At 46.7% G+C, this 60,948-nt stretch overlaps 1 protein-coding gene across 1 annotated transcript; it reads left to right on the top strand.

Moving 5' to 3' along the window:
* Positions 1 to 13,390: 13,390 nt before the first annotated feature.
* SLC14A2 (solute carrier family 14 member 2) lies at positions 13,391 to 58,805 on the top strand (the record flags this gene model as incomplete). The annotated part of the gene is made up of 19 exons (XM_081263183.1): positions 13,391 to 13,540; positions 15,028 to 15,208; positions 16,200 to 16,389; positions 20,714 to 20,842; positions 23,736 to 23,928; positions 26,525 to 26,672; positions 27,627 to 27,761; positions 28,148 to 28,197; positions 28,696 to 28,870; positions 42,802 to 42,924; positions 44,953 to 45,035; positions 45,647 to 45,806; positions 46,557 to 46,746; positions 47,309 to 47,437; positions 47,848 to 48,040; positions 50,808 to 50,955; positions 51,714 to 51,848; positions 55,420 to 55,469; positions 58,605 to 58,805. The coding sequence occupies 19 exons, from the start codon at positions 13,391 to 13,393 to the stop codon at positions 58,803 to 58,805; spliced, it is 2,763 nt and encodes a 920-aa protein (XP_081119309.1).
* Between the last annotated feature and the right edge of the window lie 2,143 nt (positions 58,806 to 60,948).

Here is a 60,948-nt window from a genome sequence, read left to right on the forward strand (position 1 = left end):
TTTTTTCATTTTCACTTTAATTCATTTCCTTTTGAAAATGAATTAAAGTGAAATTGGTTTGAAAAACCCAAGTAAAATTAAATATAATACATTCAAAGTTTTAAAATATTTCATGTGGCATAATCCTGTTTTGAGAAAACTCCTTTTTCTGTCCATTTATCTTACTGCTTGTAAACATGGACAGAGAGCTGGCTAAAAGGACCACCCTCTCACCTCACTTTCATATCCCCTTTTCACATTTGAAAAATGGCCGTTGTTTCTGATCTCTTTTTTGTATCTTTGGTAGTTGACCTCTTCGTGGTGAACATGCAGATGTTTATAAACTTGATAATGAGGAGCTTAAAATTAAAGAACATGATTATTTGATGGACTCCACCGTCATCTCATTTTTAGTGCACACCTCAAAGAACGTCTCCATCCTACAGCCTCAAACGTCCAGGGAGATGTTACACATGGGTCATTGGTGCTTAGAGGTGTGTTTGACCCGAAGGCTCAAGTGTGAGCTTTCTGAAGCCACAGATGCTGGGGGTCACATCCAGCTGGGCTCCTCATCTTCTCCCACATCTGTAATCCCCATCCGCAGCCCTTACTGGAGCTGAACCCTCTAAAGCAGCGTATCACTGATCACCGGGGTCTGTACCTTCTGGAATCTGACCAAATCCCACTTCTCCTTAGTGCACAATCAGTGGCAGCAGCCTTGATAATGAAGGATTTAGGGACATTATGTTAAAAGCAACATAGTTGTCCTGTGGAAGTAAATGCCCTAGGGAAAAAAAAGATATGCCCATAAAATTTAAAAAAAGAAAAAGAAAGAAACAGAGCATAGAACCCCTTAACATCTAGTTCAAAGCTCTCTTAAAAGCTGATCTTAGGGAAATGATAGAATTAAACATGTCTCCCCCAAAAGGCAAGTTCTTGGTTTTCACGGCTTTTTTCCATTCATGCTCTGCCAAGGCTTCTCACTGAGCTTCTTGAGTGGGACAATCTTTTCTTGTACAGACTTGTCATGCATATTACAGGATATTTAGCCTCCCCGGATTTTACCCAATAAATACTAGTGGTCTCTCTCAGTCATTGCAACAGCTGAAAGATGCCCTTCCACCTCCAATCCCCACCAAGCAACTAGTTGGAAGCCCTGCAACCCCAAGTTTAGGCATTTATAATTACTTTGTTTCCATTAGAGCAAGAAGAGCTCTTTTTTATCCACTGTTGAATCCCTTGTGTAGACTGGGACACAATAGGTGCTCAACAAACACTGTTGAATAAACAGTTTCCAACATGGGATCTACTTGGTGCTTTAGAAATTAATGCTGTAGAAAGATCAATCGTTCCAAATATTTACTTCCGCAAATCCACTCATTAAAACCCTGGTAGTTGGAGTCTTTAGAGCTTGTGACCAACCCCAAAAAAGATAGGAGGAGGGGTGGTAGAAACTGATACTTGTTGACACTTACTACAGGCCAGGCAGGGTGCTGGGCTTCTGCACACTGCCATATGAGGTAGTTCTCACTGCCCCCATTTCCCAGATGAGGAGGAGGCTATCCCCAACATGGAACCACAGGAAGTGGCAGAGCCAGAGTCTGGCTGCCCTGAGTCTATGCTCTCTTTGTTCCACCCGCTGTGACCACCCGGTGGGTTTTCTCATCAACACTCGCCCTCCTTTTAGGAGACACTTCTTCAGAGATTTCACAACAAGCTCAATTTCTTTTCTAGTTATTTCCAGACAAATTCCACCTTTTCAGAGCCTTGACTGTTTAAATACAGCCAACGTATCTGTCCTGTTAGCTCAGCCAAGCCCCAGAGGGGAGAGATGGCGAGGACCTTGGCACCACCAGCCGCTTCCAGAATGCATCTGTGCCTTAATGCTCAAGGACGGTGACCTCGGGGGCTTCTTTGGGGCTTCTTTGGGATTCTGAAGAAAGCCCATTTTGTAAATCTGATTGGGCGTGAGGGAGGAGAAAAGGCAAAAACAAAGCGGGAATTGTTCAGCTCCTGTCTCCATGCCAGGTCGCCTCTGGTTCTCTTTCTCCAGTGGCTGGTCCAGAGGCTGTTTGAAAGCCCAGAGGGTTTGCCAGGAGCCACAGAGTGATGGAAAAGAAGAGCCCAGGGAGACAGAGCGCTGCTGGAGAAAGGGAAGGAGGCGGGAAGGAGCCTCCCCAGGGAGTCTTTGCAGCTTGAAGGCCGTTGTCCCCTCTGAGAAGGGACACCTGGCGCAGGAGCAGCCACCTGTCTCCCCACCCGTCCCCTCTTCTGCTCTCCTCCTCCTCAGCGTGCCCAGTACCACGGGCCTGCAGCCTCCTCCTGTGCTGCTGTGGCTCCTCATTTTCATCTCCACCTCCTCTTATTATTCTTTTCTCTTTATTATCCTTTATTCTTCTTCCTTTTTCCTTGGGTCTATGAGTCCCTGATCCTTTCACTGTTTCCTTCCTTTCTGCCAACTTCAACTGCACCTATTCTCACGACTTCCACAAATGTCCCTTCCCACGCCAGGTGGGCCCTCCTCTGATCTCCTCTCCTGGGTCTTGCAGACTCACCGTTTGGGCACTTATGGTCTTTGCTAGTGCTCTCTGGTCCAGCACCCACGGACCCCAGGATCCCCCTACTGAAGTTTGTAGCAGAGCTCCACAAGGTGCCTCCCTAAATTCTGCTGAGTTTGATTCACCCCAACATACCCAGGTCTGGAGGGCCATCCTCTTCAGGGCTGAACAAACCAGTAACCCATCTGGACCCTCCCTCTGCCATCTCCTTCGGGCTTACAAAGCAAAGCCCAGCAGCCATGTATGCAGTATGTCCAAAACCCAGGAGCCTCCATGCCACGGGCTGCACATTTTTATTTCTGAAACCCTACACCACCCACAGCTGGCTTCCTCAGGAGCATGTCATTGCTATGACCTGAGCAGCTTGTGTGGAAAGCAGGGATTCAGCTCCCACAGGCCCAGACACTGGCTGAAAATCACTGGGGTGCTTGCCACCTCCTTTCATCGGGAGATAGAGGAGGTAAATAGTGCTTAATTAAAGTCATAAATCGGGCTTTTGTTTTGTTTTGGTTTTGCTGTTGCTAAATCTAATCGAGCTTTGCTTGTTTACTGAATATTTGAACCATAAGCAAAAATACTGCAATCAGTGAAAATGGTTTTCAGGACCCCATGCTCCATTCCCCCACCCCAATTCATGGTACTCACTACAGCCATACCCAATTATCAGCCAGCAGTGCTTCCCAGTTCCAGGCCCAGGACTCTACTTTTCAGACCTAAAGAAGCAGAGAAATCCACTGGGTCTCCTTCAAATGCAGATCCTGTTTCTGGAAGTGGAGCCAAGAACCTCCCAGGTGAAGCTGATCCTCAGCCCTCACCTAGAATGGCAAGGAAGTAAAATGTGTGCAGTAGGATCACAGACCCAGGGACCTAGGCCAAGGCTTCTCCCTCTTGGGTGGACATTAGCATCACCTGGGGAGCTCTGAAGACATCCAGTGCCCCATCCCAGGGCACCCCAGACCAACTCAGTCAGAACCTCTGGGAGAGGGGCATGGGCCTCAGTATTTTCAAATCTTCCCAGATGGAGATGACCATGTGAGCAAGGTTGAGCGCCTCTGCTCTCAGGAAAGAGCTTTCACATCCAGCTGAGGGGAAAGGGAAAGGGCCTCTAAAACCAAAGCCTCAACTGGACAGAAAAGAAACCTCTATCACAGCAGGTTCAACTCACAATGAGAGGACAGCAGGAGATATACCTTGGGACTGGTGGACTTTCCCTTGAATTCCAGGCTGGTCTTTTTCCTGGAGGTGTGTTTTGCTCCACCCTGGTCTCCCCCAGCACCCACAGATCCTCCCCAAAGCAGCAACCACACCCACTACTCACCCACTATGTTTTACACCAAGTCAGGCTAAAAGGGTTCCTCATGGGCAGGGAGTGCGTGAGCATGGCCAGGTTGGAAGGATGGTAGGCTCGCTGGGGAAAGCCACTGCAGGGAGGACTCCAGAGCACATTATGTCATGTTTGGAAGCTCCATGAGCAGGCCCAAAGGAGGGGCAACCCACCATGCTGCACCACGAGGACCTGGCGCCAGGCCCCTTCTTTATGCCTAAGAGAGTCTTAAGATTCCACCCCAGCCCATTAACTACCCCCATCTCACCTGGCACCATCTCCTGCCACTCTAAACTCCTCCCTGCCTGCAAGTGGCCCTTTCTCCCCCCCCCCCAGGGGATCTTCAGTAGTCCCCTGATTGGGTTTTCCTGACTAAGAGGCTCTAGACAGCTCCTGATGTGATCAGTCCCAATTTCCACACCCTCCCAGGGACGGGCCTTCTGTCCCACTCGACATGGGTGTTGCTTTTAAAATACAAGCATAGGCACAGAATCAAAGTCTTGTTGTAAAAGAAGCAGTGGGTCAAGGTCCTAAAGGACATACCAAACCAAGTCCTGGAGCCTACATCCCTGAACAAAGGAAGGAAGGAGGTCATGTGTCACCCCTGCCTGCACGTGGGAAGACCCAGCTTCACACCGGGCCCAATGCCTGAAAGGACACGTGTGCTCATACGCACTCACTCCAAAGGCCACAGGCTGCATGAGGCTGGACTCTGAGAGCATCAAGGACCCATCAGCTCATGGTCATTGCAAGAGACAGACATCCTTAAGGATGATGCCAGGGTAGAAAGAGCCCAAGTCTAAACACAAGGAGACTGAGTCAATCCCAGGTTCTAGTTCAACTTACTGTGTGACTTCAGGCAGGCACATTTCCTTCTCTGGCCCTGTCAAATGAAAAGAGTAGCAGCATCTACCTCTCCCGCTGAATCATGGGATCATTTAAGAAAATAAATGCAAAGTGTTCTGTAACATATAAAATATCATGTGTGCTATGGTTCAAAAACAGGGCAGAATTTGTAGACTTCATAGTCTCCAAATCCAATGAATGCTTCACTCATTCGAGTATTTATTGAGAACCTACTGTGTGTAAGATTTCATACCACAAGGAAAACAAAGAACCTGCCCTTAGGGTTTCTCACCTGGGGGTAGCTACTTTCAGATCTTCTCAGCTTCTCCTCCTATATAGCCCCAACTTGTGGGAAGATGTACCCAAGCAGCCCAAGGGCACAGCCAGAAACAGTCACCTACAGATTCAATTTTTCTGCTCAGACATTTTTATCTTTAAAATAAAAACTTTTTCATTCAACTATGTTATAAACCGTGTTTGCTTACCTATGTAACTATTGTTCTAATTATTTCCCTTCAAATCCAAGTAGCATTCAAGAAACTGCTTCTTTGTACCATGAGCTTCCCCCAACCCCTGCCTGCTCCAACCCCCAGCTCACCCTTTTGTGCCCAGAGATGAATGTGCCAAGTTCAGCAGACTCAGACATGTAGCACCTTAAGAGACTCTGGAGCAATAGCACAATCAACTCCTTTTGTAAGATTATTCATCCATCCAGGCATGGTGGCCTGTGATACCAGTGATTCAGGAGGCTGAGGCAGGAGGATCACAAGTTCCAGGCCAGCCTCAGCAACTTAGCAAGGCCCTAAGCAACTTTGCGAGACCCTGTCTCAAAATAAAAAATAGAAAGGGCTGGGGATGTGGCTCTGTGGTTAAGCACCCCTGGACTCAATCCCTGGTACCAAAAAGTAGATAAATAAGATAACTAATTCATCCCCAGGGCAAGGTGGAGAAGACCTAGGGGTGGCAGTCAGAGAGTGAGCTAGACACTGACCTGGGCTAGTCTAAACAGAGCACATGGAGGAGAACTCGAAGGTGTAGTAACTGCTGTTGATGAGATGCCATGGGGCAGGGGCACAATACAGAATTCTACAGGGTCACCTATTCTAGAAGTGTCCACTGAGAAGGGTGCCCCCACCCCCTCCAACGTCCTTCCAATCACATGCTTGTATATTCAGAAGGGGAAAAGAGGTCTGGTCTTGTCCCCCAGGGCCATGGCAGACTCCTTGCATCCTTGTGCCCAAGGGTCACAGTTCCTGGGCCAGGCCTGGTTGGATTCTCAGCTGTAGCACTCCAGCCGCAGGAGAACCCAGACACATGGAGCCATAGGCCTGCTGGCCACCAGCCATCTCTCACCCAGACAGTCTGCAGATGGCCCTGAGGAGACTGGGCTGCCTCTGACCCCTGCCCCACCCAGCCTGACCCCCTGGCCCTGTGAGTCAGCCTCCTTTCAGCTCAGATCGGTCTTGGGCCAGAGCTGCCAAGAAAAGCTCAGAGACACCCCTAGTGAAAGACAGCCTTGAGCCAACCTCTTATACAACCCAGCCCTGAGAAAGGCCTCCGTCCCTTTAGCCCAGCTACCAGCCGGGTTCACCCACTCTGCCTAGTAACTGGGCTTCTCCTGACCTCCCTGGGGTGTGGCCCACCAGCCCCTCACCCTTTTTTTAATTTTATTTAATTTATTTGTTTGTTTGTTTGTTTATTTGGTACTGGGGACTGAACCCAGTAGTTCTTTACCACTGACCTACATCCCCAGCCTTTGTTTTATTTTGATGTTTGTGTTTTGTATTTGGAGACAATCTCTGAGTTGCAGAGGGTCTCACTGCCAGCTCCGCACACCTGATTTCTCTCTTCCAGCCGCGTTCCTTGGCTCAAGGATCAGTATACCCTGCCCCAGCATTCCAACCTGACTGAACAGGGTCCCCTCAGACTGATGTTGTCCCTGTGATCCTCATGGCAGAGTGGCAGAGTCTGGGATCCTTGTTTCGTGTGCCAGATCAAAGAAAATTAGAAGGTTTCCCAGAGAAAAGAAAGGTTAGGGCCAACCTCTGAGGGGCTCTTGAGTGAGAAAGGGGGGTCTATATGTCCTGTGCAGACATCATGGGAAGAACAGAAACCAGCCCTGGAGTGTAGAGGTCAGTTCCATGGATACAAGGATATGCAGCCATCAGGGCTGTTCACAACAAAAAACAGCCAGACTTGTGGGCTGTGGGACCCCAGGTCCCCAGGCAGCAGGAGACATCCATCTGTCAGAGGTACTAGAGAATGTGAGAGGACAAAGGACATCCCCCTGGTTCCTAAGATTGTCAAAATGTATAGAAGCCTTCCATGCATCCATTGTAAAGTCTTGGACAAAAACAACCAATTCAACAAATATTTTTCAGAACCTGCTAATCACTGTTCCTTCCCTAGAGCTGCTGGAACCTCCATAATTCAGTTGGTTAGAGGAGGACACAAAAGAGGCCACTCTGGACTCACCCCCAGATGATCAGTTCACTGTTGTGCTTAAACCCAAAAGACCAGGAGACTACAGCTCTATACTAATTCACACCAACAACTTGAGAAACCCCTCACAGCTCCTCCACCCACAGCGGAGGAGCATGCTGGAAGGGATCTGGCCTCTTCCCTTTGGCCATGGGCATGTTTTTTCATTTCCACTAAGAATGAATGGTCTTATAGAGAAAAGAGCCAAAGAAGAATTTTAAAATTAGCACAATGGAGTAGGAGACACATTTTCTAAACATTGGGAAAAGAATCCAAGTGCTTGGCTTCATCTTTGATTGCTGACGCCCCTCTCCATTTGATACCAGGGTCCACACTGAGATTTCCTGGCCCAAATCAGGAATTTTCTCAGGCATTTCTTTGGCTACTGTGTGATTCTCTTATTTGCCTGCTTAGCCAGATCTTGACAGGAAGGCTAGACCCTAGAGTCCCCAAGGTGGAGAGGACAAGGGCAGCCACTCTGTGCTCTCCTGGAGTGGACTGGCCCTGGCTCCCTATCACCCAAATTCAGCTTTTGTAGGCAAGTCCTGCACCTCTCAGCTCTGCTCTTTCCTGGGGAGCTCCTGGGTGCATAGTAGGTACAGACCCAACAAAGAGGACTCTTCCCAAAGAGAATGAAGGAGCCAGTCTGTTGGGTGAGACTGGCTTTCTGGAGAGATGTGGGACTGATCCAAATAGCCTTTCAGTCAGGATTTCTGAGGGAGAAGAGGTGTGAGCAGCCAAGGAGAGCGTGGGAGTGGGCCAAGGAGATCATTATGTGTTCTTGGAAGTAGGTTTAATGGACTGGCTCTAAGCTGAGCTGGGAACAGGCTCTGAGGCCCTCAGACAGGACGTGGCTGGGCCAGGGATTCCATGTCCAGTTCTAACAAGTGGAGACGCCTTATGGAAACTCTTGAGAGACGTTCAGTTTCAGAGGAGCCAGCTTGTACTTCATCTGATAGCTCTGGCCATCTTTCCCCTCAATTTGGGAGCACAAGAAGGGAAATGAAAATCACCAACTGCCTACTATGTGCCAGGAACTAAGTCAGCAGTTTTATCGTCCTGAGAATCCCAGATTGCCCTCTGAAGAGGGCGATGAGGAGGCTTACGCAGCTAAAGCAGCCAGGCTCCTTCCAAACACAGCGACCTTCTCTTTATGAGGCCATTTTTGCTGCACATCTCACCCTTGCCCTCAAGCCAAAATTCCCCCATTTTAACAGGATAAACATTCCCATGGCAAAGGAACACTGTGTTCCCTAGAGGAGATGTAAGCACGTCACTCCTGCTGAGGCATGTGGACTTATGAAACAGCGGGCCGGGCTGAGGCCTGGCCCCGGCCTCCAGGGCCAGACACCAGGCTCTGTGTGCCCCAGCTAGGTCCACAAGCAGGGGGACTAATGGGAGATCCCCAGGCAGGGAATGGGGTCTCATCTTGACCCCACAGCAGCTATCAGTTCTCCGGGTCTCTACCTCCTATAGACCTTACGGTGAGGTGAGCTTGCTTTGGAAAAGTCAGAGAGTTTCAGTCACACAAGAAACAATTCCTGCTTTGCAATTTCAAGGCCTTGATTTCTCTGTAAATGGGAATAGTGTCTGCTTAGAGGAAGGACACAAAAGTAAAGAAGAAAGTGCCTTTTTGGACAGTGTTTCAGAGAGGACTTGCTTTGTGCAATCATTCATTTCTTTCCTTAATCCATTCAAAATTTATCCAGGAATTAGGATAGGTCAGGCTTTCTGCCACTGGCACAAATACCGAACTTAACAAGCAAGCAGTCCCTGTTCTTAAAGGACTCATAATGTATATACCTTTCATGAAAAAAATTATTTCCAGTCTTGTGTTTAGAGAGTAATTCCTAAATACATTCATTCTCAACTCCTAGCTGTAGACTTGAGCACATCCCTTAAACACCACCCCATGTCCTTGATTGTGTGATATATGTTGTTTTCAGAAATTCACATTTCTGAGATCAAGATGCATCTTACAATTGTCATCAGCAGCGTTTTCTTCTTTCTTGTCGATACATATGATTTATCTTACCATTGATAACACCTTAAATTCAATGAAATATGCTTTTTAAATATTGTCATCATTATTTTTAACTAGATAATAGGTTTTACAGCCACTGAATTTAACACGAGATCTTTCCAGAACATTTCCAGTTCATCCAGATGACACACATCCAATGTCCACATTGGATGTAGTGACCATTCCTCACTTTTCCTGAGGAAATTTTTACCAAGGGGCTAGGAGTGTTGTGTCACCTCTTGGCCACCAGAGGGAGCAAGCACATTGGAGAGGGACAGATTCCAGGCTCCTTGCAATCTACTGTCAATGAAACCTTTCCAGCATGATCCCTCCAGTCCAGAGTGCAGCACCTCTCCCTGAAACCCCACCTGCAGGACCCAAGTAGAGGAAAGCACTCCAATTCCAGAGCGATGGCAGAATTGAGTGGGTTGGATTTGAATGTTGTTAGAACCATACAAAAAATTAGTTGTTGCTTAATGAGCTCTTCCTGGATGTGAGAACAATGTTGGTCACAAGTAAGGGGCTTCACTTTATAGAAATGCAGAGACAAAGCCCACACTCTTCTTATACTATTGGAAACTCTTGAGACCCCCAGGGATCTGTAAAGTTCTCCAAGGAATTGTTCCCACTCTAACCGTCACCACCTGTAGCCTCACTTACAATTCCTTCCTTCTTTCTTTCTGCCTTTACCCTCCCTTCCTTTCATTAAATATTTATTTATTGAGCATCTACTACAGGCCCCAGGCACCATGGAAGGAACTAGGGATACAACAGAGAAAAGAGGAGGTCACTGTACTCGTGAATCTTGAGTTCTGGGGGATTTATATAAATTAGTACACAAATCTGCTGTAAGGAAAAACATCAGGTTCCAAAAGATGGGACAGGAGAGGGCTGAGGGAGGCTGTATCTGGGAAGGTTTCCCTAACAAGTTATAATTGAGACAAATTCCTCTAGGAAAGATGGATGGGGAGGCCTTCCAAAATGATGGACCCTGCCCACCGAGATTCTGAGCTGGAAAGAGCTCAACACCTTCCAGGGACTAATAGGAGACCCGCATGAGCCCAGGGTAATGCAGAGCCTTGCACACCAGCATAAGGGCATATTTTTCCACATGAAATTATTAAAGGGTTAAAACAAAGAACCAATTTGAGTGTATCTGGGTATTCATGTGACAGCTCTGTCCCATGGAGTATGGCTTGGAAATTAAATCTGAGGGAAGGTGGAGGTATCCAAGTGGGAATTACTGGGGAAGTAGCAGGAAGTTATGGTAACTCCTTGGTGACAGTATGTTCTAGAAACAGAATTGATGGGTGTGGAGAATAATATAGAAGGGACCATTAAAACTAACTCCTAAGTTTTCTGAAGGAGTAGCTTGGGAGAGGGGGAACTTGCTCTGGGTGGACACCCCGTGACAGAGGACAGGATTTGACAAAGCAAAATTATGAGCCTCTTAACTTCTAGCCATTTCTGGAACCTCCACGTACAAGTACAGAGTAGACAATCGCATCTTTTAATCCAGTGCTCAAAACTGGGCTAGAAATGTCAGATTTGAGATTCATTAGCACATACATGGAATACAAAGCCACAGTGACAGCTGGCATCAACTGGGTAGGAACAGCAGTGAAGAGAAAACGGTCCAGAACAGAACTCTGCAGGATGCTCACATATGCAGGAGGCAGAGCTAACTAAGGAGAGGGGAAGAAGCAACCAGAGAGCATATCAGCTGTAAAGCCTCACCATGTGTCCAATAGGGATGATCGAGTCTTGGACTCCACTAAGAGGTCTAGCAAGATGAGAACTGAAGCGTATTTGGATTTGCCAACATGGCGGTCTTAGGGACCTCAGCAAAGGCAATAGTAACACACTGGGATGAGGTGGGCTGAAGAGAGAGAGAAGGAGGCACTGGGTGTTTGTTCAGAAATGGAAATCACAAATACCAAGAGAAAGCAGCACCCAGGGCATCAAATTGATGTTTAGCCAGGTTCAATGGCTCAATGAAAACGTGGAAGAGTTGGAGCCCTGGGTCCATCCTGGTTGGGATCTCACCACATAGGCATGAGGGAGGGAGACAGGAGGAAGCTGGCTGAAAGAAGTAAAACGAAATCTAAATTGGTCAAGGAGGGAAGGGAAGATAGGCGATGGGTGGAGCCAAGGGGTTGGAGATCTCCAGGAGGTCAGGGGGCTGGGTCAGAGGGGACACTTGAGCAGGGGAATCAGAAGGACAGGAGGTAATGACCAAAGGAGAGATTTGACTTTTGAGACTTCAGAGCATGTGTGACATCAGGCCCATGTTGTGACTGTGGAAACCGGTGACTAGAAAGAGAAGGTGGAGTCAGTGGAGTTGAGGAAAGCAAGGACCTGAGAAGCCAGAGAGGGGGACAGTGGGTTATCTTCCAGGACACTGCAGTTGCTTAGAATGATTGGCATGGGGATGAAGATGCCTGGTAGGAGCACCTAGAGCCTTCTGGAAAGTGACCAGAAATTCAGTAGCCGCAGCAAGAAGTGGGAAAGCAGGTGACCAGCTGGTGTTCGCCTCCGAGATGAAAGCTTTTGCACAGTCAAGGTCAGTGGCAATCTGGAAACAAGAGTGGAGAGCAAGAGTTCCCCCCTCCATTGGAGGAGGAGAATAAATGGCCCAGGGAAATGGTACCATTATAAGGAATGGTAGCAGCAGTGTTTGGAATCTGAGATCAATGTCCTAAGGGAGACTTTGGGCACCTCAGGACAGGCAGCTGGAGCAATGGGGAGAACCTTGGGACTTATGGACAGGAGCTGTGAGCAGCAGATTCAAAACCACTTCTCAAAAACACAACAAAGCAAATAAAGATGTGACTGAACTGGAGGAGACCAAACAAGAATGGCTAAAATAATAGAATGGGAAGGAGGGACGTATAGCACTACCATGGTGGCTGGTAGGAAACTGGGTGAAGCAGGAAACTGGGGGCCTTAAACAAAGGAACTTCCATGAGCCCTGGTCCTCAGAGTGAAGGGAAAAGGAGCCAGACACAGAGGAGGAAGGACTTCCAGCCTGGATGCGCACAGCTTCCAGTAGAACATGCCAGAGCTTTGTGCTCCTTCTGGGGAGGGACAGGGGGAAGGAGCTAGAAAGGGCCCAAAGGAGAATGGAGAAAGGGGCCATTGCAGGTTGACTGTAGGCAATGCCATCTCCATAGCAATTTGGAAGATGAGTTTCTTTTAGCTCCTCAATTGGTAAAAGATCTACATGCCTATATCAAGGGGAAAATATATGTACAACTAACTACCACAATAAGATAGTATAAAGGGCAACATGAAAGGTAAAGAAAAAATATTTCAGTGATCAGGAGAGAGAGAGAGAGAGAGAGAGAGAGAGAGAGAGAGACTTCTGCTGGGTATTGTGGCACAGAATTGTAATCCCAGCAACTCAGGAAGCTGAAGCAGGAGGATCAGAAGTTTGAGGCCAACCTTGGCAACATAGTGAGAACCCCTAAAAATAAAAAGGGCTAAAAAAAAAACAAGAGAGAGAAATGAATTACAGTAGATGGGGTAGAGAGAGAAGATGGGAGAGGAGGGGAGGGGAGGGGGGATAGGAAGGGGATAGGAAAGGCAGCAGAATACAACAGACACTAGTATGGCAGTATGTATAAACGTGGATGCGTAACCAATGTGATTCTGCAATCTGTACGTGGTAAAAATGGGATCATAACCCACTTGAATCAAATGTATGAAATATGATATGTCAAGAGCTTTGTAATGTTTTGAGCAACCAATAAAAAAATAATAAAATAAAAAGGACTGAGATGGAACACCCAGTACTGCAAAAAAGAAAAATGGGGGTGGAGCGAGAGAGAGAGAGAGAGAGAGAGAGAGAGAGAGAGAGAGAGAGAGGGACTTCTAGCAAGGTGGTTAGGGAAGTCTTTACAGCAAATATGGAGTTTCTTCAGGACTAGAAGTATGGGGAGATTTTTGAAAGGAAAAGCTCACATGGCTAGAGAAACGGCCTCAGCCCCCCTGAAAGCACAAGCTACTGAAACAGCAGACCCCACATGTGTCACTGTTCACCCTCTGTCCCCCCATGACCTCATGCCTCTTGAGCTGTCAGTCCGTCCTCAGGCCAGTCCTCTGGACCCATCCTCAGTCACTGTCTTCCCTTTCCCTCTCACCAGCTGCATGACCGATGAGCAGCTGCCCCTCAAGGAGATGTCTGACAACCACAACAGCCCTCTCCTGCCAGAGCCTCTTTCCAGCAGACACAAACTCTACGAGTCAGAGCCGAGCAGCCCTACCTGGCCGTCTAGCCCCCAGGATACACACCCAGCCCTGCCCCTGCTGGAAATGCCTGAAGAAAAGGTGAGCCATGTCCAATCCAGGATGCTCTCCAGGTGAGGAGGTGCAGGGAGGGGAGTGAAAGGTGCTGTTTTCCGGGCCTCCCAATGGACTCCATGATCAGTCCTACCTGGCCTTAGATATAAAAGCGTGGCTGTCTGTGGAACATGACCGTAAAGTACAAGCAAACAATGCTCACACTCACATGCCAGGCTTCCATCTGTCTCCAAAATCTTTCCCCTTAGATTTTCTCCATGAGAAAGTCTCCAGAATAAAGGCTTTTTCCAGAATATGGGCCCTGGCACTCTTTGGACACAGCTGCAGGAGGTGGACTGGATAGCTTGTGACAGTGGAGAGGGACACAACACTGAGTCTTTCTAATGAGATAAAATTCACATGCCATAAAATTTATCCTTTAAAAACATATATTAAAGTGCTTTTAAGGATATTTATAAAGTTGTGCAAACATCACTACAATCTACTTCCAGTATATTTACCTTGTCTCAAAAAGAAAGCCCGTGACCATTAGCAGTCACCCCCCTTTCCACCCTCCCCATCCCCACCTCTAGCAACCACCAATCTGATTTTGGTCCCTACGATTTTGCCTATTCTGAATATTTCACATAAATCATACAATATGTAACCCTTTGTGACTGGCTTCTTTCACTTAGCATGTTTTCAGGTTCATCCATGTCACAGTGAAAAGTAAGACTTCATTCCCTTTTATGACCAAACTATATTTCCCTGTGTGGACACACCACAGTTTGTCTATCCACTCATCAGTTGATGGAGATTTAGGTTGTTGCCACTTTTTGATTTTTATAAATAAAGTTGCTATGAACATCCATGCACAAGTTTTGGTGTGGGCATATGGTCTCATTTACCTTGGGTATAAAGCTAAGAGTGAAATTTCTGGATCAGGTAACTCTATGTTTAACATTTTAAGGAACTGCCAATCCCGTCAAAGCAGTTGGACATCCTCACCAAGAGTGTCCCATGTTTCAGTTTCTCCACGTCTTCATCAACTTGTACTGTCCATCTTTTTTTTTTCCTGATTGTATACAAAGATTGGGATGAAAAGGTCCCATATAGCCACTCACCACGAATTTTAGATTGTAATAGGCAATAGATCTGATGCATACATACAGACCACAATTTTTTTAAAATACTGTGGTAATTACATTTCAATGTAATTGGTTTTCTTGGTAATCTTATTTTATTTTATACATTTCCAAACATTTTTCTGCAAAGAAGTTCATAGGCTTCACTAAACTGCCAAAATGGATCCCTGGTACAAAATGTTAAGACAACCCTCTCATGAAGGATGTGTGGCAGTCCCGGAAAGGGTGGGCTTGCATGGAGTACTCGGGACAGCTTTAGACAATGAACATGTGTCCCACCCTTTGTGTCATGATCTTTTACCTTTATCAAAAAAAAAAAAAAAAAAAACTGAAATGTCCCTACTCTCAGAAGAGTATATTCTGATGTCTTCTTGTGGCTTTTCTTGGAAGGATCTCCGGTTATCTGACGAAGACAGCCACATTGTGAAAATTGAAAAACCCAGTGAAAGGAACAAACGGAAAGGGAGCAAGGTGTCCCACAGGGGCTCTGCAGACCGGGGAGGCTTCAGCCTCTTCCAAGCAGTGAGCTACCTCACGGGGGAGATGGAGGAGTACAGGAACTGGCTGAAAGGTAAGCAGACGCCAGCGAAGGAGCTGTGGGCCAGGCCAGAGACAGCCGTTGCTCCCGTTTAGAGGAGGAAGCTACTCCCTCACACCCCATCCCAGGGCTCTCTCAATTGAGGGGCGCTCCAGCCCCAAGTCACTCCGGATACGCATCGCATACCATACTGAGCTGCATTCCCAGGGTCAGAATGAAATGCCCTCCACTGACTTTAGTCCTTTGTAAGTTATCTAAATAAAGGACAATGACATTGGCAACATGTAAACCCTTTCCCAAACAAACCATTTGAATAGCCATTCCTTCACTTGCTCCACAGCTATTTTTTACGGTGCTTACCAAGAGCCAAAAAAAAACAGGCATCATCCCTCCCAGGGTTCCAGGGTTTTTTCCTTTTACTTCTTCTGGAATTAAATGCTACACCAAACACCACACCCTCCCCGTCCCCACTTGCCCCCCACCAGCATGGGTTGTCCGAGAAACCAAATCGGGGAAGGAGGCACACTGTGTCTCCCCTCTTCTATACCCGGTTTCCTCTGGGCCCTGAATCAATAATGATTTCCACAGCTGGGCTAGAACAATTTCTTTTCCCACTTTCCTTTCTTCAGGCTACTTTCTTTGCTACTCAGATAGATACCAGTCCTCAACTGAGTCATGCAGCACTACACAAAAAGAGTTTCCCTCCCTCCCATCCCTTCCCTTGGACCAATAAATTTTCCTTGGAGTGCTCCAGGGGTTTTCTTGCCAACCAAGCCAATGGCTGGAACTCTGTTAAATTAGTCTCCCGTACAGTGCCTCAGTCTTTATGGCAAAAGGAACCATCCAGTCTTGGGCTGGGTGTCACCCGCACCCTTCCCCTTCACTGCCCCACCCTAGGCCAGGCTGAATTAGGAGAAACATCCTGGCTTAAGCATCCCTGTATGCCTTGGTTGCCATGCCAACCAGTGGTCCAGTGGGGCAGTGCAGGCTAGACCCTTTTGATGGCTCTGTCTGTCTCTTGCAGATAAGCCCCTGGCCTTCCAGTTCGTAGACTGGATCCTGAGGGGAGCCGCTCAGGTGATGTTCGTCAACAACCCTCTCAGTGGGCTCATCATCTTCATTGGGCTTCTGATCCAGAATCCCTGGTGGACCATTGCTGGGGCTCTGGGGACAGTGGTCTCCACCTTAACTGCCCTCGCCTTAAACCAGGACAGGTGAGTCCCTCTCTAGAGGTCTCTTGGAAAGATGTATGGGGCACAGCCAGGCGAGTCCCCTGAGAGCTAACTTCACACAGGTCACTGGAAGTTCCTACAGAATGAAGTTCACAGGCAGGGATGGCACCCGGCTCAATTTGACTGTGGAACTTTCTGGAAACTCTCCCTCTGAGAAAGGTGTAGAGGGACATGTAAGCTATTTTTCCCTCATGGGGCCTATGATCTAGTTTCAGTAGACAAGATTGACAGGCAACAGATGCCTCGAATACTACAGGATAGTGCACACCAGAGATTTCAGAGAAGATAGACATCTCTGCCTGCTGGGAAGACTGGGAGGCACTGTTGAGGTAGACATGTTGGGTATGGAGAGAAGTTGAGAAAAAGGGAAGGGTGGTGTGGGAGGGAGCCTCTGAGGAACAGGACAGACAGGGGCAGCAGGAAGAATAGAGACAGACGTGGGGGAGCCAGCTATTGTGAGCCAGGGCAGGTGGGTGCAGAGCCAGATAACAACAACAACCAGCATTTGTAGAACTAGACTTTTTCTTCAGACTTCTGTTATGTTTTACTCCAACAGTTCCTAAACCTTCCTGATCAGAATCTCCTGGGATGATTACCAAAAAAAACAGTTTCAGCCCCTCCTCCCTCCCTCCATAGCTATTCTGATTCAATGGATCCAGGAGGAGAAATTTTAACAAAATCCACCCAGAAGCTTCTGGCATCAGAGAACTTTAGGACATGAATACAGGATTATCCCATATCTTAATGTTTTTCAATTTGGAGTTTATGGAATTGTTAATTAATTACTGACAGCAATTTTTAAAAATAAGACCAATAGAATAAAATTAATCTGACTAGAGCAATCCATGTGTAATAAAGGTAAATATTATTTTGTGAAATGTTTGCTTGAATTCTGTTGGAATGTGGTGGGGGAAGAATTTGATCATAATATAAAAGGTCTTTCTTTGGCCACAGTGAATCTCACCATTGTGTCCATCCACAAAAATGGGTTCCTAATTAGAATAAGATATATTTCATGCTTATATTATTATATCAGAAAGGAATCTACTGTCATGTATGACTAAGAAGAACAAATTTTTTCTCTCAAAAAATTAAAAAGGGCTGGGGTTGTAGCTCAGTGGAAGAGTGCTTGCCTCGAATGTGTGAGGCACTGGGTTTGATCCTCAGCACCACATAAAAATAAAATAAAGATGAAAAGAAAAATTATGAAGCACCACTCTGCCTTGTCACCCAAGGCTCTTAGCACTGTTTACCAGGGCAGATGGTGAGGTCATCAGGTTTTATATTTTGCAGGGTAAGGGGACCTGCAAGACCAAGGTGCTCATCTAAAGTGCCACAGGCAGGGGTGGCAGGACGTGGGCTTGGACATATGACATGTCATGCTTGAAATCATGCTGTCCCTGTCATTGCACCTGCAATGACAAAATGGCCAGAGGTTTCATGGTAAACACAGAGCAGTGGCAATAGTCTGAGCAGCCAACATCACGCCCTCCAGGCCCACCTGGCCTCCCACACACCACCAAGGCAAATGCTTGGGTCAGCTTATCCCCATGAGGAGCTGCCCATGCACCTCTAAGGTGGCCAGAGGGCCCACTCTGGCAAGCTGGGCAGCCATGTGAGTTCAAGTGGAAGAGAGACTGCCTTCTTTGGAGGGCAGGGCTGGTAGGTAAGGAGACAGTGGGCTCCCACCAGAATTTTGTGTCTGCTTCAACTAGGGGCCCCTGTTCCTCATGCCCACTTCCCTATCAGCTCATGGGCAGCTGGCACAAAACTGGCCCCCAGACGGAATCAGCTCCTGCCCACTGCTTCCCCAGTGTTTGCTAGAACTTTCCTGGGCTGAACACTACCCAGTCCTCTGCCTTCTTCACTGTGACCTCAGGCCAGCACCTCCCTCTTTTCCTATCATCCTCATCTGTCATATCTGTGGCTCTTAAACCCGTCACTTCTTGGTTTGACAGTCTCATGCTCTGCTTTTTCTCATGACTATATATACTGGTAAACTCGCCAAGCCATTCAGAGTTGCATCAGAGACTTCAGTTTTACACCAGGCCCACCGAATCCTCCCAGACAACCCAATTAAGAATTCAGATAAAAATCCAAGCCCTCAGCTTGGCTTCCAGAACCTTCTTTGAGGTCCCCTTGCTACCCAGTCACTCTTATCCTCAGTTAAGCACTCTCATGATTTCCGTGATTGACACCTAGTATACCTCTTCCTATCCAATCCTACCATTCCTTCAAATCTCTCCTCCTCCAGGGAGGCATTAGATTTTATTAGATTGTTCTTTGATTTTTTTTTTTTTTCTGAGTCTTCTCTCCATGGAGTATTCAGGACAGCAAGGCCATTTCCAATATTCCATATTATACCACAGCACCTAAGAAAAACTCAAGCTTCCTTGCTGACAGGTAATCACCATGTTTTACCCCATAGGTCCAAAGCTCCAGGTCCCCTTCACAACACACCTGCCTATCTCCTTCCAAGGACTCCATCACTGTCCCCAATGAGCCACTGACACAGCTAGCTGTGTGTCCTAGCCATACCTCACCCCACTACTCCTCAACACCTCACTGTCTCCCTCCTCCTTCCGCACTGGTCCGCGACTACACTTTGTGAATAAGAACTCAGGTCAACACACTGACTTCAGTGTGGCCTGATGGAATTTGGACCTGGTGAGGAGCTTTTGGGTATTGGGATAGAACCTAATTTTATATCCCCAATGGTCAGGGTGGGGATGTAAGGCAACGGGTTTCCTTTTGATAACTAAACCCAGAAGCCAGCACTTTTGGCTAAAGAGAGAGGGAGTTCTGGAAAGAGATGGTCCACAGGAAGCAGCTGTCGAAGCAGGCTTGAGATGTCCCTCTAATTTTGTCTCCCCTGGACTCTCTCACCTTGACTCCTGCTACCCTGGCCACACCCAGCCCCTGGGACTGCAGAATCCCCCTGTACACAAAAGGGGCCAGCCAACTTTCAACAATTTCCCTAACGCAGCTGGTATTGACACAAAGAGGACTCCATTCTAACAAGAAACACAACTGAAAAATATGGAGAAAACAGAAATACTCTATAGAAAAAGATTCCCCCCGAACAAGGGTTCTGCTCCTGAGGGGGCCCCAGATGTCTCTGCTGGTGCCCTCGTGCCCTCCCAGCCCCTGGCATGTCTCCAGCTGCCCAGAAACTACCTGGCCTGGGGAGTAGCTAAAGACCCAGCTGGTCCTGGGTCCAGTACAAGGCACTTGTGTCCACAGCTCTCTTGGCAGGAACCCTGTCAAAGTGACTCTCCTGCCACGCCCCCAAGCCTCACGCACTCTCCCATGTCTAGTTCAAGATCTCCTGGCTACTATGGAGGGGGAAGCTCCTCCTGACTTCAGTCCTAAGTCATGGCCCCCCGCTGGGCAGAAGCCCTCTTCTCAGAATTCCCTCCCTTCATCTCAGAGAGCCGGGAGCTTCCAGAAGCCTCAGCCACATAAGAGCAGCCAAAACGTGATTAGGATTAGTACTCACACATATTCATTTAACAAATGCTGGTTGGATGACTACTGCATACCACAGGCTGCTGACATAGGTATACCAGTGAACACAGACAGGCCCTTGCCCTCAAGGAACTTACAGCCAAGTGCCAGAGGACATAGGCATAAGGCTCATTCTCTGGCAGGGATCTTGTGTAGGATTTGTCCAGACCCTTCCCCCTACCCCCTTTCCTGCTCTCCTCTCCCAGCAGAGCTATTGCAAAGATCAAGGGCAATGTCACTCAGGATCAGGGAGAGAGGTTTAGTACAGCAAACTTCTCTGAAACAGAGACAATGGACCCAAGCTTGGTTCTACACAACTCTGCCCCCATCCTCCAACATAGACCTGGGTGGGGGTGCTTGTGGGTAAGATGATTCAGCACCTCCACTCCCTGCAGACACACAGGGAAAGCCCCCAAAGCTCAGCCCGAGAGACCATGTCTCCATCTGCCTCCCTTCATTCCTCCGCCCTCTCTCTGGCCCTTCTCCCTTGCAACACACATACACAAACACAAACACACACACACACACACACACACACACACACACACACACACACACTTTCTCTGCATCACACCTCAAACTTCTAATAGATTTCCTTCTGTACCTGGCAGAATGAGATGCCCCCAAATGAGCAAAGGAAAAGTACTGGAACTACCCAACTGCCCAGTATTCATTGATCGAGCTGACTTTTTAATGTATCATTAGTAAAGTTATCGTCTAAATTACCTTAGAATTCTTGGGGGAAAGAGCCCAATAGGCCACACCAAATTTCAACTCCAACTTACTGTTTCACCCCCAGATCAGCCATTGCCGCAGGACTGCACGGCTACAATGGGACGCTGGTGGGACTGCTAGTGGCCGTGTTCTCTGAGAAGTTGGACTACTACTGGTGGCTTCTGTTCCCTGTGACCTTCACAGCCATGGCCTGGTGAGGCGCCTCCTTCTTTCTGCATACAGATCCTTGGGGCCCCAAGATGCCTGTGCCTTTCACTGGACAAGGACAGGCCTTCCACTGTCAGTGGACACTGACACTCAGTGTCTTCATGAACAGGCTGATTTGTGTTGCAAGACACCATGAAAGCTCAGGAGCTCAGGAGCAACACAAGGGGACAGCATAGAAATGTGTTGATAAGCTTCCTTGAGTGACAGGCTTCATAATAAAGGCTAACTTTGAGTAGCTCCTAAATGCCAGGCACAGTGCTAAGCAAGATGGGGGTGTGTGTGTCCCAGTTGACAGAAGGGAAGACCAAGGCACGCAGAGGTCAAGTAGCTTGCCCCAGGTCATGCTCTATGAATGTCTGTGATGCTTGCTTTCTAAGTCCAGAGTGGGCATATCAGACCCCAGGCTGCGTGGCAATCATCTATTATGTAGCCTACCCTAGATCCAAAAGCTGAAAATTCACTTGTGATAGAAACAGAAGGCTTTCTTGGGACAAAATGTCCCTCTGTAAACTGGAATATTTGAATTAGAAGTATCACTTGTGTCTTCCTCAAGGTGGAAGGGGGTCTGAAAAAAAAAATTCATTGAGTGCAGGGTATGTGCCTGTCACTCACACACATGACTCTTAGCTCATCTGAATTTACAGCAGGTCGGCAGAGGGCCCAGAGGGTCTCAGTAGTGTGCCTGTTGTCACGGTGAACCCTTGACCTCCACCCCTGACTTCCTGTGTGCATTCTACCCTGGCCTCAACTCCGCTCACACATGGTGATTTATTCCTGTTCTCAGTGATAAATCAGACATGGTGACTTATTTTTAACATCTCTAAGAAATAAATTCTTTCTTTGGTTTTAAAGTCTGGAGTTCCTAAAACCAGTTAATTTCATTTAGCTTAAGTACTGTTTCATTACTTTTTAGTAGTGCTTGCAAATAAATTACTACATTAACCATTCTGGGCAATTTATTTTTCTTCTTCGGATTTCTTTCTGAATCTGTTGGGACAAAAAGATAAGGCAGTCATTTCTGAGGGGATTTCTTTAATTCTCACCCCCTGTGAGGAGCAGAACTTGTCCTCATTTGCATATATGTGCTTTATAACTATATAGATTAAGCCCCTCAGCCAGGTGGCACTAGGTGGCAGTTAGACTTCAGTGTCCCCCACTTCCCAATTTAAAAGAAAAACTACATTGATACTCTACCCTGGGCAGAGCATTGTGCTTCATTAACTCTACTTCATAATCCATTCATGTGGTCTTTCAAATTTATCTAAGTAGGGTGGGTATTGGTAATGCCATGTCCCAAATCAATTCAATAAACAAATAGTTGTGTTTATTTGACTATTGGTTGAGTGCAGGGATATTCTAGAAGCCAAGGATAGTAAGGAAAGGTAAAGAGCTCTGTTCACAAAGAGAGAAATGAACTCATAAGCTAATTAATAAAAGGAGGTCATTTCAAAAAACGCAGTATGTGGTTTGGAAACCAAAATAGAATCAATGGAACCAAGAGTGATTCTGGCCATGGGTGGTCAGGGAAGGCCACTTTGTAGCTTGGACATTCAAAGATCTAGAGAAAGGGTTGTCACAGGTAGAAAACCCAAACTGGGGAAGTGTGATGTGTTCAAGAAGTAGAGACCAGTGGGCCAAAGCCCCGAGAATGCTGGAGGAGGTGCCGGAGGTGAGAGCGAGAGATGATGAGGGCTGGCCCCCTGCTCCCTGGAGAGCCAAGAAGTCTTATGATTTTTATTACAACTGTAGTAAAACACAGGACACAGGATTGACGGATATAATTTATATTTAAACAAATGCCTCTGCTTGCAAAGCAGAGCAAGAATGGATGAGGGAGCACAGTCCCAAGTCTGCTATAATGAGCCACAGAGAGATGAGAGCAGTTGGGACTGGAGTGATGAAGGAGAAGACACTTCCATCAAAGGAAAGAGGTAGAGTATGTGGGTGTGAGGTTTGGTTTTGGTTTGGTTTGGTTTTTTTGGTCGGAAAAATGAAGCATTTCTCATTTTGTCATTTGTATTTTTTTTTAAAGGAGTAAAACCCAATGGTTGGCTGAAAGTAAAAGGGAAGCAGATAATAAAGATTTGAGCGAAAGCTGAAAATGTGAAATAGTCCTTAGTGTGTTGAAGAGTTTGTGTGCAGGGGAGGTGCGGTAGGGTAAGGTAGACCCCCTTGAGATTCATGGTCATGAATTGAGGGTAGACTGTGCAGGCAGATCATGTGATTGCATGTTAGGTATCTAGGGTGGCTGGTCCCTTCCAGAAGAAATGGAAGTGAAGAGAGGTTCATTACCTAACGTTGCTCATTTGACCTGTAAGCATAGTAGTGAGGATTTGTATCCAGCTCCATCTGCCTCCAAAATCCATGCTCTTTCCAAGAAAGAGGACAAGAAGACAGAAGGTACAAACAACTGAAGGCTCACTTCACCTGGCAGTTCTCAGAGTAGCTCTTAGTGTTCTTGCTGAGTCCAGGCTTCCACAGGACCCACACACCATACTAGCCTCCTCCTAGGTCAGACTCCTAAAATGCTATCACAGCCCAGGACAATAGCTGATTGTTGAAAAGCAAGAATTGCATTTTTTTTGAGAATGTATTGGTTTCATTTTCTCCATTTAAGAAACAAGGAAATGCTTAAATTATTTATAATGTATTCTATTTAAAATGTTTCAATATTTTCAAATTTTGTTTCACATAGCTGTAAATTGAAGTTGAACATCTCATTTCCAATCCCAAAGCAATGGACCACTAGAATCTTGAGGGAGTCAGGAATGACTATAACAGGAGAGGGGAGGGCAGAGGGCACAGTGGCCAGAGCAGAAGGGAGAGTGTCAAAGTAAGAGTACTCATAGTGATCGGCCCTCTGTCTCTTCCACCTTCAGCCCAGTTATCTCCAGTGCCCTGAGCACCATCTTCAACAAGTGGGACCTGCCAGTTTTCACGTTGCCCTTCAACATCGCTGTGACTCTGTACCTGGCAGCCACAGGCCACTACAACCTCTTCTTCCCCATGACGCTAGTAGAGCCTGTGTCGTCGGTACCCAATATCACCTGGACAGACATTGAAATGCCCTTGGTGAGTTTCCCAATGGCGATGAGTTGAAGCCCCTCAATTCCATGGCAGATCCTCTTGCTTCCCAGCCTGTACCTTCCCCAGGTGCTCAGCTTCAGCTTCACCAGACAGTGTCCTTGGCAGTCCAGAAAGCATGGCTGCCACATCCGGACACCCATTCAACAGAACATATTGAGCATCTGAGATGTGCCAGGCAATTTTCCAGATACTGGGCATACACAAGGAAGAAAGCAACAGCCCTTTCCTCCTGAAACTTACATTCTATAGAGGGGAAGAGATAACACAAGCGAACAAATAAGGGCTACGTTGACAGCGCAGGGTGGTGTGATTGTGTGAAAAAAATATCAGATAAGATAGATAAAAGAATAAGAGACTAAAACAAATGTTTAAAATTAGGATGTTACAGGTGTTACCAGTAGAAGACAATGGTTAAATTTTCACATACTCTCTATACTAATGATTCTCAAGCAAAGGTGATTTTTGTTCCTTGGGGACATTAGGCAAGGTCTGAAGAAACCTTTTTTTGTCAAGACCAGAGAAGTGCTTCTGGAATGCAGCAAGTGAGAGCTGTGTACCCTGCTCAACATCCTATCACGCACAAGACTGCTTCCCACCACCCTCAGCAAAGAATTCTAGTCCAAAATGTCTATAGGACCCAAGTTGAGAAACTCTGCTTGATATCCCACCATCACAAATGTACAGTTGCTAAGAGTATACTGTCACCCATCCTCTGGCCTTTAGGAATAAGGACCCATTGTCCCTGGCCCACATCCAAGAGTCACTATTTAAGCACCCACCATAGGAACATGTGGCTTGACCAGAGAGAAAGGCCCACTCCACGCTGTGAGGCCAGACAACCCAGTCAGTGCTGAGGGGACCTGTGTGATGTGGGTCACAGAGAAGAGGACCTTCTTACTCCTCCTCAAAATAAACAATGAGAAAGCAGGTGGACCAAATCGGGATATCCTGAGGCCCAAGCTCGCCCTCCAACTCCGCGGCAGCCCACCACTCTAACAAACAGCATCCTTCTCTCCCACATCCACCAGATCTGAATATTGAAGAATCCATGCCACTTCCCTGTTTCTCTAAAGCATTGCAGGGGAAAGACTTCGTTTTGTTTAACCAGCTTGTTGTTGTTCGTGAGAATAATAAGGAGTATGAAGAAGACCAGGTGCTCGGTAAATTTCCACCACACACCTGACTGCGCTTCACCCCAGGGTGTCAACTGGGCCTGGAGAGCAGGGTTAGGGGAAGACTGCACAGTTCACCAGGCTAAAATATGGACCCTGGCACAGGAGCTTCATTCATTCATCTGCATATGGCTCTATTCCAAGGCCCCTTGTTCCCTCATTCCTCTCATTCTTTATTGCTTGAGCTTACAACTGTGTTCCCGGATGGACAGGTAGAAGCTGGATTCCCCTCAGCACTCCGCATCCCCTAGACATTGGAAGGTCATTGGGATCTTTGTTGGGTAGACTTCTAGCCTGTTCCACATGTAAGCTGAGTTCCCTGGTCTGGTACAAAGCATTTTCTGGAACCAATATATAACACTAGGTAGGACCTACCTGCCATTCCTAGCATAGGTTTATAAGCTAATCAATACATATTTTTATGCACATTTTGTATACTCAGTCATAAAACATCCTATCCTCTAAGAATCCTATGACCCAGAGAAATGAGCTACAGAATTTTAAAGATGGAAGGACCTCTGCTAGGCCAGCCTCTTCATGTTGCAGAGGAAGACACCAGAGCCTGGAATGAGGAAGTGACATGTGTATGGTCACACAGTGAGTTCCCTCTGGAAGCTGGAGTCCTGTATCCCTAGGCCAGTGCTCACCCTCCTCTACCTCTCTCTGTCTTTTCCCCTTTTGACCTCAAAGGATTGCAGAGATATGGACAATTCAGCCTGAACAGAGAAAGACTATTCAACCTCTGTCTCAAATCAGTCATCCCCAAGCCCTCCACCACCAGATCACTCTCAAGGCTCAGGGGTGTTGGGGCTGCGTGCCGTTCTTCAGCTGTTCCAGAACAGTGTTTTATCACTCTGCTAAGTGGAAGAGCAGGGAAAACGCCTTCTCCTCCTTTCCAGGGATAGAATAGAGAGCACCTAAAAGGATGTATCAGCGATGTGGGGGTGGTAAAGACCTGACTAACGGTCAAGTTCAGAGGCTCTAGCTTAGGGAACTCACTCATCAAAATAATCTAGGATATCTCAGCTATTTGTAGATATTTCTAGGATTCCAGGAGGTTGAAAGGAAATACCCTAGTGCCCTGAAACCCCAAAAGGCAGTCTGAGAAGGCCATGCATTCTGGTCCCCTCCAAGCAGAAGCTGTGTGTTCCTCAGAAGCATCTGTGCCTGGCCCCCATGTTGGGTCCTGCCCTCCTGGGTGCATGAAGTTGCCAGATGCCTGGTAGGTGGTGGAGTGGGGAGCTATTTGTTCCAGTTTTTGCCCTCCCCTGTTCTCACACTGGAGGGCACGGTCATCCTCCCGTTCCACCTCATTGCCCCCTCCAGGAATGGCTCAGCAGTGGCCCACAGGCCCCGTCTTTGCATTATCAACTGATGCTCCAGTGACTCAGGTTCTGTTGATTTTGCAGCTGTTACAAGCCATCCCCGCTGGGGTTGGCCAGGTGTATGGCTGTGACAACCCCTGGACCGGCGGCATGATCCTGGTGGCTCTGTTCATCTCCTCCCCGCTCATCTGCTTACACGCAGCCATCGGGTCCATCGTGGGGATGTTAGCAGGTAAAGCACGGCCCCTGCTTGGATCCTCAGAATAATCGTTGTAGGGTCCATTCTCCCCACACACAGCAAATATTCTAGATGTACTCTCTTCACTGGAGTTTCAAACACGGTCAGGGGTAGGAACTTAGTTTTCCTTTTCCTGAGTCTCTAAAGGGAGCAGATTGCAACTTAGGGGGATGGCATCTGCCTGTGGGGGAGGGGCACAGGAAAGTCCAAGCTGGACACACGGCCAGCACTTTGGAGTTTTGCGTAAGCTAAAAGGAAAAGTTTTCCCAAAATTGGATCAGCATTTCACAAGTGCGATTTCACCTTCCTCCACCTTTGTAAATACATAGATATGTTCTGTACCACAAGAGCCAGAAATGAGGAAGGGAACATTGGGAGTAGAAGCCTGTTTTTTACTTATTCCAATACTATTCGATATTCAAAGACGTTTGGAAGCAGCCACTTTAAACATTTTTAATTGGAAATACTCTCACACTCATCAAAAAAAATCACAAAAATAAATAATACCAGAGGTGCCCACTGAGTCCTTACCCAGACTCACCTGTTGTTTGCATCCTACCCCTGTGGATATGACTCACCTCTACATGTGCCTATAGTTGTAGACTCATAATTTTCAGCCATTGGACATGGAATTTTTAAAAATCAAATCGCTCTTGCTAAAAATGAAGCTTCTCTGGCTAAAGGAGTGGGTAGGCTTGACTCCCACTTCCGCTGCCCATCTGTCCAGCAGTAGTCACACCTCTGTGTGAAAACCCTGCCTTTGGAAAACTGTTTGGAAACCACTGCTTTCTTGCCATTGTCAGTTTCCTGAGACCCGAAGCCATCTGCAGAGATTCCTTTGATAGACAAGGTTGTAGGTATAGGGTGAAAAACCAGAAAGGAACCTGAGACCTGGCACTATCCTCTGTGGTCCAGAATCACTCAGAAATACCACATCTCATTCCACAGCCCTGACGGTGGCCACGCCCTTCGAGACAATCTACATGGGCCTCTGGAGCTACAACTGCGTCCTCTCCTGCATCGCCATCGGGGGCATGTTCTACGCCCTCACCTGGCAGACCCACCTGCTGGCACTTGTCTGTGGTGGGTATTCGAGAAAGTGACAACAAAGTCACTTCTCTATTCCTATTCCTAGCTCCCTTGTTATGTGCCTGAACAAGCTCATCCCCCAGATCAATAGGAACAAGATGTTTATTGTCCCCCGGCTCCATGCAAGGCCATCATGGACATGGGGAAGAAATAAAAGAATGTAAGACTTTAACATCTTCCCTCAGAGAATGCACCGTCAGGTGGGAGATAACTGCAAAGATGTCAAACAGACATGCCCCATGTCAGGGCACAGTGCAGACACTGAGGCTGCAGGAAAGAACACAGGAGCCCTGCTGTTGGTCTGGGCTCTGCCAGGGCAGTGGCTGGAGGGGGATGCACAGGCTCTGGGAAGCTGACTGTTGGTCCTTGTAACTCCACAGCTCTGTTTTCTGCATACATGGGAGCAGCCCTTTCTAACATGATGGCAGTGGTAAGTTTGGACTCTCTCAAGCACCATCCTAACGTGTTCCTGCCCTATCAGAGCTTCTGGATGCTTGGGTTCTTGTGCAAGGTCCTGAGTGGATTATGGTATCTGGTACTTAGTGCTTCAATCAAGGCTTCGCTAGGGTTTATCCAGAGAAGAATTTGTGCATGTACCTCTAGGAAGAGTGTGTGTGTGTGTGTGTGTGTGTGTGTGTGTGTGTTGAAAGAAAAAACAACAGAGAAGGACAGATGGCACTATAGAGATGATGTAGGAATCTATGTCAAGACCAATTTTTAGCTCGAGTATTAAGTGATTCTGATTTTGCCCAAAGGGACCACCTCAAATCCCTTGACCCACTCCTAAGAAATTGAATCCAGGAACAGCAGTGCCTTCCCTAGAGAAGGATCCCCACCCTCAACCCCTACCACATCCTCCTCCCCCAGTGTCTCTGGCCCAACACAGGAGCCTAGAATCATTCTTCAGACCCCGATGCTTTATTTCCAGGTGGCTGTGCCATCAGGCACCTGGGCCTTCTGTATCTCCACCCTCATCTTCCTGCTTCTGACGACCAACAACCCAGCCATCTACAAGCTCCCACTCAGCAAGGTCACCTACCCAGAGGCCAACCGCATCTACTATCTGACAATGAAAAGCAGTGAAGAAGAGAAGTCTCCCAGCGGTGACTAGCCAGCTCCGGGCAGAGATGCTCTGCCCGGACCTTTTGTTCTCAACTCTGGGTCAAGCAGCTCAGTGCTTCCTTCTTTGCCTTTTCTTGCACCTGTATGAAATCAGACACACCTGTCATTCCCCGTCCCTGCGGCTGATCTCTCTCTGTCCAAATCCTCACAATTGTCCTCATAATGGCCACGTTCAAGGAAGTCAGGGATGAGATTGCAAAGTTAAAGGAAGAAGCATGTTTTACATGTTGTTGTTGTACAACAAAAATAGTAAGTCTTTTGGAAAGGTGACTAAAAGGTGATCTTCTTGGACTGTTTAATAAAACATAGATGCTATAGAATTAAACTTGCTGAGTGGCTCCTGGGCAGACATGGAGTAGGGGACACGTGCTAGAGATGAAGGCACCCCAGGCGCAGAGCCAGTGGCTGATGGGCACCTCTGGCCACACTGCTGGAGTTTTCAAATCAAAACAGGGATAAGCAGGGGACTGAAAGTGTCTAAATAAGTTCTGGTCATTCAGGTTTTCCCAAACTGGTGATTACTGCCCCTTTCCCAACACTCATGTTCAAAAACCTGTTTCTATATTATCATGTGAGCAAAATACCAGAGGGCTTACCCTAGCTGGACTCCTTGCTTCTCCAATGCCCCTTTCCCACCCTGAGGAATTTATAATTGCTTCAGGATCCACCCCCAGTGCTCCAGACCTTTGGACACTAGACTTCTCCCGTCATCTCCCACCCTATATTTCTCTGAGATCATTTATCCTTTTTAGTTTTCCTCTTGCAATATGCCTTTTCTTTTTGCAAAGAATCCTATACCACACATTCCTGGTAGTTCTATTATTTTCCACTGGGGTTTATTGTGAGTCCTGGGATGTTACCTTTTATCATTCTTTCTTCTGTTTTCCATCTTCCCCTGCCTTACAACCTCTATTCTGGTTTGTTCATTCCTTGTTTAGAACCCTTCCTTGAGTATATTCTTCAAATAATACAAGAGAAAATAAGGTAGCATATTCCTGGACTCTGTGTCCACAGAGTTTCTTTCCCCTGATAGGAGAATGGCATTTTGGCTGGGCACTGAGCCCCTAGGGTGCATGCAGCCCTGCCCCTCAGATGTCTATACATGTTCTTTCATTTTCTCTCAAGTGTTAAAATGAGAAATCTGAAGCCAATCTCATTCTTTTTCTTTTGTGAATAGCCCTTTCCTTCCTTCTAGGTGACCACAATCTCTTCATCTTTGAAGTTCAGAAATTTGGGGAAGCTACACTGGCGAGTGTGTCTCCTCTCATCAGTCCTGCCTTTCCCTCTGCAAACCCCAGCCTTTCTTCAGCTCAGCCAGCTTTCTTCTAGCATTTATTTGATTACTGCTTTCCCCCCATCTCCTCTGTATTCTCTTTCAGGAACTCCAATATCCATATGTTAGGCTTCCTCAAACCCTAGTCCAAGTTATTTATCTTCTTCCAGTTTTTACCATGCATAATTTTGCCCTGCTCTGACATATTTCCACTTGATCTTTCAGTCACTGATTCATTTCCCAACACTAAACTTTCTTCCTTAGATTCAACTGATAAATATAATTTGGGAAATAGATATAGATATATAGTCTTTGTTTTAGAAAAATCTTTGGGATTTGAGCTAAAATGAAACCCCATGTATGTTCATATTAGTCTTTTGTTTTTATCTGTCTCCTTTTGCTCCCCAAATCAGAGTTACCTTCTGGTAACTTGTAGCCCTAAACTTAGGCCCATTCCCCTTCTTCCATCCCAAATGGGCCCCTGTGCTGATTGCCCAGAATCATCTGCCAGTGTTTGTGACCTGAAAAACTGTCTTCTGCCTGACCTCATTCACTCACTGAGGAAACACTGTCTAAAGAAATATTAATATGTTACTAAGTCCCAGGCTTGACAGTAACAGAACCAGTCCCTGCCTTTGAGAAATTTATTTTATGGGAATTTGCATGACCAGGTGAAGAGTCTCACCTGAGATAAAGATGAGGCTGAGCCTGCTTACGTCCACAGCACTAATCTTCATCTTGAGGAAATTATCTGGTCGGGTTGGTCTTTTGTTTAGGAAATGTATCAGGCATGATTTTAAGGGTTCCAGGAAAATAACTGTGCCTCTTTTCCTGTCCCCTGTGTTCCCATTACCTGCTACCAAAGCATTTCCAGCCATCCCTTTGATTTAAGGCTTTGAACCTGTTAAAACGTAAACAGCCCTGGGAGGATAACAGAGTAAGCATGATCAATCATTTGCATCTTAGGTGGCAGGAGCCATTTCTGAGAATAGGTTCGATGAAAAGGGAGGGGAGAGCACAAAGAAACATGAGCAGCATATTTTAAGATAGTCTTTGGGAAGAAAAAAGAAAAGGGCATCCTGAGATAAGGCCAAGCTGGGTGAAGGAGGGTCTGGAGCACATTGTCCCACCAAAATGACTGTGAAGCTGGTTGTATTTGGCTTGAAAAGAAGATTTGGCTGAGGTCATGGCTGTGTGCAGTAAGAGGAAACACATGTGGAATAAGTCAGCTAGACGTCCCCCCAGAACTCGGGGCACAGGGGTGGGAGTGGTGAGCAGGCCCCCTGAATCCGTGGAGAGGGATGCATCATAGCAATGGCTGAGCCTGAGCACAAGTGTCCTATGAGACTCTCAGTCCCCTACTTGGCATTGCAGGGCTGAAGGCCTGCAGGGGACATTTGCTTTGGGTGGAGTTAGACCAAATGACCACTGCAGGTACTCTCCTCCAACTCCAAATTTCTGTGATTCTGTGGCTCTGAGCTCCTGCCAAGGAATAAGGTGGAAAATCTCTAAGGTGAAGAAAACTCATGGAGACAAAAGTTGAAAATGTACATTTATATTTACAGCTTTTCCTAGAGCTTGACCAGTTAGCCATTTGGTCCATTTTACCAAAATGCTCAGCATGGTTGCTTGTGTAGACACAAACTGGAGGACCAGTGTCACTCAGCTGGCCCTTCTCCTTGACCTGCTCCTCCCCGACCCTCTCCCCTCTGGAGGGTTCTTCTTCCTGTCCATCCTCTAAGCTCTGACCATCACTTGGTCCTCCTGGCCTGTGTCTGTGGCTGCATCAAACGGATGTGCCCCAGTTTGTTCATGGTCCCTGTGTGAGTCTCAGCTTTGTTCTCTTAGGCCCTAAAGGTTGTGAGGGCCTGGGGACAGCTATCACATAAAACCAGGTGGGGAATGAAAGTTTCAGTGTGGGCATGATTTCTACTCAATAAACTGCAGTCTCACTTGGCAGCTTTAAAGGTATTCACATTTTATGTGAGATTTTTTTGACTTGCCTGGTTTTTCTCGCCTCTAGCCATTCAGAGCAGATAGAAGGACCCATAGGGACCCCTTCTACCTCTTGTGGAACTAGAAATTCTAATGCCCCAAGGAGGGGGTGGGAGAGTGACAAGTCCTTTTTAACCCTTTGCGCATTGGTAACTAAGAGCCCCCAGTTCCCTGCTACAGCCACAAGGGCTGCTGGACCCCAAAGAAGCAGCAATTTGCTTTCATTTTATAAGCTCGGGATTGGTTCTCTCCACAGGACCTTGGCCTGTTCCCCTGGAGGAATCTGCCTGCCCTGAGTTAACTCTGGGAATTCGTTTCATTATTCTCCCTCCACAAGGTCAGAAATGTAGCATTGTGAAGAAAACATCATTCTGAAGTGAATTCTGGTTGACTGAGCCTTCAAGGAAAGAGTCTCTTGCACAACAGATCTCTTAGATAGTCCTCAATACCTGGGTTCCAGGCTTTGGTACAACCAACAGGGAACAAGCTTCCATCTCAGCTTTTTGCTGCCTGGGAAGCGCTGGATTACCCTGCCCTGGGTCTCCTGTGCCAATGTGTGTGACAGACACTACACTCCTAGGAGCTATGGTTCCTGTCAGCTCAGAACTCATGATGAGCTTCCTAGATGGCTTCTCCAGGGGACATCATTTCCTTTTCAGCTTGGTTCCATATTCTTCCCAAGTGGCATCTGTCTGTTATGTTTGGGTAGGTGGATGCTCAGGGAGCCAGAGTGAGCTCACTACAAGAAGTTCAGGAGCCCTTAGAAGAGGCCAGAGAAAGATGGCAAGGGGCGAGCATCCGGGCCTGAGCCAAGAGACTACGTGACGGGGGACAAAGAAAAGGTGAAGGCTTGCATTGTCCGCAGAATGCCAAGGCTCTGAGCCAGCACACCCAGGAAGGCCCCTGTGCTGGGAACCACCTGCTCTTGCACACTCCGCCTCTCCCTGGAATGCAAGGGCCTCCTGGATGCTCCTACCCTCTCCTGCCTCCAAAGCACTTCCCTAAGCAGGACCCCTCTTCAGCAGTTCTGAAACACCTGGTGCTGTGGGACGGGGACCTTTGACGTCAGCGGGGGAGTCTGTCTACTCAGGTGTAGCTAATTTCCTCAGTGTGAGGTTCTGTTTCTCATCCTGAGTAGGGCCCACACTCCACCTCTGAGTGTATATTTGGGGGTGGGGTGGTACGTCAGTCTGGGATTGATGACCCATCATACTAGTCAAACAAAGCATGTTTGGATTGGGCCCCCTCCCCAAACTCCAGCCCACCAGACCGAATGGCCTCATGGGACTTGGGAGAGCCTGCTTTCATAATATATAGACCTCAGAGTTCTTTCTTGACACAGGGGTTAGGTCATGCCCTTCTTGTTGTGAGAGGGTCCCGCAGAGCCCTCCCGGCCCCAATCGGCAAGAGTTAGGAGGAAAGATCTGAAAATTTCCATAGAACCAGAAAGACAAGATCTAGCATAGGCTGTGCAAAAATTTCCATGGAGACGCTGATGCTAAAACTGCTCCCCAGTCTGCACCCCGCCTGGACGGGGAATTAAAGGAGCTTATTGAGGTTGGAAGGCAAATTGGCCCCCAGAGGAGACAACACTTAGATTGCTTTAAAGGCAAATGCTAGAGCTAGAATTCTAATGAGAAGAGGTGACACCTCAAGACAGCAGGGAGGCTACTAGACATCCCAGCTCTGCCCTTTAAAGGAAAGCTGCCTGGTCCCCCAGCTGGGAACCATGGTAGCTGGCGCTCACCTTCCCCTGGGGGCTTAGGAATTCATCTTTTGGCAGGAAAGCCAGAGAGCCAGGGAGTGCTGCAGAAGGGGCATTTGTCTCTCCTGTTCCTACTCCTCCTCCGTAGTGCCCTTCCCTAACTGGCAGACTTAACCAGAATGGGTTTAGGGGATGCACATTGGTGAGTTTACAGAAAGTCAGCAAGAGGATGCCTGGAGGGCTCGGGGAGGTGAGGAAGTTTGAGTTTAGGAGAAATCACAGCACCCAGAGCTGAGGACCACAGATGCTGCCCATTTGGAAAGAAGCTTCTTCCCAAGTCCTGATGGTCTAGATTCCTCCAGCCCTGTACAGGAAACCCAAAGGAGCCCAGGTAAGAGATGCTGGGGAAAAGAAATGGACCCCGTAGATCCCCAGCCAACAGCAACATCAGGTATTTCAAAGGAAAAGTTTTAACTCTTTCTTCCGTTGAACTGCATCTGGGAAAGACTGTCATGGAGTGAGAAGCTCACTAAGAAATCCAGACAGAAGCTAGATTTTGGAAACTTCGAGATGGAATGGCTCTTGAGTATTTGTAGCTCAAACCCTGTATCTTATAGATGAGGAAACCACGGCTAGCCAGAGATGTGTCCAGGGGACTAAACAGCCTGGGCAAAAGTCCAGGATCCTAACATGCAACCCTGGGTGCTACATGCTCAGATGGTGATGAAACCAGGCCAATTTACCAGCCTTCTATCCCCCCCCCACTTGCCCACTGGAAGGGCTTTATAGCATTTGTCACCCTTCCCACAGGCTATGACCCCCAGCTCTGACATCACCAGTATGGCTCCCAGGGCTGTGCTGCATTGGGTTGAGCCTCTGGGAAGTAACTTCTGGCTAATGAGGTAGCATTGAAAATGTTCTGCAAGGACTCACTACCTGCTGCTTCCAGAGCTGAGCACTGCTCCATGTCCCTGGCTTGTCTCCTTAGATCCTATATACCTTCTGCAGAAGAACAGGATCAATCAGTCTCCACGCGCATCTTAACCTCACAGCTCCTCACAACCCAAGTCCTCGGTACCCCCTCTCACATACCCATCTGAGATTACCACAGACTTATTCTGTGTAGCTACTGAGAAGATGTTTCTGGAAGACAGACGCAGGCCATAAGAAGCAACATTTCATGATATTGAAGTTATCTGAGTCAAAAGTGGATAGCCTGTAAGGTTGGTGACCTCCTCCAAGACAGGCAGCTGGTGATATGAGCCTTGGCACACTTGCTGGCAAAAGCCATCCTGCAAGGCTTGGCTATGTCTGCGGCTCTGCTTGTGCTCAAAACCCTGGCTTCCATGTACCCCTTCTCTCAAATGTGTGTGAAATCTACAACCTTCTGTGAGGCTGGGAGAGAACTTAAGTTTACTCTTAAGTGTCAAATCTGGCTGATTGGTATTGGTTTTATGGATAACCAGGTTAAGAAGGATTCTTAGGCTGCATCTAAACTTAGTGGAAAAAAGCTCTGTACCCAAATAGCTATGTCTACCACAGAAAATGAGGGGAGGGTACAGAAAAGAATTGCAGGAGACAGAGTATGGAAATGTTTTCAAAAGAAAAAAAAACTAACATACAATGGCCCAGAATTTTCCTTGACCTTTTCATGGGTGTCACAAAAGTGATGACACATGAGTGTTTATGATTTTGTACAACTTTTGTTACTCCTCTTGAAATATGAATTATTTCATAATTTTCTTAATTTAAAAAGTCACAAACCCATTGCTATTATTTAGAAACCTCCGACTATCAGTAAAACAGATACATTTCAGGAATAAAGAATTAAATCAGGAGGTTGAAACCTGGTTTCATAACTAACCAGTTAGGTAGTCTTAGGTAAGCCACTCCTCTCTGGGCCTCAGTTTCCTTCTGTCAAAGCCTGGGTATTCAGATCACTTGGTTAAGGAAAAACATGTAAAGTGATTTCTGTAGGTTGGAAAGTATTTATGGAGTACTTTTCATGTGTGTTGCAACTATCAGTATAAAACTCTACTGTGCACTTGCACAGGTGCTATCTAGAGTACTTTCCCCACACCATGGGCAATCGGAGAAAGTGGATTCATGTGGGCCAGCAAGCCAGGGATAGATTTCTGGGGGAGTAGAACATGACCCAGATGATGAAGCATACCTAGAACTTAGGCAAGAGGAAAGAGGAGGAAGCACAGAGAGCAGTGAACAAGTCAGCATGGGCCCAGTAGGATGCATGTTGGAAGAAAAGATGGTGACGTTCACCATATTGTGGAACATCTGCAAAGTCCAGCAGAGGTGTTGGAGCATTATGCTCTTGGCAACAAGGAACTATTGAGTAAGAAAGTGACATAAAGACATGATCAAGCAATAGAAAAACCAGAATGGGTTGAAAGGAGAAAGACCAAAATCAGGGAGACTGGTAATGTGGGCATGCAGTTGTGAGGGCATGGTCTGGGTGCTTACAGTGAGCAGAGAGTGCAAAGCCATTCTAGAAGATGGGTCAGGAACCCACCCCAGTTACAGATGGGGTGCTCTTTGGACTCTCTTTAATTTCATTTATGAGGTTGTCTTAAAGTATTGTGAAGCTAATTGAGATTTCAACTCCTTTATGATTATTAATGTCTTCCCCATGAAGTGAATCAAAGACACCAAAAGAAATAAATCCAGGCAATTCCATAGGTCAGCTGGGAGCTGGGCAGGGAAGGAGCAGAGAACGAGTTGAAATCATCAACTGTGAGGCTTATTTTACAGTTATGGTGACTCCTGTCTCACCTTCCTAAAAAATTTTTAATATCAGGTACCTAAGAAGCTGGAGTTTCCAAACAATTTATCTCCAAATGTTCCTAGAGGCCAGGTCTTCCTCTTTACCTCGCCTGCTCTCAACCCACCTCCATCCAGTTCTATTAGGAAGGTGCAGGCAGACTGTGGGGTTTTACTTGAGGAAATGGGACTACAGTTCTAGAAAAATAAATTCTAGAATATGCTATTGAGCCCTTGCACTCGAAAGCAGAATTAACTGACAGACCAAAAATAAAACCCTCATGGGAAGTAATGTTAGGGAAAATAAATCTTAAGACTACGAGGCAAAAGACAGAGCAGACCTATATAACACTTCCTCCTGGCCTTGTCAATAGCTGTGTGACCACAAGCAAGTCACTCCATGCTCTAGGCCTCAGTTTCCCAATCCATAAAAGCAGAGGGCTGGACTAGAGAATCAGAAGTCCATGCCTCTGATAGTTATCCTCCAAACTATCAACTAAATACAGAAAAAGAGGTCACAAGCATCCATTTCTGTGTGTGTGTGTGTGTGTGTGTGTGTGTGTGTGTGTGTGTATGAGAGCTTTGCACTAGCTTTGGACTAGTCCTGGAAATTACATGTTCTAGTGCAAAGCTCGAATTCCACATAGGGAAACATCTGCCCTAATTGTGGCCAAAGCATAATCATGTAGAACATTTTGTAGGAAAAATCAAACTATATTGATGTGTTACCTCAAAAAAAAAAAAAAATCATTGACGTTGCAGCTAGGAAATTGCCCTGTAGTGTGTGGGTGTGTCCCCAAACAGCAGAGTGAGGGAATAAGAGGCCCAGGGAGCAGGGACGGATGACAAACACCACTCGATGGTAGATTGCAGATGCTCCATGTGTCGATACTGTGTGTGATGCATGGCCAGCACTGATGCGCCTCCAGGAGAGGGTGAACCCTGATCCAAACCTGAGAGACAACCTGTAGAAGGTATGTAAGCTTTGGCCTTTTGGGGTTGATTTTGGAAAGGCAGACCAGATCATTTTCCTCCTCTGAAAGATATCAAATAGGGTTCAGGTGTGTTTTGTTACTTCAAAAAAAATTGTAATAAGCCTCAAAATTTGATTTCACAGGTGGGCTCTTCTGTAGAATCTTTTATTACCACTGATAATTTGAAAGGCTGGAATCTCCTGTGCATTAGGGGTCAGTAGAGGCAGGAGCTCTTGGGGACCACTGTTCCCCAGAGAAGGTGTTTCTGAAACCAATCAGTGCAGCTCAGACTGTTCTCTCCTTCTGAGTCAATGGGAGAAAGCATCACGGGAGGCTTGCTGTTAAAACACAGGAGGGTGACAGTCCTGGAGGGCAGAGACCATGCCCCTAAAGTGGTCCTGAATGGCCCCTGTCATGAAGCTACTTGCATAGGAACACTTCATGGGCCTGTTGAAGGAGGGAAGACGGGCCGTTTCCTGCACTAAGTGTCATGCCAGGGAGCGACTCAGCCACTGAGGTGACCTTCAGGTTACTGAGAACAGAGCTACACCCCTGAGTGCCACAGCACCTGTGTAGCCATGTCCAAGGAGCAGAGAAACATGATGGTCAGTGTCCTGGGGGCCCACATCTGTTTACTGAACCAGGCCACTTGAGTTCTAGTTTCTGTGTGTGTCTGATGTTTGGGGGAGGGGAGACATGAGAAAAGCACTTATTGAGCACCTAGTGTGAACAAAATTTACACTTGGGATAGAGGCCAAGCCCCACCTGCAAGCAGTCTTGGGCTTCACAGCTAGATGGAATAAACCCATGTAACATCTGGTGATCAAAACAAATTGCATCAAGCCAGATCTCGATCTTCCTTGACCTGTTTTCTTCTTTCTCATTAACTGAGTTCTTCCAGCCCCTCTTATAGGACCATTTTATCATCCACCATCTATAAACTTCCATCCTTTTATCCAATTAATTCAAAATAGTCATCCCTCATCCTACAACTTCCAAAACCTACACAACTCAACTATAAATTCTTTCAACCTCCAAAAGACTTCCACCTCTATTTCAATATTTATCATTTAACATTTGCCATAAGAAATATTATTTTTAAAATAGTATTCATACTCTGGGGTATCCAATGACTATACTATTCAGAAATTAAAATTTGCAGATTCAACAACACTTCTGAGTGCCTAAGGTATACCTGATATGTACCAGGGATGCTAACGGAAGTTAGTATGATCCTGGCTGTCAAGGACTCACCACCCTATAAAGGTGACAGTCGGGAACAAATAATTAACCCTCAGCTAGGTAAGGGGCAGCACAGGTAGGTGTAAAATACCAGGAGCCTGAGACAGAGGATGGATCCTTCCAGTGCCATCTGAGGGGAGTTTGTCCTCCCTAAAGAGATCCCCAAGGGAGACGCGCTGCCAAATTATTTTCCAGAGCATTTTGCAAGCATTATCTTATTTTATTACAGAATGAGAAAAAAATGGCAGGTATGCCTCTGAGATGTCTGTCTCATTCACAGGTAGGATTTGCAAGGTCAGCCCGACAGAGCCTGAGCACAGTTTCCAGGGAGAATTGCATGCCTGCACTTGAGGAAACTGTGAGGTCACATGACTTGCAAAAGGCCAAGCAAAAATTAGTGACTTCTGGTTCTCAGTCAGTGTTGTTTTCTTTTTTTCCCCACCACACCAATGATACATCTCATTTCTAGAACTTTTGATAGACATGCTCATAATATTCTTGAAATTGCCTTTATCCATTATGAAAGTCTTGAGAATTTGTCCCAGAGGCCAGCAGTAAATTGCTATCACCTTCACTTTAAGGGTTTGCCAGCCTTGGGAAGCTGGTTATTTCATCTCCAATCTTCTTTGTGGCATTTGTTCCCACCTCTCAATCTCAACCCTCCCAGACACAGCCTGAAGGGCTGCAGCCCAGCACTTCAATATCACCCATATGACAAAGGTGCCTCTTAGTGTTTGTTTGGCTGAGGTTTTGTTTTTATGTTGTTTTGTTTCATGGCTTCTGGGTTCTGAGCAGGCACAGAATCGGAGCTACTAAATATGCAGACCAAGGGGACAGAGGCTGAGCCACCAGGCTTCTGCAGCCACCTGTATGATGTAGGACAGATGAGGCTAGATGCCAGAGGAATTCTCGGGAAGCAGGTTTATTTAAGCCGCAAAGGTCCAGAGGGGCTGATTCCTAAAAATCTCTGGATCCCAAGTCTGGAAATTCTTTTAGATTTCTACTCAGTGGGATAGTTACAGGACACTGGGTGGGAACATAACAGTTACTCTTTGTCCCATATTCTTAGGCTAGAGAGAGGTTTCACACATTTTGTCTACAAACCTGGCATTTACAAGAAAGAGGAAGCTTCAAGCCACATTTGAGCTGTCTGCAGAACTCCTGTGAAATCCTGTTGACAGTCTTGTAAAAGTCTTTCTGACAAGAGAAGAAGCTTAATTATTGTGGGGGAGGGTTCTTTAGGGTGGGGGGTACGTGCTCTGCTTCATGTAAGCCCTGCCTGATGGATAAGCTCAGCCTCACCCACACCTCGGCCAGCAAGCCCAGCTCGCCCTACCTCTGCTAGTATATAACTCAGTGAACAAAATCTAGGGTATCTTAACAACCAGCAATTTTCCCTTTGGATTGACAAGACTTTTGGATAAACGTTGCTTTGGTTTGTTAAACTGAAGGACCCTCTTTGTACATATGAAAAATAACACAGGCTCATAGGCAGCATGTGTTGTGCCCTCTGATATCCAGGACCAGGTCCCAGGGTAAAAAGGAAGGTAGACAGGTCTGTGCTGCACCGTGCAGCCAACTGAGTATCAAGAGACCTGATGCGATTCGCAGCTCTGCTGAGATTAATGAGCTGTGTGTCCTGGAGAGTTGATTTCCTTAGACAGGGGAGGCGGGCTGTGATCCCGAAATTCCCTTCAATTCTGTGTTTATGATGCTAAGGTTAAAATATAGCTCTGCCAAGGAGATGGCTGGGTGGCCAGCACTCGTTACACAAGGAACAAGAAGCAATGGTCCAACAGAGATGCCCTCCCAGTCTGACAGATGTGCGCTGGGGGTTGACATTATGGGAGAACACCCTGCTTTGTCAGGTGGTGCAAGGATGCTCCTTCCATTCTCACCCTGCATGAACCCTGTCTGCAGAGGTGTCTGGGGGCAAGCTGACTTCCGGGTGTCTCTGCGGTGCAGAGTTGACTTCCACTCCCCAGCTTGGGATGAGGCTGAAGACTGACCCACGCACAGGATGCCTAACAGTAACTGCTTCTCCACCTGAGCCAGAGGGAAGGGACAGTCTTTTGTTACCTTTCAATCTAAAAGACTAAGCAAGGCCTCATTCTTTGTTCATGCATACCCACAGACTCTTGAGGTTTTGTTCCTCCTGTGTTCTGAGCTTTGTTAAAGTTGTACCTAGAGGGGCTGGGGTGGTGGCTCAGGAGTACAGTACTCGCCTCGCACGTTCGAGACCTGGGTTCGATCCACAGCACCACGTAAAAATAAATAAGTGAAATAAAGGTATGGTGTCCAACTACAACTAAAATAAATAAATAAATAAATAAATAAAGTTGTCCCTAGAACAGTGTGATGGAGACCAGTGTTTTCAGATTTCCATGTACCTCCAAATCAGCAGGGTTTCTTGCTTGAAAGCAGATTTCAACCCAGCAGGTTGGGGGTGCTCCTGGCAAGCTCCCTAGTGATGTCCATAAAGTTGGACCATGGACCAGACTGGGCGTTGAAGATGCAGAGAAAAGGAAAGAGTCCCCATTTGTAGGTTGCTACAGAATACTCAGTGCTCATGTGTCCCTGAGTTCAATTTACCATACCAAAAAAAAAAAAAAAAAAGAAGGAGGAGGAGGAGGAGGACAAAGACGAGGGGGAGGAGGAGGAGGAGAAATAATCTTTAGCCTCAATTTTTCATCTTTTGGCAATATCATTTTCTATCCTGTGTGTTTCAAGGTACCATTGAAAGAGCCAACTGTGTTCACTTAGAAAATGTGCAAATGTAATAGTGTCAATGTTTTCCACTCTCCCGGGCAGCTACTGGAGAATGTGATTCTGGTATACTAAAGAATCTCTAGCAGAGTGTGTTAAACTTGCATGCCCTAGGAATCACCAAATATTCCAGTAAACGGACCTTGAGCAGGCCTAGGCACATGCACCTTAACAAAGCACCCAGGTGATTCCATGCTGTGAGTTCTCAGACCATGCCTTGAAAAATCTGTTCCTGGTGGTAAGAGTGCTCTCCTACTTGTAGAATGGAAATTGAAGACCATATGATACAGAACAGGGGTTCTTGGAGCTGGTAACATATTCAAGGCACTTGGTTCCCCATAGATTGATACTTGTCAAACTTTAATGTGCATGGAACTCACTTGGGGAATCTTGCTGAAAGACACATTCTAATTCCATCAATCTGGGGTAAGACCTGAGATTCTGCATTTCTAACAAGCTCACAGCTGATGCTAATGCTGGTCTGGAGACCAAACTTTGAGTAGCAAGAACCTATACTTCTCAGTCCAAGCTGCATATTAGAGCCATTTTTAAATACATGGGCATTAAAAACTTTAATTTTTTAAATTAGTCTGGGGTAAGGCTCATGCATTTTTTAAAAGCACCCAGGTGAGGTAATACACAGCCATTTAGAACTCTCTAGCCCAGGTGTGTCCAAGGCACTGGCTGAATAGTAGTGACTGGGCAGTCAGCCTAGAGTCCACCTGTTCATGCTGGTCTAAGGTACAATTAAATGGCTCTTAGGCTGTCTCTTCCATCTCTTGACACAGATGTAACTCAGGTTTCTGTAGGGAAAGGAAATAGCAATTGTCATGGATTGGAAGCTGAGGGCTGAAAGGCTTAATACAGAATGATATAGAAATCATCCTGCGTCTCAATTTTCCATCTTTTGGCAATATCAACGCCCACCTCTCCATTTCAAGGTGGGCCAAGTGAGTTCAGTGTGCAAATGTAGCCATGTGAACATTTTCCACTTCTCTGGGCAGCCTCTGGACCACATGCAGTCAGTGGAGTGCTTTATACAAAGACTGTCACTACTCTGGATTAGACTGTCACACTCTACTTCCCAGCTTCTGGGTGTGGGATTTTTCCTGGCGCTCTGCTTGGCGCTCAGGGGTATGGACCAAATGAGGTGCTGACCTGTCTCTTTTCGCCCCTGGCTAGGTGGCAGTGGGGAGCAGTCACCACCACCAGGCCCGAAGGCCGAGGAGGGCTCTGAGGCTGTGCTCCCCAGGCACAGGAGCGTGTTCCACATCGAGTGGTCATCCATTCGGAGGAGGAGCAAAGGTGTGAGCACTCTCCCCCTCGTGTGCAGTCCCTGGCTTCCTCATCTCTAATAGAACAGGGGCAGTGACAATACCTGTTTCACAGGGTGGTGGGGAGACCCATGAAGGTCAGGTTCATTCTTTTTATGTGACCACTGACCAAAGCCACCGTTTTCCTTGGTCTGAACACACCCTGCCTACGGGCCAGGCTGTGGGGTAACACAGGGCTAGGTCAGGGGTCTCAGCCTGGCTGCATGTGGCAATCCCCTGTATCCCATCCCTAAAGCTTTAATTTAATTCATCTGAGGAGTAGCTGGGCTGGCCTGGGTCTTTTAGAGCTCTTTATGAGATTCTAATTTACCACCAATTCAAAAACCACTGGTCTGGGAGATTTTAGTTGAAAAGGCCTCATCTGAGACAGTGGTGGGAATACCAAGGCCAAGGGAACAGGTAGAGGGGAATGGCGAGGAGGGGGCCAGGGGGAGTAGCCAAAGCTGAGCAGGTAAAGAAGCCAGAGACCTGGAAGATGAGGCAGGTTCTGGTAAACAGGGGGAGTCTGGAGAGATCAGCTACAGTGTGGAATAACCTAGTGGAAAGTCAGAGAGCCAATCCAACTTCACCCAACCCCCAGAGAGGGGAGCAGATTGCCCAGGGTTTCGCAGCTGGCCAGAGGCACTGCAGGGGGTAGAGATGACTCCGCAGATAGTTCCCCCCTCACAATACATGCCTCCAGAAGTCAGCAAGGCCAGAGAAATGGGCCTGGGGAGGTTATAGGAAGATTTACAAGGTGGAGAGAGAATAGCAGATAACTGAAGGGCCCCCAAGCCTTTAGTGTGTCTTTGACAGGGGCCTCTGACATGGTGTGAAAGAGCATTGTCTCAAAAAGTCAATAGCTTCCTTCCTAATATCTCTTGGGATGGTGAGCTGGGGGCATAGTAGAGTGGGATCCTATGCAGAGAAGCCTGGAGATGGAGTGCTTGGGAATTGCCACAAAATGGCAGGCAGAGGAATCTCCAGACAGAAGCGGTGGGTTTGTCAAGAGATCACACATGATCTGAGTTATAGAACTTCTCTCTGTTCCTCCTTTCAAAACTTCGTGGCATAACTTCCCAACCACACTGGTATTTTCAGCCCGTGCTCCTTCAAAAGTGGGAACACAGTCCCTTTGACACATCCCTTCCTTTACACCTAGAAGTCTCAGGAATACAGACTGGCAACCACCAATGCAGTCTCAAAAATACCGAGAGGGCAGCATCCAGCCTGCCATTCTCACACTTGACCACAAGAGGGAGCCATAGCACCAAGACCGAAACTTGCAAGGGCCATCATTCAGGGTGCCTAAAACCCTACTGAAATTGGTCATCCGCAAAAATAAGCTGTCCTCAATAATCAAAAATGTTTAGAGTCACATTACAAGAGTTTTCTAGAATTAAAAGTATACACGAAAGTGTATATGATATCTACATAGATATCTTATCCTGATCCAAACAGCAATTGCCATCTATTAAAATGCCTAAAATTCAGAGACAAGCATCAAAAAATAGAGAATAAGAGAGAAAGAGAGAGACAGAGACAGAGAAAACCAAAGACCAATAACCCTGAGGAGAGTCAGAGTCAATTTCAAACCCAGATCCTTCATGACCCAGGCAGCCTACTGCTTCATAAGGAACAAGTGAAGGACGGCAAACACATCCAGTCCCTTCCTCTTGCACTGACTTGTGGTGTAGGAGAAAAAAATCTGGTTTCAGGGGCCACAGGAAAGTCATATCCCTCGGGGCTCCTGTTCCCTCATTTAATGAACATAGGAGTCGAGCTACATTGGGGCTTCCTCATCAAGGGTCATGAACTCCCGATATTCCTCTGAACTCCCTATATTCCTTGTAAAACATCCTGTTTACATGAACATGTACATTTTTTCCCAAAGGGAGGACCCAAATGGGCCTAAGACCAGTAAAGGAAGGTACAATATGCCCAAGAGTCTAACTCGAGCCTTGTACTAAAGTACTGCTGAGGTGCCCGAACTGATGATTCTCTTTCCTTCCTTCTTCAGTGTTTGGAAAAAGCGAACACCAGGAGAGACAAGCCAAAGAGCCATTTCCCTATCCATACCGGAAGCCCACCATTGAGCTGCTTGTGAGTACAGGGTGTCCCAAATCAGGGACAGCGCCTTCCAGTCACACAGCCTGTAGCAGATTGGGGAGCTGAGGTCTGTCAAGGAGGTTTTCTGATTTAGGCAAACTTTTCTTGAAATTCATATTTTCATAAAGGTAGGGACATTTAGATAAAATGGTCACGGTTTGCTTTGTGAACTCTCATATTCCTTTCATTTGAATTATCTCTTATCAGGTTTCCTCTAAATCAAGAATTTAGGAAATAAGATCCTGCCAATTTTCAAAAATGGAATCTTCACATATTCAAGTTCATACCTTTATATTCATGGCCAGTTCAATTTTAAAGTGTAGACATGCAGAAGGGAAAACGATTTCTTCTAGAAAGAGTATGGTATATTTAAAATTCTAGACATCTGTGTTTAACCTTAACCCTACTGTTTGACCTTGACCTTTGCAAATAAGAATCTCTGTATGGCTGAGCCCTCTACCACAAATGAGGATGAAAATGTCCTCTGTCCCTCATTAAATGAGGTGGCCTGTCAAACAAAAGAAACAGGTCCCTGGGGACCACCCACATCAGTGTGAAAACCACAGGTGACAGGAGACTCTTGCCCCTCTCTTCTCCCTGGGCAGGATCTGAACACCATGGAGGAGAGCTCCGAGATTAAGGTAGAAACCAGCACGTCCAGGACTTCCTGGATCCAGAGCTCCATGGCCGCCAGCGGGAAGAGGGTCAGCAAAGCCCTCAGCTACATCACGGGAGAGATGAAGGAATGCGGAGAGAGACTTAAAGGTACAGAGAGATGAAGGAATGCGGAGAGAGACTTAAAGACTGTGAGAGCAGCCCTAGATCTACACCTAAAAGGTCACCTTGGCCACCCCTGGAAATGCACTGCCATAATGGGGGCTAAGGAAGTGTTTCTGTAGACTAAGAATGAGCTCTATCTAGGGTTTTCCAGGAAAGCTAGGATTTGCTGTTACATAGTCTCTTGGGATGTAAATACAGGTACAGTTACATGTGCAAACTTTCATTTCTAAATGGCATAGACCTGTGCTCCCAAATGTCCCACTCAGATAAACATTTGTAGTGCTGGGATCCTAGGGAGTTAGCAGCATTCTAGAAAAATGCCTTCTGGCTGACGTACAGGAGAACTGTCTCCCGGGTCAATAGATTCTCTCCGACAATTCCCTCTAAGTTCAGCTCCTGAGTGTGGCACCCTCTATGAAGCATGAGAGTTTTCCTGGAAACTTTATGCCACTCTTATGGGAGGCACAGACCACACAGGGGACCTAATCCCCACCGCAGGAAGGACAACCTAGAGACGACGTCCAGTTGGCAAGGGGTCCCGAGGTTTTGGGCAGTCAATGCTCTCCCAGGTTCTCCTTTGACACTCTTCTGTGGCAGGTGACAGCAGGTGGCTGGCTCCCTAGAAGCCCACTTTGGATTTTCAGAGAGATCCCACACTCCCTGGGCCTGGCCACCAGGCCTCGCCCGGGACCTCCACACCGAGCCTTTGCCAAGTCCCTCCCTGTTCCGTTTCAGACAAATCCCCAGTGTTCCAGTTTCTGGACTGGGTGCTCCGGGGCACATCTCAGGTGATGTTCGTGAACAACCCCCTTAGCGGCATCCTCATTGTCCTTGGCCTCTTCATCCAGAACCCCTGGTGGGCCATCTCAGGTTGCCTGGGCACCATTGTGTCCACCTTGACAGCCCTCATCCTGAGCCAGGACAGGTAAGTCCCCAGAGACCCAGGGTCCAAGTGTAAGACCAAGAGGGCACTCCTTCGAGAGGACCCCTTCTCACCCCTCAGCTCAGAAACCCCTCAGAATAAGAGCACTGGTAGCTGAAGGCAATATTTCCTAGGGACATATACATTTTTCTAGAGAAAAATGCAGGGGTGATAGGGCTGTGTCCTCACCCAGTCACTCCCATAATGATGGCCTATGAAGCATGTGGCAGGAAAAGGCCCTGGGAGCCAGGAGTGGTAACGCACACCTGTAATCCCAGCAGCTCGGGAGGCTGAGGCAGGAGGATCGCAGATTCAAAGCCAACTTCAGCAATTTAGCAAGACCCTTTCTCTAAATAAAAATATTAAAAAGGGCTGGGGGTGTGGCTCAGTGGTTAAGTGCAGGAAGGACAACCTAGAGACGACGTCCAGTTGGCAAGGTGTCCCAAGGTTTTGGGCAGTCAATCCCTGATACCAAAATAAATAAATAAATAAATAAATAAATAAATAAATAAATAAATAAATGGCCTGGGAAAACCTCCACTTCACCAGCCCCATTTGTCCCCAGGTCAGCAATTGCAGCAGGACTCCATGGCTACAATGGAGTGCTGGTGGGGCTGCTGATGGCAGTGTTCTCAGACAAAGGCAACTATTATTGGTGGCTTCTGCTCCCTGTCATCGTCATGTCCATGTCTTGGTAAGTCTGTTCTGAGGTCATGGGTTCAAATCCAAAGGCCACTGTTCTTTTTACCTTGACCCTGTGACTGCCCATCTAAACTCCGTTTTTAAGTGCCTTTTGTTGAACTTGCATGTCAGAGCCACCCATGGAAACCTTGACTGACACGATGCTGCTGCAGCACAGTGCAGTACAGGTCACACTGCTGCAGCACAGTGTATAGGTCACCTATACACCGGGTCTCAGCTACCATCCTTTCTTCTTTTGTTAAGACCTAAAAGGGTTTCTGCTTAACCCTGCCAGAGCCCAGAGCAAGAAACTGAGGTCCACACAGGGGAAGAACCACACTACGGGGGCCTCCTGCTGCGTGGCCCAGTGGGGGAGGAGCCAGGCAGCTTCCTGACCACCATGTCTTGTGCTTCTGCCATCAGCCCCATCCTCTCCAGTGCGCTGAGTACCATCTTCAGCAAGTGGGACCTGCCAGTCTTCACACTGCCCTTCAACATTGCTGTGACCCTGTACCTGGCAGCCACAGGCCACTACAACCTCTTCTTCCCCACGATGCTGCTACAGCCTGCATCCTCTGTGCCCAACATCACCTGGTCGGAGGTCCAGGTGCCCTTGGTAGGTGTCATGGAAGGAGGAAGGGCAGTGTCTGTACAAGCTCAATATCAAAGTGGTATCTGCATATTGTGCACACAAGGAATATCCTGAGTGATAATTCCTGACAGTTATGCAATCCAAGATATGCTTTGCACACATCTCATGACCTACCCTCATTGCCTCCTTCTAAGAGCTAAAAGGGTTATTTCTGGTCCCACCTGTTATAATACAGAGAGCAGAATGGAGGCCAAGTTTGGAGACCCACCTGAGATCACACAGCAAATTAGTAAGGAGCAAACTCCAGACCCCTGACTCCAGGCCTGGGTTCTTTTTTCCTTTGTTGAAAAGTATTTGTGAGCAGGGCATGGTAGGAAGCACATGCCTATAATCCCAGCAACTCAGAGGGCTGAGGCAGGAGGATTGCAAGTTCAAAACCAGCCTCAGCAACTTAGCAAGGTTTTAAGTAAATTAGCAAGACCCTGTCTCTAAATTTAAAAATGTTTAAAGAAGGGTTTGGAATGTGGCTCAGTGGTAAAGTGACCCTGGGTTTAATCTCGGGTACCAAAAAAAAAAAAAAAAAAAAAAGTATTTTTGATGCTTTACTCTGATTTTAATGCAAGTGTGTCTTTTCTTCCCTCAATATCATTGAATCATTAAAAATGTGCACATTATGCTACCATGTATTGGCTTAAAAAGACACAGTTATAACCTCCAGAGCTTAGTTCATTTGCTCTCTGAGGCTGGCTCATGTTTTAAAGCGCAGGTGTTCCCCCAATATGAACTATATATAACAGAGCTTTCAAATTTGATTTTTTTTCCTCTTTAACAAGTATTCTGTATAAAATGCTGACCTCTGGAAGTCTGCCAAGATAATGAATAAGAAGCTACACTAAAAGCACTAAATAAGCTTGAGAAACATGCCCATCAGCCTTCTTATCTAACCAGGCACGTTTTCTCCGAGGCCTCCTACTTTCCATTATGCTAAAAGGCCCCCCAGTCTGACAGTCACCCTGAAACTTCATTATTGGCCATTCATCACCACAACGCCACTTGGGCTTGTTGAAAGAACTTTCAGATATAATGAAGCCTGGTGTCTCTCCACATTCCACAACATGGGTCAAAAGAGCCCTCCATTTGCACTAAGAAGCATCATTAGTTAGCAAAGGAAACCTTTGTGGTAGCCCCGTTTTGTTGATTGTTATGTTTTTTCCAAGGACCTTCTTGGGTCAGAGGTGAGAAGAGGTGCTGTGTTGGGGTTCAGCTCCCCAGATTTCCCAGTAGTGGTATTTTCCCAATTCAGTTCTTTTGGAAGCAAAATTACTCAAGCAGTGTGTTATGAGATGATGTCAGAAGTTGCAAGTTTAAGATATTACATTCTCTGCACCACATTTTCAATTAGAAAAATATTTTCATCACTTTATAGAAATGAAAAAAAAAAAGAAGAATCCTGTATACATAATTTAGAAACCCAAAACTCAAGGCAGGGGGAGCCAATTTGTGGTGCTCATTCCTTAAGAAACACCTTTCTGACTAACTGAATGAATTATGATAATGATTCATTTATTGGATCTTCTTGACAATTCTAATTAGAGTCCAGTTTCTGAAAAATATGTGGTCAATGTCAGAGCAAGGGTCTAAAACTGCCAACAGGTTTGAGCCTCCCTGAGTTCCTCTGTTCTCATGGCCATTAGAAAGGCTCCTCAGCTAGAGTAACTATGCAGGGATCAAACTACCCAGTACCACTGCCACTGTGTCAAACTCTGTCACCTGTCCCTTTGCTCCTGCATGGCCATGCCAGAGCTCCTACTCTGTTCTCCATCCTGGAGTGCAGGGTACTGGCCTGCAGGGTTAGCCCACTAGGCCTGTGCTCCTGTCTCCGTATCCTCTCACTAGGTGTGAAGCCCATGAGCTGCAAGTTCTCCATCCCCTGGCACCCACAGGGACAGTCTTCTCAGAGGGCTTAGATTGACAGGAGACTTGCCATAATAGATACACAAATTCACCCCAAGATTCTGCTTCTCCCCAGCTTACTGTCCCAGGGGCAGGCAAACCCAGCACATGCCAGTGTGGCCCAAGCCAATTCTACTCAGCACTTCTCTGTACCAAGGGCCTTTGGCCAAACCCTCCAAGACAAAGGACCCAGTGGCAGTCACCAGGGAAGCCTGCATCCTAGTATCCTCTTCTCTGACTCCAGGGCATCTGTGCAAGTGCCTACAAGGTTTCCAACTTTCTTGAATGCTCTGTCACTCTCGAGTCCCATTGGACCTCGAAATACCTGGAGAACAGGGTACCCCAGGTTAACCAACGAAGAAAGCAGATGGTGGACATGCCACCTTCTCCAGGCCCCTTCTATGTCTCGTTGTTTAGCCAGACAAGACTCATGTCACCACACCCAGACATGTGGTTCTTGGAAATACAAAAGTACATTTTCCATCTTCTAGTTAGTCTTCTTGTCATCTTATTTTGTTTGAAAAACATTATGAAAGTTTTGATCAGAAATTTATTGCTTTGCTAATGAATAATGCCCTCGAGTGAAAGTTTTTCAGTTTCTCTTCACAAGGAAGATAAGAGTCTTACCCTCCTTTTCCTAAATGAAGGAAACTCAACATCCTGACCCCTGGGTGTTCCAAGAGCTCAAAGTTAAGATGATCCTTCTTGTGTTCCTCTTCGAGTTGACCTATTTGAGTCACCTTGGAAACCAGTGGCAGTATGTGTTGGTGCTGAATCTTGGAGCTAACGTTGAAGTCATCTCTTTGGCTTCCCTAATAATGTGACTCTGTATCCACAGCTTTTGAGAGCCATCCCCGTTGGGATCAGCCAAGTGTACGGCTGCGATAACCCCTGGACTGGAGGCATTTTCCTCGTGGCCCTGTTCATATCCTCACCTCTCATTTGCTTACACGCAGCAATCGGATCCACCATGGGGATGTTAGCAGGTCTGTGTCATGGCTTTCCCTTGTTAATGAGCCATAGGGACCCTAGTGCCTGGAACCAGCTGTAAAGAAACCAGGGACATGTGTCTTTATCACCACACCTGCACATTCCCAGAATTCCAAATTCCCCCTCCTTCCACTGCACTGTGTTTCTCCACTATTGGTGGCAGCGCCCTCTAGCTCCTCCAGGTGAAAGTGGTCCTTGAGAAAGATTGGTGCCAGTCACTGACACCGTAGTGTAAATTTAAAGTTTGGGAGAGATTTCACCGTAGTGTAAATTTAAAGTTTGGGAGAGATTTCACCGTAGTGTAAATTTAAAGTTTGGGAGAGATTTCACCGTAGTGTAAATTTAAAGTTTGGGAGAGATTTCCTCTAGGCATTTTCAAAATCTTATCATCCCCAATGACAAAAAGGAGTTGGATTTGTTTGCAAAACGATCCCCTCCCTCCCTTCCCTCCTTCCTTCCTTTCTTTCTTCCTTTTTCTCTTTGGCAGGAAAAGGACATTCTCTGGACTGTTTAAATCAGATTTCAGAGTCTTATCAGAGGCTCTCTGCAGCTCCTAACAGCTTAGCCACTAGAATTCATGTATCCCTGTGGCTATTTATTCTGTTTTAGATGTAGTTTCACTGAATAAAATCAGAAGTCCTTTTGTGTGTGTGTGTGTGTGTGTGTGTGTGTGTGTGTGTGTGGTGGGTGTGGGACAGGTGCAAGAGCCCCATAGGATCCGTGATTCAGTACTGACGCCTGCCTTCTCTCCCAGCGCTCAGCATTGCCACGCCCTTTGATGCCATCTACTTTGGCCTGTGTGGCTTCAACAGCACTCTGGCGTGCATTGCCATCGGAGGCATGTTCTACGTCATCACCTGGCAGACACACCTCCTGGCCATTGCCTGTGGTAGGTATCTCTGACAGTGTCCCCATAAAAGATCCACCCTGTGAAAATTCTGCTAACTCCCCAAAGATAAATAGGGGGATCTGTTTGCTTTATAGCTGAGCTTTTAGTTAAAACTGTCTTCAATAGCTGCCGAAGGATCAAAGGGTTACATGCAAAACTATTTTCTCCATGGACACAATGTTTCAGCCTCATGGTGGCAGGTTTGTTTTGAGGTTATGGCTAGTTCATTGTTGAACTATTTCATTGTTGAACTGCGAATTTCCTGAATAGTGATTGGAGCTGACAAGTGTCTTTATTTTTTTAAAGAGAGAGTGAAAGAGGAGAGAGAGAGAGAGAGAGAGAGAGAGAGAGAGAGAGAGAATTTTTTAATATTTATTATTTTTTAGTTCTCGGCGGACACAACATCTTTGTTGGTATGTGGTGCTGAGGATCGAACCCTGGCCGCACGCATGCCAGGCGAGCGCGCTACCGCTTGAGCCACATCCCCAGCCCACAAGTGTCTTTTAAGCAAGTTAATCCTTACACATGAAATCTGGTGATTTACATCACATACAGCATTGAAACTTAAACATCCAAACATCGATCATAATCCTTTCAAATGATCCCTCTGAGTTACATGCTCAGTGTCCCAGGAACTTAGATTAACCATAACAATTGGCATATTTTTATATTTTCATCCTTGAACATTTTTTATTTCTTGATGTTTTATGAAGGAAAACCGAATAAAACTCCTTTTGAAACAGAGATTTAAAACAGAGATGTCACTTGAGCACAGCATAGATTCCGGAATATGATCTCCATTAACTTAAAGAATAAGTTTACAATCAAAAGCTTCCCAAATATTCTTTTCTGGGGAAGATGTTCTGGATCAGATATCACCATCAACTTGTTTCCTTAATATAATTAGTATATATATTTTCTTTTCCCTTTTTTTTCTTTTTTATTATTTTTTAGTCGTAGATGGACACAATATCTTTCTTTTATTTAGTTATTTTTGTGTGGTGCTGAGGATCAAACCCAGTGCCTCACATGTGCTAGGCAAGCGCTCCACCACTGAGCCACAACCCTAGCCCCCAAGATATGTTTTCTTTTGTACTTTATGATAGTCACTGCAAACATGAAGAAGGCGAACCCTGAAGTAGGTGTGAAGGGTTAGTGCTGCTGTCTTTTTCTTCCTTCCTTTTAAAAATTATTTTGTGACCCCAAAAATCTCCATTGTTAAGCCAGGCACTGTAGGTACTTATGTAATTACTTTTATTTGCTCATATTGATGAAATAAGCTTAGCACTAAAGAGGCATTTTAAGTGTCACCTGGCTAGCCTACACCAGCTCTCTGAGGTTGGTTTTTTCCACTTTGTGAAGGTGAAAAAAATTCCTCAAAGAACCAGGGCCAGGATGAGGATGTGACAAATGAGGCAGCTCAAATGCAAAACTGCAGGAGGTGCTCACTGTCAGTGTCCTGCAGGTGATGAGGTCTACATGTCTCCATGACCCTGAGCTTGAAGGCCACCTTAAATTTTATACCTCACTCACCTCTCCAGAGTTCCAACCTCCAAAAAGGTTAACATGTCAGATGTTACACCAGTGATTCTCAACCAAGGGTGATTTCCCCCTTACCTGGGGAAATTGGCAATGTCTGGTGGCATTGTTATTTGTCACACCTAGGGGAAGGAAGGGATTTCTACTGGCATCTCCTGGGTGGAGGTCAGGGCTGCTGGTAAACACCCTACAACGCAGACACATTGTAGCCTCCACAACAAAGACTGTCCATGTGCCACGGTTGTGAAAGCTGACAAGTGTCATCTCATTCAGTCTTCACTACAACTTCAAACCATGTGGGTCCAGTTACCATCCCCACTTCACAGATGGGGAACTAAAGCTACAGGAAGCAAAATACATTGCCCAAAATGGGGTCTGTAAAGACTATGTCTGTGCTCCTTAGAGGGGATCAGATTCAGCGCTTTCTCTTTGGGCTGAAAGATCCAGAGTAGTCATGGTCCTTTTCTGCAGTCACACAGAGAGGGACAAGACAGGCAAGGTGGAAGGCTCCTTCCATCGCAGCCTGCTCTATCTGTCCCACAGGACAGGCAATTCTCCCTCCCTTCAACCCAGACAGGCTGCATGTCCTCCGCCCTCTCTTCTGACTATCCTTCCTCCTCCCTCCTCACAATGCAGGCCCTGCAACTGCAGATGAGCAGACATAAGGTTTTCCGAAAGTTTTCCTGTTGGTAACAAATCAAATTTGATCAAAGATATCAAATCTGAGAATAACTCCTCCAGCTCCTGGGTCACTAGCTGAATCTGATGTGTTGGGCTCTCAGGGCACCACCTCAGCCTCCACCTCAGCCTCCATCTCAGCCTCCGCCTCACCCTCCACTCTTCACCAGCCACGCCCAGAGCCCCACTCAGCCTTCTGGCTCCCCTATAATTGGGGGTCAGGTGGCATTGGGTTGACCTCTGACCCTTCCATCTTCCCTGCTCTTTCTAACCTCAGCCCTGAGAGGCCGCTGGGCACAGTGGATAAGAGCCCCGCCTTGGAATCAGGTGACCAGGGCTCAGTCACTTGTCAGCCGTATGGTCCTAGGCAAGTCCCTTGAACTCTCAGTAGTCAGTAACCTCTATTAATTAACCAGGGTTCAAATGATACAAGGATGCCTGGACTCCTCCTGTTCCCTCTGAAAGAAACTAGCAGGTCCGATGCATGCAACTACTGCATGCCTGCGACCTCCTCATAGAGGTCATCTCTTAATCTCTCCTCGCTTCTATCTTGAAACACTACCCCAAACAACAGGGACTTCTCCAACTCAGAGACGGCATGACAGTCACTCTATGAAAGCTCTCTGAGCCTCAGTTTTCTCACTTGTGAAATAAAGACAATAATAGTGCTTCCATCATAGGAACACTGAGGGACATGGTTGATGTTCCTACTAAGGGGGCCCACAGTGACTATTATGGGTTCGCTGTTGTCGGTATCCTAGGAACAATTGGGATGTTCTCCGTTGAGAAGTGAAGGGCTCAGAGGCAGAGCCCAATTACGCCGGCCCATTTCCATCACTTTTCACCCCTTGGCAGCACCTGCTTCTGGCTGCATGGTCAGGACCTCCTCTTCAGCACCCAGAAGTCAAGGCCGTCAGCAATATTTGGTGCCCCAAGAGCTGACAGAATGCGGCTTCTCCCTGGAAGCTCGTATTATGTTAATGCTTTGTCATGAAATACTCCAGCAGGGAGTTCGGGGACTCGCTTGCCTTTGCTGTATAGTAAAATTTTCATTTATGGTTTATGCTGTTAAATGTTCCTTTACTGGAATGCAAGGTGGTGGGGCCCAAGAGAACTGTAACAGCCAAATTCTGGCCTTTTTTAACAAAGTTCATCTGCCGACTTAGCTGTACTGGTATTTGCGTGGAATTTAACACTTTTAAACCTGCCAAGCAATGGAAACATAACTCAGTGATTTTTTTTTAAATCTGAGATAGCATTAGTGGCATAAAATTAATGAAGAGAAAATATGTCGACCAAGCCTGAGAAGCTGTGAAATAGTTATTGGATATTTATGGATGGTTCTTTCTTCCAGCACTGTTTGCAGCCTACCTGGGGACTGCCCTGGCCAACATATTATCTGTGGTGAGTCAACATCTCTGGGCTGCAGATGTGCCCACAGTCCCCTCTCAGCTTCCCCCAAACTTGTTCAAAACCCTCCTTCACAAACCCTTCCCAATTCTCCCTCTTGTCTCTAACCACATACCTAGAACATAGTAAGTGCTCAAGAAATAGCAAATGAATGAGGCCCTAAGGTCACAGCCTCAGCACAGGGGAAATTAGATCTGGGGCTTCGTATCTGAATGGCAGAAATTCTGAGAATTCCCTGTTATCCCACAAGAGGAAAGGAGTTGGTTCTCAGAAGTTCAAATGTCAACTGTTGGTCCATCAAATCCCATCGTCAGTGAGCCCAGGGAGCAATTAGAAGTGTGTTCTCTTATAAATCGAACTCCTTTCTAGTGTACTATTCTTTAGGACTATTTTTAAATCTTTATTATTTGTTTTTTATAAGTGTCTATAGATCATCTGCCCACCTGGCTTGTGGGTCAATGTGCATCTTTGTCTCATAGCCAATAGCACAGTTCATGGGGGTGGGGGGGTGTTGCTGGCAAAGGCCTCAGGACACAGGGAGAGTCAAGCATTAACCAGCAGAGAGAAGCCAGAGTGGGCAGCTACGCACAGCAGCCCCAAAGCCCCTTCTGTCTGAGCTCACATTGGGTTTTACATGAGGTCAGGAGGAACTACTGGCCAGCCCCAGGTCCGGCACATACTCCTGAGGGCTCAGCTTGAAGTTGCTGCCTCCTCTTCTTAGATAAGGTCTCAAGGGACATATCATATGAACAACCAGGAAAATTCCTATTGCTCCTGCAGGTGGGACGGAGGGGACATTTTGCTCATGGCTATCAAAATTCCTCCTTCACCTCTAATGAAGATGGGTGTTTTGAACTTAACCTAGGACAGTATTTTCTAAGCAGTGGAGTTAGCCTTCCCTGATACTATCATGTCTCCCCCAGTGGACTGAGTTCTTCCTCTGGGGTCTATCGCACGGTGAGCACTCTGGCTATGACACTTGACACATAGTATTGACACATATCGGTCATCTTCCAGCTTTAGCCCATGCACTCCTTCAGAACAGGGGCCCTATCCTATTCTTCTCTTCATCTATGTACCTAGTACAGTAGCCAGCACATAATAAATGCTCAAGAAATAGCAAATGAATGAAGCCCTAAGGTAACAGCCTCCAGCACAGGGGAAATTAGATCTGGGGATTTGCAGAGGACTGTCAGAAATACTGAGAGCAACAAGAGGGTGCAGTCTGACCTCCATGCCTGCTGCCTTTTCTGGCACCATCCATTCACCCACGTGCCTTCCTCGGACAAGGGACCAGAAGAGATGCAAAGCAGGAAGCTATGGTTCCTGGTCACCGGTATTTCCAGTGGTGATCAGCCTTCACCTCTGTGGGCAGAGGAGTTATAGATTACAGCGCTCAATTTAGACATTTTTCAAAATGAAAACAAGCTGATGTCCTGGGTGCCTCCTGTTTTTAAGACACTGTGCTGACCACGGACAGGGATACCAAAGCATGCAGGCTATTAACTTACCCAGAAATCATTTCCAATCTTGTTGAGGAACAGGGTATTAAAATGTTGAATGACATTTATGAGACCATTCAACCCTCCTCAGAAGAGCCCTTATGAGCCACACTCCTTTGCTTTCTAACGGGCACATGTATATGCAGTCCCGGGTCTTCAACAATCCTGCCATCTGCTCAATGATAATGACTATATCCTGAGGACCATTTATTGAGCATTTACTATGCAATAAGCACCATCTCTCCAAGTAGGTATTATGATCTCTGGGTCACTATTGAGGAAATAGGTCTCAAAAAGATTAAATGATTATCACAAGGTGATCAGAGCTAAGATTTGGATCTGAGTATGTAGAGCTCAATGTCCTTTCCACCATGGGACTCCAAGGGATGCATTCCAGAACACCTTGTGCACCTTGTGCTTTGGAAAGACTCATGGAGCAGCATGTATCACTCAGGGTATCCCTGCAGCCTCTTTTCTGTTCTGTTCTTGTTCTTCCCCCAACGCCCATCCAATGGTGCCATCTTGACACATATGCATAATTGGCGTTGTCACTCCCATGGTACCACCTGAGGTTCTTCCTGCTTATAACAACATGATATTTGGGGAAGAGGGGACATGATTTGATCTGCTTCAGAGTTGAATGTATAGGCTCTCTGTTTGCAAGCGATGCACTCAAGCTATCTCAAAAGACTGAGGAAACGCATCCAAAAGCCTCAGTGCACCTCAGGGAATGAAAAACCTGTCACCATCATGAGGAAGGGATGTGGGGATGGAAGAGTCCCTGAGAGGAGAGGCAGCTGCTCTTGTCTCCAGCTCCCAGGGACAAGGCTGTCATTCCTCCACTCCACTCCACTGTGTCGCATCTGTCTGGGAAGGGTTTCTCTGTGGCACGAAGCTTCTCAATGGCCACCTGTCTCTGTGCACTTCTCCAGTTCCTCCAGTTCATATAAGACCTATGGACACTATCTCTGTATCTTTCAGTTCGTGTTCTCAGAAGTAAAGAATCCACGCAAGTTCAAAGCCGGCCTCAGCAAAAGCGAGGCGCTAAGCAACTCAGGGAGACCCTGTCTCTAAATAAAATACGAAATAGGGCTGGGGATGGGGCTCAGTGGATGAGTGCCCCTGAGTTCAATCCCCAATGCCCAAGAAAAAAAGATCCATTAGTCCAAGCCACCTGCTTATGGGAAGTGGTGTTTGAGTGGGGTGCCCATCTCAAGTCCAGTGAGTTGTGACCAAAGACAAAGATCTTGAACTTCTAAATGTCTGCCAAAGGATTCTTTCCATAACAGCTGGTGGGAGGAGACACGGAACTGCTGCGGTTCATAGAGCTGGACAAGTAGCCCAGCCAGACTCCCCAAGACAAAGCACACCTTCCACACAGAGGCATGGAAACCCCATTAGAGTTCCAGGGCTGTATTGCAAGAGAGTGTGCTCCCTGCTATGAGGGGGAGGCTAGTGCCATGGTCATGATTTTATTTATATTGGCTTTCAATTAAGCATGCCCTCATCAGTGCCCCCCGAGGACCCCTTCCTCCACCCAGGACCAAAGGCCATTGGTGAGGGCTGATTAAACAGGCGCTAGCACCTCATTAACTCAGGCTTCTCTTTGTGTCTCCCCTCCTTCCAGTTTGGATTACCACCCTGCACCTGGCCCTTCTGCCTCTCAGCGCTCACCTTCCTGCTCCTGACGACCAACAACCCTGCCATCTACAGGCTCCCACTCAGCAAGGTCACCTACCCAGAGGCCAACCGCACCTATTACCTGTCCCAGGAGAGAAACAGAAGAGTATCTACTACAACCAAGTACCAGGCCTATGATGTCTCCTAAGTAGCCCTTTCCAGCAGGCTACCTGTGTCCCCAGGCTAAAGGTCACTTAACCTCCCCTCTGTCTGTTCTGTGATTCTCTCTGCCAAGCACAGACCAAAATGTGTGTGGTCACCTTCAGGAGCCTCCCTAAGATGCACGACACTTGTCCACAACATGTTAGTTTAGACTTGACACCCACGGCTGGCTCTATTGGCCCAAGAGCTCCCTTTGAGGGGAACTTGCTGTCTTCTGCAAAATAAGCCTCATCCTTAAAGAGAGGTCACCCAGAAGGGACAGAGATGGGTGACATGATCACCCAGCACAGTCATTTAATGTAGCAAAGCACAGTCCCGGGAAATGTTCATTAGCCTGGAAAGCAAGAGGCCTGATCCCCTCCTAGCTCTGCCACTAATGACCCCCAACTGTCTCAGGCTCAATTTCTTGTTGACAAGGGTTTCTTTATGACAGGGAGGGACTTTAAAGTCTCTTCCACCTCACAAGTGTTGATTCTTCTCTGTCTCCTATAAACTGATCAAATTAGCATGACCGGCAAGTATTACCTTAGGTTAAATAATAGAAGAAGCAGCAGGACAGCGCTACGGCTCTCCAGAGCTTGACTCGCAGATTAGAGAAGTTCTCCAGATTTGAGGTTAGGAACCTACTTTCACCAGAATTGCCAACTGCCTTTCCTGACATAACAGAAATATTTCTGGAGATGTCATAAGATGATCTCTTGCAACACTTGAATCACAACATAAAGAAGTGTCTTTCCTTTTGTAAAATTCACAATCATAATGTCATTAAACTGCTCTAACATTGTGAGTTGGAATCAGTGTTTCCCTCCACAGTCACGTGCTGCCCACTGGAAGGGGTTTTCCTCGGTCACACCTGTCTGGAAAGAGACGAGGGTGGGGTAAAAACTGTCAGAAGAGGGTGTGGTTTGCTGATGGAGAGAGTTACACAGAAATGACCTTGGACATTGCTTTCTGTTTGAGCTGAAGTGCAGATTCTGGTGACCCATGTCTCTTTGAGCATATTTATCCTTGTGTGCCCAGAATACAGACCCAGCTCCTCTTGGATGGCCACTGACTTCCATTAGTCACTCTGGGGATAGCACGGACGGAGCTCCTAAACCACAGGACTCCTTTGTGGGAAGCCATGTGCCCCAGCCCTCCCACCTCTCTCTCAGCGGAGGGAAAACCTCTTCTTGCCACAGTCACACACACACACACACACACACACACACACACACACCCCACTTCCAGTTTAGCATGATAGGACAATGACATAAGAAGGGAGTGGGGGATGGAAGAAGAGGAAGAGGACAAACCCCTCTATGAACACAGCTTTAAGAAAGAACATTTTACACCGGGCCTGGTGGCACACTCCTGTAATCCCAGCCGCTCAGGAGGCTGAGGCAGGAGGATCACAAGTTTGAGTCCAGCCTCAGCAACTAAGTGAGGCTCTAAACAACTCAGTGAGATTCTGACTCAAAATAAAAATAAAAAGGACTGGGGGTTTGGCTCTGAGGTAAAGTACCTCTGGATTCAATTCTCCAGTACAAAAAAAAAAAAAAAAAAAAAAAAGGTGCACTTTACCAAATCCATCCGTTACAAAAAGTTTGTTTCTCCCTGGGTCTTCTCATTCCCCCATCTTCTACAAGGTCGACTGGGCTGTATGTTTGCCTTCTAGGTGTAGCTAGCCCATTAGGACTTCCCCAGGAAAGTGGAGCACTTCTCCATGGAAACAAGTCCTCCACGCAGGAAAGGGAATGACTCACATTCCCCAGAGCTCCCTCTGAGTTCGCCATCACACCTTGAGGCCAAGAAGGTCCCAGGCTGTATTTTAATGACCATAGAATTACAACTCTCTGAGGAGCACACATCCAGGACTTTCCCCAGAAAGCTGTTTGCTCTCAATTCACTCAGCTGTCCCAGAACCTCCAAGTGATGACATCGAACTATAAAATTACCCGTTCTCATGCACTTATATAAGTCTTATATAATCTGGTTTTATTAAGAGCAGGAAACCCTCCACGTGCATGCTATTCTGATGACTGACCACTAATAAAACCTTTCAGCTATTCTAAGTATTCCAATACCCTTGCCTATAAAGCAAGCTGAATTGGCCCAGATTCCAAGCAAGGTGGAAATAGATGGGGTGA

Source organism: Spermophilus citellus (assembly GCF_964194105.1).
Source record: "Spermophilus citellus genome assembly, chromosome: 12".
NCBI lineage: Eukaryota > Metazoa > Chordata > Mammalia > Rodentia > Sciuridae > Spermophilus > Spermophilus citellus.